The sequence below is a fragment of the Hippopotamus amphibius genome, chromosome 11, assembly GCF_030028045.1.
Source record: "Hippopotamus amphibius kiboko isolate mHipAmp2 chromosome 11, mHipAmp2.hap2, whole genome shotgun sequence".
In the NCBI taxonomy this organism is placed as follows: domain Eukaryota; kingdom Metazoa; phylum Chordata; class Mammalia; order Artiodactyla; family Hippopotamidae; genus Hippopotamus; species Hippopotamus amphibius.
Genome location: NC_080196.1, coordinates 23,598,777 through 23,669,698, shown reverse-complemented (window position 1 = coordinate 23,669,698; position 70,922 = coordinate 23,598,777). Strand labels below are relative to the sequence as shown.

The following is a 70,922-nucleotide window of genomic DNA, read 5'->3' as shown; positions in this document are numbered from 1 at the left end:
TCAGCTTTCCCTGGTTGCTCATGGACCAATGACATGGTCTTAGGTATGTTGGGTCACCCTAATAAGGGCAACACCCCCGGGACAGTGGAGAAGGAAGGTCACAGGTACCTGGATGCCTGGACATCCTCGTGGGGCAGAGCCACCCTGGAGCCCTGGAACTGCCCGCCTCACTGTCATGGGACACACACAAGCTTCCATCCTGTGAGACCAATGATATTTGTGTTCTGCTGCACACACTGAATTAATACATATCAGGAGAACAGGACTTCCCAGGAGTGTGTGGCTGTGGTGGGCTGTTCTGGAGACAAGCAGAGATAATATTTAGTGTCACCTCTGTGGGTGCTTGGGCCATTATTGTAAGTTAGAGAAAGGGAGAGCTGGGCCAGAGGGAGCAGCACAGGGAGACGAGACTGCTGCCCTCCTCATCTTTCCAGCCGTGGGGTCTGGCTTAGGGGAGGGTTTGAGTGTCCAGATGTTAGATTTGGGAGTCTTTGTTTCTTCACTTAGTGTCTTTTTTGCAAACCAGATCTTCTGCTCATCCTACCCAGGATCAGAAGCACTTCTGGTCACCTCCTCATCACCCTCTCTGATGGCAGGGACTATGGAGGTTGAAATCTAGAGGACTAACCCCTCAGGTAGAAAAGGAATGCAGGGTCCTTCTGCATCAGATTCCATGGGGAGTCTGTGCTTCCCCAAACTGGTTTGAGCAGCTGATTTTTGCATAGTTGACCTCAGGTCCCTCATATCCTGTGCCCTGGTGATCATACAATTCTATCACTTCACTGTATTCTCTTTATTACCAATGAGCCACTAGGTCCAGCTTATGCTCCACAGTGGGGATTACACAAGTGCATGAACATCAGGAGATGGGAATCACATCTTAGAAGTGTGCTCAGCTCAAGGGGGACTCTGGCAACCACCTGAATGTGTGGCATCTCACAGGGCTGTAGCCAGGAATGCAGAGATCAGTGGTACATAGAGAGCTAAGGTCAAAGGGGTTTTGTATTCACCCCTCAGGAATCAGGACAAAATTATGATCCCAGAAAGGCAGCCCAGTCTTCTAGGAAACTTGGGGATTGGAAGAGGCAAGAGGCTAGGCAGAAATATAAAGAAGAGGAAATAAAAGGAAACCTAGCAGTTCTAATAGTTAGTGTTCTCACTCATTTCCTTATGGTTCTGAGAATTTGCAAAAGTCTTTTTGTTTAACAGTTACATGGTTTAAAAATAAACACGACCTTAAATAGCTTAGGAAGTATAATGCACCGAGGGATGAGGACATCACATGACCCAGGCCTGACCAGTCAGGTTACCACACTGTACCACCTCCACATCACAACAGGGATTGGTCCAGGGTAATCTTTCTTCTCCAGTACTTTATGTATGGTTGATGTCAGAAAGATCTTTATCTTTCTCTTAAGTTGTTAAGGTGGGTAATGTGAGGGGGTTAGAGATCATATCCTCTGTCTTCACCAGGAACAGTGACAGGAGAAGAGAAATTGATGACAAGTTTGAGTCCCTGGATCCAATCATGTCTCCAACTGGCCTCACCCCTGGCCTTCTCAGGTATATCAACATGTTAAATCTTTTACGAAAGCTAGATTGATTCGAGTTATGTTAACTTGCAACTGAGAGTCCTCTCACAAGAAGGCAGACTTTTCTGTGATGCTGGACCTCAGTAGCTCCCTTGAGGCTGTGAGCTCCACGCTGCTGCCATCACTGCTGGACAAGAGTGCAGGGAGGATGGGAGAGTGAGAGGAGGGAACAGATGGGGACTCTGTGTATTACTGACACCTTCCCTACTTCGGTTGATGAGGAAATTGAAACTTCCTCTCCTCTATCTTGCAAAGGCCTGCTCGCCACTCTCAGTTAAACAGTAAAATGAATTACTAAGAGTGATCAGATAAGGGAAGACTGTCTCACTCTCAGGCACCCACCCCAAGCCTTTGTTTGAGACCCTTTGCACATAGACTTGTTAAGTGACCATTAACTTCAACCTGCAACCAATGTGAGAATGCAAATTGTGACCTTAGTCCTGATAGGAATGGAATGTCTCGCTCCTACAAGTTCCTGTAGGACCCCCTACTATGTGTGTAACCCCTGGCAACTCCCGCGCTCTGTAACTGCCCGTGACCTATAGTAATTTGTAGCCAATCAATTTGTACCAATTATAGCTGTATGTTTTAACCTATATAAGGAGAAGACTCCCCTGAAACGGGGCCCCAGAATTTTGGAGCGTTAGCTCGTCTGGGTCCGTCGGCTCAATAAACCTGAGTTCTCCAACTCTCTGAGTGTTGTGCTTGGTTTCTCGTGGGATCAGTTTTTTTCTGCAACAGGGTAAGGCTGCTTCCTCCAGCTGCAACCATTCCTGTGCTTCTAGACTCCTTTGAGTCTGGTCCTCTCCAGATGAAGAAAAGCCCTACTCCCTAAAAACTGATCACATTTCCTGCTGGTAGCAGGGAAACCTGCTGTCTTGCAGTTATGTTCCTGCTCACAAATATAAAACTGATGCCACCCACTTTCCATGCTTCGACTGGAAATGCTGCTCACTGTCCCTTTGTTACATCAGGATTGGGATTAATCTACAGTGTAGCTGGAGTCAGAACAGTGCTGGAGAAGCCCTTTAACGTGTAACCCAAACATAACCCCAAGGTGCACAGGCACAGCACCACGGGGCCTTATGGGACCTTTATGAAAGAGATTTAGCTGGGAGAATTCATAAGCAGAGAAGGGTCAGAACACAACTGACCCCCACATTCTCACTGTCCCATGGAGGGATGCACTTAGGCTGGCGTGGTATACTCCCCAGGCCAGTATCTAGGGACGAGGATGCTCCCAAATGCTCTGTGTATTTACTAGGACAGCCAGATAGGAACACCTGTGCTACCACAATACAACAGTAGGTCCTGATAGAAGTGACTTTGTTAAAAGTGGGAGTCTCTGGAGCTCAGGGCCTGGCATTGATGTACTCTTGTATGTCAGTTCATATCTGCTGACCCAGCTCTCCTGACAAAAGTAGGAGGAAATGCCCCTTGAGGGTATCTAGCTCCAGGTCTCAGCTAATTTTCCAGGCTCTCAATAGAGCTGTGCACCAGGCTCTCAGACACCTGTAAAGATCCTCTCAAACAGCTCCAAGAGTAGAAAAGGGTTATTTCCAATTTACCTCTACATTTTCTTTCTTCTTCTGGCTATTCCTACAACTTACTGATGTTCTTCTGGCTGCTATACTGTTCTGCTCTGCCACTTTGTTACAGTAAACAAGTGCAACATTTTATTTAATCCATTCTCAATAAAAACATTCTTTTTTCCTTTCCTGTTAATGGCTTCCAGCTCTGCTTTTGTCTTTTCTTTCCTACTAAACAGTGGGTCCTTTGACATTTTCCTCGCCATATTCTTAGATTTTACTTTATGTTCTTTAATGCTGTAGCATGTTATATTACTAGAACCCTCTCATTGCAGTATTTTCACAATCAATCCTGTTATAACTTTAATCTCAACTTTGATATAACAATACAAAGCTTAGCTTCTGTCCTCTCAAGTGAGTCAGGACTCCGCCTCTGGTTGTTGGTGTAAGAATATACATTTAGTGTGGTAAATAGATGTTATAACAAGTAAACCCCCAATTTCAGTGGCTCCACACAATAGGTTACTTTTGCCTATAAGCTGCCCAGTGTGGTTCTAACTGAGCAGTGTGCTGGGGGCGTTGGGAGGCAGCACGGTCTGCTCCATGCAACCATCCAGGGAGTCAGGCTGACACAGTTTGTACCATGTTCATTACGTGGCTGCGAGTGTTGCTGTGGGATCTTCATCCAGAAGAAGAAAGAGTGAAGAGCACAGAAAAACAAGTGTCTGGGTCTTTTCTTGTTGATTTATAAGTAGATATTTAGATAACACTCTTTCACATATTATTAAGACTTTATTTTCGTAGAGTAGTTTTAAGTTCACAGCAAGATTGAGGGGAACATACAGAGATTTCCCATGTACCCCCTGCCCTCATACATGCAGAGCGTGCCCCGTTATCAGTGTCCCTGCAGAGTGGTGCATTTGTTACAGCTGATGCACCTACCCTGACACCGTGGAATCACCCACAGTCCATGGTTTATATTATGATCCACTCCTGGAACCCTACATTCTGTGGGTTTGGACAAATGTATAATAATATGTGTCCATTATTATAGTAACAGACAGAGTGTTTTCACTGCCGTAAAAGTCCTCTATGTTCTGCCTACTCACTCCTCCCCTCACAACCCCTGGCAACACATCTTTTTACTCTCTCCATAGTTTTGCCTTTTCCAGAACGTCATATGCTTGGAATCATAGGGTATATAGCCTTTTCAGATTGGCTTCTTTCACATGGTTATATGCATTTAAGGTTCCTCCATGTGTTTACAAGGCTTGCTAGTTCATTTCTTTTTGACACTGAATAATATCCCATTGTCTGGACATACACTGTTTATCCATGCACCTACTGATGGACATCTGGGTTGCTTCACATTTTAGCAATTATGAATAAAATTGCTATAAACATCCATGTGCAGATTTTCGTGTAGACATGTTTTTAACTCCTGTAGGTAAATACGAAGGAACACAACTGCTGGATTGTCTGGTAAGAGTATTCTTAGTTGTGTAAAATACAGCCAACCGTCTTCCAAAGTAGGTGTACCATTTTGCATTCCCACCAGCAATAAATGAGACTGCTGGTTGTTTCACATCCTCTCCAGCATTTGGTGCTCTTAGTGTTCTGGATGTTGGCCATTCCAATAGGTGGGTAGTAGTATCTGTTTTAATATGCATTTCCATGATGACATATAATGAGAACATCTTTTCATATGCTTATTGCCATCTTTGTATCTTCTTTGGTAAGGTGTCTATTATGGTCATTGGCTCAGGTTTTTTTTTTTTTTGGCCGATTCTTAAATGAGACTGTTTTCTTATTGAGCTGTAATAGCTCTTTGCGTATTTTGAATAACAATGTTTTATCACATGTATCTTTTGCAAATTTTTCTCCCAGTTTGTGTTTTGTCTTCTCGTTCTCTTGACATTGCTTTTCTATAAGCAGAAGTTTTTAATTTCAATGAAGTCCAGCTTATCACTTCTTTCTTTTATGGATTGTGCCTTTGTTGTTGTATCTAAAAAGTCATTGCCATACTCAAGGTAATCTAGGTTTCCTCCTATGTTACTTCTAGGTGTTTTATACTTTTGCATTTTACACTCAGGTCAGTGGTCTCTTTTGATTTAATTTTTGTGAACAGTGTAAGATCTATATCTAGATTCTTTTTGTTTGTTTGCATGTATATGTCCAGTTATTCCAGCACCATTTTTTAAAAATAAATTATTTATTTATTTTTAGGCTGCATTGGGTCTTTGTTGCTGTGTGCGTGGTTTCTCTAGTTGTGGCAAGCAAGTGCTACTCTTCATTGAAGAGCAGGGGCTTCTCATTAAGGGGGCCTCTCTTGTTGCAGAGCACAGGCTCTAGGTGCACGGGCTTCAGTAGTTGCGACTTGTGGGCTCTGGAGCACAGGCTCAGTAGTTGTGGCGTACAGGCTCATTTGGTCTACGGTATATGGGATCTTCCCAGACCAGGGCTCGAACCCATGTCCCCTACATTGGCAGGCATATTCTTAACCAATGCGCCACCAGGGAAGTCCACCAGCACCATTTTTGAATGACTATCTTTGGTGATTGTTTTCTTTGCTCCTTTATCTAGGATCAATTGACTATGTTTAGTTTATTTCTGGCCTCTCTATTCTATTCCACTGAACACAACACTGAATATTTGCTATTCTTTTACTAACTCCACATTGTCTTGATTATTGTACCTTTAGATTAAGTCCTGAGGTTGAGTACTGTCAGGCCACCAACTTTGTTCTTCTCCTTCAATGTTGTGTTGGCTATTTTGGGTCTTCTGCCTCTCCATTTAAAATTTAAAGTCAGTTTTCCAATATCCACAAAGTAGCTTGCTGAGATTTTGATTGGAATTGCATTGACTCTACAGATCAAGTTGGGAAGAACTGACACCTTGACAATATCAAGTCTTCCTATCTGTGAATATGGAATCCATTTATTTAGTTCTTTGATTTTATTCAAAGAACTAAAGAGTTCTTTGAATAAAGAGTTTTGTAATTGTCTTCATATAGACCTTGTATATGATTTGTTAGATTTTTACCCAAGTATTTTGTTTATGGGGGTGCTAATGTGAATTTTTTTTTTCAAATTTCATATGCCACTTGTTCATTGCTGGTGTTGTAGCAAAGTGATTGAGTTTTGCATATTAACCTTGTATCCTGCAACCTTGCCATAATCACATTACTTCCAGGAGGTTTTTTGTTGTTGTTCATTCTTTCAGATTTTCTAAACAGATGATCATGTTGTCTGTGAGTAATGACAATTTTAACTGTATACCTTTACTTCCTCTTCTTGTGTTACTGTTTTGGATAGAGCTTCCAGTATGATGATGAAAAGGAATGGTGAGCACGCTCCTGACTTTGTCATCTTCGTGCGACCCTTACTGTGGTCTCCAGAACTTTCCCTCCCCTGGGCACAATGGCAACTCTTAAGGGAAAACTGATCGCACCAGTTGCAGAAGGAGAGGCAACGGTCCCAAACAATAAGACCACTGTAGTGGGTGTTGGACAAGTTGGTATGGCGTGTGCCATCAGCATTCTGGGAAAGTCTCTGACTAATGAACTTGCTCTTGTGGATGTTTTGGAAGATAAACTCAAAGGAGAAATGATGGACCTGCAGCATGGGAGCTTATTCCTTCAGACACGGAAAATTGTGGCAGACAAAGAGTACTCTGTGACGGCCAATTCCAAGATCGTGGTGGTAACTGCAGGAGTTCGTCAGCAAGAGGGAGAGAGTCGTCTGAATCTGGTGCAGAGGAATGTTAATGTCTTCAAGTTCATCATTCCTCAGATCATCAAGTGCAGTCCTGACTGTGTCATAATTGTGGTTTCTAACCTAGTGGATATTCTCACATATGTTACCTGGAAACTAAGTGGATTACCCAAGCACCATGTGATTGGGAGTGGGTGTAATCTGGATTCTGCTAGATTTTGCTATCTTATGGCTGAAAAACTTGGCATTCATCCCAGCAGCTGCCACGGATGGATGTTGGGGGAACATGGCGACTCAAGTGTGGCTGTATGGAGTGGGGTGAATGTGGCAGGCGTTTCTCTCCAGGAACTGAATCCAGAAATGGGAACGGACAATGACAGTGAAAATTGGAAGGAAGTGCATAAGATGGTGGTCGAAAGTGCTTATGAAGTCATCAAGCTGAAAGGATACACCAACTGGGCTATTGGATTAAGTGTGGCTGATCTTATTGAATCCATGTTGAAAAATCTATCCAGGATTCACCCAGTGTCAACAATGGTGAAGGGGATGTATGGCATTGAGAATGAAGTCTTCCTGAGCCTTCCATGCATCCTGAATGCTCGGGGGTTAACCAGTCTTATCAACCAGAAGGTGAAGGATGAAGAGGTGGCCCAACTCAAGAAAAGTGCAGACACCCTGTGGGACATCCAGAAGGACCTAAAGGACCTGTGACTTCTAGCTGCTAGACTGTAGAAACTTAAAACTACAGTGTGATTAGCCATGAGCCTTTAGTTTTCATCCATGTACGTGGGGCACAGTTTGCTTTTATCTTCCTAACTATGTGAATCTGGGCTCCCAGAATCAAAGCCCAAGCTTGATTTAATGCTTGCAAAATGAGTCCTTGAACAAATAAAATTAATTATCGTAGTGTGAAAAAAAAAAAAAAAGAAAAGGAATGGTGAGAGGGTACATCTTGCCTTGTACTTGATCTTAGTGGGAGAGCTTCAAGTTTCTCACCATTAAGAATGATGTTAACTGTAGGTTTTTTGTAGATATTCTTTATCCAAAAAGGAAGTTCCCTTCTATTCTTAGTTTACTGAGAGTGTCTATCATGAATGGGAGTTAAGTTTCTGTCAGATGCTTTTTCCACATCTATTGATATAATCCTGGGATTTTCCTGTTGATGTGGTGGATTACATTAATTGATTTTTGAATGATGAACCAGTCTTGCACACCTGGGAGGTATATAATTCTTCCTATGAATTGTTGGACTTGATTGGCTAATATTTTGTTGAGGATTTTTGCATCTAGATTTGTGAGAAACATTGATCTACAGTTTTCTTGTAATGTCTTTGCCTGGTTTTTGTATTAGGGTAATGTTTCCCTCATAGGTTGAGTCAGGCAGTATTCTCTTTGTTTCAATTCTCTGAACGTGCTTGTAGAGAACTGGGACAATTTATTACTTAAATGGTTGGTGGAATTTACCAGTGAACCCATCCTCACTAAGTGCTTTCTGTCTTGGAAGGTGATTAATGATTGATTCAACTTGTTTAAAGATATAGGCCTATTCAGATTACTACTTCTTCTTGTGTGGATTTTGGCAAATTGTTTCTTTCAAGGAATTGATCCATTTCATACAGCTATGAAATTTTGGGCACAGTTATTCACAATATTCCTTTATTATCCTTTTACTATCCATCGTACGTATAGTAATGTCACCTCTTTCATTTCTGATATTAGTAATTTGTATTCTCTCTCTTTTTTTCTTATCAATTTTAACAATCTTTTCAGACAACCAGCTTTTGGTTTCATTGATTTTTTTTCTATTGATGTCCTGTTTCAATTTCATTGATTCTGCTCTCATTTTTATTACTTTTCTTCTGCTTACTTTGGACTTAGTTTGCTCTTCTTTTCTAGTTTCCTAAAAAGAAATTTAGCTTATTTATCTTAGATTTTTCTCCTTTTCTAATACATGCATTCCATGTGATTAATTTTCTTCTAAAACTGCTTTTGCAGCATCACTCAAATTTTAATAATTTGTTTCCTTTTTTCCTTAATTCAAAGTATTTTAAAATTTCTCATTAAATTTCTTCTTTGGCCCATGTGTTATTTAGAAGTGTGTCATTTAATCTCCACATGTTTGGGGATTTTCCAGTTATCTTTCTGTTATTGATTTCTAGTTTAATTCCACTGTTGTCTGAGCGCAGACATTGCATGACTTCTAATCTTTTTAATTTATTATGGTATGTTTTATGGCCCAGAATGTGGTCTATCTTTGTGAATGTTTAATGTGAGTTTGGGAAGAAAGTGTATTCTGCTGTTGTTGGGTGAAGTAGTCTATAGGTATTAATTACATTCAGATATTTGACAGTGTTTTTAGTTTAACTCTGGCCTTACTGATTTTCTGCCTGCCGGCTCTGTCCATTTCTGATAGAGGGATGTTGACGTCTCCACCTAGAAGAGTGGATTCATCTATTTCTCTTAGCAATTCTATCAAGTTTTTGCCTCACATAGTTTGACACTCTCTTGCTAGGTGTATTCACATTAAAGACTGTTATGTCTTTTGGGAGAATTGACTCTTTTATCAGTAGGTGATGCCTTTCTTGCTATTTCTGATAACCTTCCAAGCATTGAAGTCTGCTCTGTCTGAAATTAATAGAGCTACTCTTGCTTTCACTTGACCAGTGTTAGTTAGCATGGTATATTGTTCTCCATCCAGAACCTCGGTGCCATGAGTTGGGTTCTCCCCATCATGCTGTCAGACCAGGGTTCTTCCACAGGGTAGGGGCCCAGGGCCCACACCTCAGGGTGACCTCAGAGATGGAGCAGTGGGTTGACTGTGTCTTTGGGGGAATGTGAGGGGACGAATCAGAAAATTCAGACATTTTGCATCCCTCATGGGACCCTCCAGCAGCACTCCTGTGACCATCCTGAGAACAGACAGGACAGTTGAGTTGGTGGGAGAAAGACACCAGCCTGGACTTGGGTCTGGGATAATCTCTTATTCCTTGAATAGCTCTGAGTTCAGGTTGAGACAACTCAAGAGAAAGAGGCTCCAGGTCTCTGAGTTGGAGAACACCGCTTCTGGTCCTGACCTGTGTGGAGGCCGAGTAACTTGGAAAAGCTGGAGTCAGACCTCCAGACAGACTGAGTATGAGGCAGAGAACAAGGCCTGAGAGAGAGAAAGTCACCTGTAGTGCCCACTGCTGCTGCAGGGGTCAAAGGGAACTGCTGCTGATCAGTTACTTTGGGAATTGTCTTCTGCTCCGTCCCTGGGGAGATGGATGCCTTGGTTGTCCTGAGAGAAGGGTGGGTCCTCAGAGTCACCCTCTTGGCACAGAATCTGGAACCCCCAGAGGACTCTTCCCTGTGGTTCTAATAACAGACATAATTTCCTTTTTCTGGCTTCTTTTTCTCTGATTTTTGTTTCTATTTACCTGTCTAATAAGTATCTCGTTAACATTAATCTTTGACTTTAAAAATATTCTAAAGAGGAAGGGTTTCAACATTGTCCTGCTCAATTCTGACCCTGTTCTTTAGTAATTACTTATCTTTCATTTCACATTTACTTCCAACCAAAATCATTGGAGCATCCTCTGTCTACATCCTTAACCCATAAAATCTGTTCCCTTCAGTCCTATAAGTGAAACATGGACTGAGCTGTAATTGAATAGAATAGTTAAAACCTTTGACACTCCCCATATGGAAAAAATCTGGTTGCACATTGCTTGGTCCCTGCTATAATGAGGATCTGAACAATGTCAGTAACCTACTTGTAGTTCCTTGTATAGATAGATGCAGTTACAGGGTATAGGAACCTTGTGTTGTTTCGTCATGTTTTTTCAACAAAGCATTCTTATACAACTGAGCTGAATTGCCCCACATCTCCTAAACCCAGGAGTTTAAGTAAGGGACATTCTTCTTAGACAACTAGCATCTGCTCCCATGTATTGAGAATGCTAAACTGTGTGAGTCTTGATGAGACGACCTCTTATTATAGAAGCCGAAAACACACTTTTCTAACCTTTCTTGTTGCTGGGGCACAGGCAGACATCTATACTCTGGCAATCTGGTGCACTTGTGCCAGATTTTGATTTAGGAGTTAGTTTCATAAAGAACTAGGGCCTGTTCTATCCACTAATTTCCTGAGACCATTCCCTCCTCAACGCTTCCTTCTCATCGCTACATCCAGAAGAACTATACCCCTCAGTTGGGTCTATGAATCCACCAAGGTAGCTACTGCCAGACACACCTCCGGCTCCACCCCGTCTCTATTCATTACTTCTTCCTCCTCTGCTGCCACCAGATCATATCCACTCTCCACTAGCTCGTACTCATGCACGATATGCTCTGTTTACACTCACCATCCCAACAATCCTCTCAACCCCTGATGACTCCTCCACCTCCTCCTCCCTCTCACTGCAGCTCCCACACTGAGGCCCGGCTGTCTTGTGGCAACGTGATAGCACCTCCGGAATTTGCAGGCAGGTAGGCACACACAGCCCTCACTGTTTGCACTCTACATGCCCCAGCGATGTTGAATAATTTTCCCTTTTTCTAAAACTGGCAAAATTTATTTTCTGCTACTTATAGTTAAGACTACTAATTTAATATGAAGCTAAGTATCTATTTCTACCACCTCAAAACACAGCTAACATAAGACAACCTCAGGACCAAGTGACTTCCAAAACCCATATACACCTGAGCCTCACAGGGCTTCTCCTCCCTTCTTCTTATTGCAAAAATGATCAGAACATAGGAGAATAAATAAACCAATTCCCACTCCAGATAGCTCAAATCTCATAATGTCTCAAATGGTAAGCAAGGATGAATTGCCAAATATTTACTGTTTTCTCAGCTGCTTAGAAGGATGGCTGGAAAAATTATATGGCCGAAGAGGTGCTTTAGAAATTGCTATGGATGTTGTAATCAATTCCTTTTCAGGGCAGGGACTGCAATCCTATGATATAGTCACTTGTTCCCATACCTTTCTCTCAGTGGCAGGAGAAGAACCAAATCAAAGTCAACAGAAGAGAAAAATTAATAATGAACACACATTTTAATAAGTACTTTAAAGAGATTTCAACCACTCCCCCTTAAAGAAAGCAGATCAAGTATTACTATCCCCATTTAGAGACAAAGCAGTGAGGACAAGAGACTCCCGACTCTACCATAAGGCTCCAGTCATCTAAGTGCATTCAGAAACCCAGCAGGACCATCTAGCTGAAGCAGAGAGCTGGGAATGATGTAAAGGAACAAAGGATAAATGAAAAAGCCTGTGGCTGTGCCAGGAGGTCTTCACTCAGGGTCTCAGTGTAAGTCTGGATCTCATGCAGTTAAGCCACAGGAAAGGGAAAATTCTCCCAGTGAAGGAAGAAGAGAATTCGTAGATAAACTCTTGAGTTCTGGCATTGGTAAAGGCTACCTCCCCACCATCATAATCCAGAGCAACTCCAATCTGCCTCAGACAGTAGGACAGGATCTGGCGAGGCTCAGGGCTGGTACGTATATAGAGCCCAGCTGAAGACAGCTGCGCAGTCCAGAATCCCTCCTCAGGGGTGAAGCTGAGAAAGCCTCTTCTCATCACTGACTCTCTTGCCACCCCTACCAGGCAGAATTTTGGCCACATTCCATTTTCCTGAGACCATTCCTCCTCCAACTCCTCATTCTTGTCTGTACACCCAGGAGAACTACAGCCATCAGTGATGCCTAGAAATCCACCAAGGTAGCTACTGCCAAACACACCTGTACTTCCACCCCTGTATTTCCTTGCTTCTTCTTCCTCCTCTGCTCCCCACCAGATCCGGTCCACTTTCACTTCCCAAAACACCTTTCCCCACAGGAAGCCCTTACTGCCCAGCACACCGGGCTCCGGATCAAATTGCTGACCATGCTGGTATCTGTTCCTCCACAAGGCAGTGCGTCTCATGCTCTTCCCATCTGGAGACACTGAGAGGCAGCCATTGGATTCCGGATGATCCTCACTGCAGGGACAAGGAGACAAACGTGGGGCATCACAAAAGGTAGCAAATGAGATTTATCCCATAGGTTCTGGGGCCTTTATGATAAAGGTGGGGGACTCCTCAGGGGACCAGGCCGGAGACTGCTTTTGACTTTGTGTTCATACCATTAGCAACCATATCTTGTACAGTATCGAAAATGAAGAGAACACAGAAAAGTCAAAGGCAAAGGCAGTGTGAAGAGACTTGAGAGGAAAAAAGATAAGGACTGGAGTCACTGCAGCTGGGCAAATCTGGGGAAGTGTTTGTGATTTTAAATCTGAGTTCTCAAGGTAAAGAATTTGGATACATTAGTTGCAGAAGGACCTTCCTCTTTAAAACCAAAGAGCTGACCCATGAGTAATGGAAAGGTGCAATTTGCAGCAGCAGGATGGACTTTGAGGTGAACTTCAGCCACTGTCCCCTCCAGATACTCACTTGTCTTGTACTCTAGATCCCTCATCAATTTGCCTAGAGTAAAAGAAGAAAAAGACAGTAAGCAATTCTCACACCACATCTCCTAGGTCACATTCCCTTCCTGTTGGCTAATATAAATTTAGAAGATGACAGAGCACCATGAAAGCTCAAGTGAAATAGAGAAATCAATTCAGGAGATGCCCAGAGCTGTCCAGTTTACAGTGGTTCATTAAGTATCCAGGCCAACATCCGCTGAACCCACCAGATCATAGTGCTTCTAGGCTCAGAGCCCCTTCCTTTACCATGGAATCCTTTGAGACCTTTCTCTAAAGAAAGAAGTTTATCTGAAAATTCTTGTGTCCGCTTTTTGATTGCAGGACTGAGAGGCTTTTTGATCCAGAACTTCTGGGGATATCTAGAGATAATGAAGTCACAGTGAGAACTCCTGAGAGAAAGGCATGATTCCCACCGTCAGCACATGGCACGCACACAAACACCAACAATAGAGCAAAGGGGCAAAGAGTAAAAGCTGCTTTTCCAAGTGGTCAGTTTCAACATCAGTATCAAAGAGTAGATATATAGAGTTCTGAAGAAAGGGCCATGACCCAAGGAGTCTCTACCTGCCAATATATCATTTATATACAGTGTTATAGATGAAAGCCAATCTCTGCCTTTGAAATTCTTCAAAACATGCTACTAATACTACAGCCTCTAAAGAAATTACATGAGGATATAAACTAGACAAATTAAAATTAAAAGTAATTTTTTTTTTCAGCCGCGCCATGCAGCATGCAGTATGGAATCTTAGTTCCCCAACCAGGGATTGAACCCATGCCCCCCGGCAGTGGAGACGGGTAGTCTTAATTAACCACTGGACCACCAGGGAAGCCCCCAAATTAAGCTTTAAATATACATTTTTAAAAGCTTTAAATTTAAACTTAAGGAATAGCTGGGCAGAGATATATAAGCTAAATACACAATGAAAGAAATCTGAGGTCGTGATCTTGTTATCAAACAGGATTGAATTCAAGGCAAAAAAATATTAAGTAAGACAAAAGAAGGTATTTTATCTTACTAAGAAGATTATAATCCACAATTAAGATATAACTCTCCTTGGAGAAAAAAGATGGCAGTAAAGTAGAGGGACGTGGAATGCATCCCTCTCAACAGATGCATTGGGAATGCACCGAAGGACGCAATAATGCCCACAGAGAACCAGCTGAACACCAGCAGACGACCTCAGACATCAGAAAGGACCGCAAGGATCCCGACATAACCAGTAGGGAGGCATCTACGGCGGCTCAAAGAGGGTGAAGCGGCGGAGCCGCGGCAGACGGAAGGGAGTGAGAAACACACGGAGGGTCCGCAGCGCAGCTCAGCGTTCCTGGACCGAGACGTCGATCCACAGCTGAACAGAGGGTCCGGGAGCGGGAGCGTGGGAAGCGGAGAGCTGATTCAGGGTGAGGAAAACTGTTGCCAGTAAGGTGACAGACCGAGAGGACAGGAGGGAAGAGGTCCGCGGCAAGGAGTGCCTGCCCCTGAGAGCTGCCCGGCCACGATGGCGGCTGGATGCTGCAGGCTCACGGGCGGGGGGGAGGAGCCGCGGGCACAGCCTCTCTCTCTCTTTTTCGGCGGGCGCCTCTGCAACAGGCAGTGGAGAGACGCCCTGTGGGCCACCTAAGGCGCTCAGGGATAACAAGCACCCTCAGGCACTCGGGCGGGGATAGATTAAAACCCCTTGGAACACCGGCAGCAGGGAGGCTGCTGAGAAGAAAAAAAAAAAAAAAACCCCGAGAGAGGCCCAACTCTGAGACTTTCTGTTTACACCTGAGCCACCGGTGTCCCTCTGCAACAGGCACCTCCAAGCCCAACGGAAACAACAGTGCGCCACTGCTCACTCACTCCCAGGGGAAGGAGCCACTATTGTACCCTCTCCCTCCCCACACACCAACGCTTACAGACGAACAATAAAGGAAGCTCGGCTGGTCACAGAATAATGCAAAAAAACCCAAGGCGAGTAGAAGGACACTTACAGCTGAGACTCTAAGGAAACAGAAATATTAGTATCAATTCTATTGAACTGGTCCATTTGGGGATCAGTTCTGTATTTTTTTCTCTCTCTCTCTTTTTTTTTTTCCCTTTATTAATTACGATCTTAGTCCTAAGGTATCTACAAGTTTTATAACGTATTTTTTTAATTCTATTTTTTATTCTATTTTTATTTTTTTTGCCTTTTTTGTATACTTCTATTTCTAGCTAAGTTTTTGGTAGTACGGACAATATATCTCTCATACCTTCCTTTCATCTCTATCTTTTATACATTTCTATTCCTTTCTTTTTATTTGCATATTTCCAGTCACACTACACTCTTCTGTCCCCCTGTCTTCAATCCATCTTTAGTTTATTTTATCTTAACATACTTATAAGCAACACTATCAATCTGCTCAGACTCCTGGCTCTATTCTCCAGATGACACACCGTCTTGGTATTTAATATTAGGTTTCTGTCTTTATCTTAGTTCTTAGTACAATTGTCTAATTTCATTCTGAGAATCTCCATTCTGTCTGGTGGTACTCTAGCTCTTTTTTATATTTGATCCTAGCTTACAAAATCTCCCTGGATTAGTGTTTGTATGTGTAAGGTGTTATTTGTTTGTTTGTTTTTGCTTTTGTTTCTGTTTTGTTCTGTTTTGGTTTACAATTTCTGTTGGGTTTCTCTTTGAATATCTGATAGCATACTGGGGTTCTTCTGTCAGGTCTTTCCAGAGCCTTATGTCCTAATGGATTCAGTAATTGTGTGTCTTATACATGTATGTGTTTCCTAGACTTGGTATTGGTTTAACCCAACACTCGGACATTAGTCTGGGGCTTGGACAGTCTTCTATAAACCCCTCTATTGCTGGGACAAGAAACCCCAAAAGTTTGGACTACCATGAGGAAACAAAGAAACACCATGCAGGCAAAAGAGCAGGAAAAAACCCACAAGACCAAATAAATGAGGAGGAAATAGGAAAAATGCCTGAAAAAGAATTCAGAGTAATGATAGTAAAAATGATACAAAATCTCAATAACAAAATAGAGAAAGTACAAGAAACAGTTCATAAGAACTCAGAAAAACAAACAGCAATGGATAACAAAATAACTGAAATTATAAATACTCTAGATGCTATAACCAGCAGAATGACTGAGGCAGAAGAACGAATAAGTGAGTTGGAAGATAGAATGAGGGAAATAACTGCCACAGAGCAGGAAAAAGAAAAAAGAATAGAGTACAGTCTCAGAGACCTCAGTGATAACATTAAGCACACCAACATTCGAATTATAGGCATCCCAGAAGAAGAAGAAAACAAGAAAGGGTCTGAGAAAATATTTGAAGAGGTTATAGTTGAAAACTTCCCCACCATGGGAAAGGAAATAATTAACCAAGTCCAGGAAGCACAGAGAGTCCCATACAGAATAAACCCAAGGAGAAATACACCAAGACACATATTAATCAAACTAATGACAATTAAACACAAAGAAAAAATATTAAAAGCAGCAAGAGAAAAGCAACAAATAACATGTAAAGGAAAACCCATAAGGATAACAGCTGACCTCTCTACAGAAACTCTGCAGGCCAGAAGGGAATGGCAGGATATACCAAAAGTCCTGAAAGAGAGAAACCTACAGCCAAGAATACTCTACCCAGCAAGAATCTCATTCAGATTCGACAGAGAAATCAAAAGCTTTACAGACAAGCAAAAGTTAAGGGAATTCAGCATCACCAAACCAGCCTTACAACAAGTGCTAAAGGAAATTCTCTAAGTAGGAAACACAAGAAAAGGAAAACACCTACAAATACAAACCCAAGACAAATAAGAAAATGGTAATTGGAACACACATGTCAATAATCACCTTAAATGTAAATGGATTAAATGCTCCAACCAAAAGACACAGACTGGCTGAATGGATCCAAAAACAAGACCCTTCTACATGCTGCCTACAAGAAACCCACTTCAGACCAAGGGATACATATAGACTGAAAGTAAAGGGATGGAAAAAGATATTCCATGCAAATGGAAGTCAAAAGAAAGCTGGATTAGCAATACTCATATCAGACAAATTAGACTTGAAAGTAAAGACTATTACAAGAGACAAGGAAGGACATGATATAATGATCAAGGGATCCATCCAAGAAGAATACATCACAATGGTAAATATCTACGCCCCCAACATAAGAGCACCTCAATACCTAAGGCAAATGCTAACAGCCATAAAAGGGGACATCGATAGTAACACAATAATAGTGGGAGACTTGAACACCCCACTTACATCAATGGACAGATCATCCAAACAGAAAATAAATAAAGACACACAAGCTTTAAATGACACATTAGACCATCTCGACTTAATTGATATTTATAGGACATTCCATCCAAAAACAACAGAATACACTTTCTTCTCAAGTGCACACGGAACATCTTCCAGGATAGATCACATCTTGGGTCACAAATCAAACCTCGGCAAATTCAAGAAAAGTGAAATCATATCAAGCACCTTCTCAGACCACAATGCCATGAGACTAGATATCAATTACAGGAAAAAAATGCAAAAAATACAAACACATGGAGGCTAAACAATTCACTATTAAACAACCAAGAAATCATTTAAGAAATCAAAAAGCAAATAAAAAAAAAATCTAGAAACAAACAACAATGAAAACACAACAACCCAAAACCTATGGGACGCAGCAAAAGCAGTTCTAAGAGGGAAGTTTATAGCAATACATTCCTACCTTAAGAAACAAGAAAAATATCGAATAAACAACCTAACCTTACACCTAAAACAATTAGAAAAAGAAGAACAAAGCAACCCCAAAGTGAGCAGAAGGAAAAAAATCATGAAGATCAGAGCAGAAATAAATGAAAAAGAAAGTAAGGAAGCAATAGCAAAAATCAATAAAACTAAAAGCTGGTTCTTTGAGAAGATTAACAAAATTGATAAACCATTAGCCAGACTCATCAAGAAAAAAAGGGAGAAGATGCAAATCAACAGAATTAGAAATAAAAAAGGAGAAGTCACAACGGACACCACAGAAATACAAAAGATCATGAGAGACTACTACAAGGAACTATATGCCAATAAATTGGATAACCTGGAAGAAATGGATAAATTCTTAGAAAAATACAATCTTCCAAGACTGAACCAGGAAGAAATAGAAACTATGAACAGATCAATCACAAATACAGAAATTGAGGCAGTAATTAAAAATCTCCCAACAAACAAAAGCCCAGGGCCAGATGGATTCACGGGTGAATTCTATCAAACATTTAGAGAAGAGCTAACACCTATCCTTCTCAAACTCTTCCAAAATATTGCAGAAGGAGGAACACTCCCAAACTCATTCTACGAGGCCACCATCACCCTGATACCAAAACCAGGCAAAGATGTCACAAAAAAAGAAAACTACAGACCAATATCACTGATGAATATAGATGCAAAAATCCTCAACAAAATACTAGCTAACAGAATCCAACAGCACATTAAAAAAATCATACACCATCATCAAGTGGGGTTTATCCCTGGGATGCAAGGATTCTTCAACATCCACAAACCAATCAACATGATACATCATATCAACAAACTGAAGGATAAAACCCATGTGATCATCTCAATAGATGCAGAAAAAGCTTTTGACAAAGTTCAACATCCATTTATGATAAAAGCTCTCCAGAAAATGGGCATAGAAGGAAATTACCTCAACGTAATAAAAGCCATATATGAGAAACCAAAAGCCAACATTGTTCTAAATGGGGAAAAACTGAAAGAATTCCCTCTAAGAACAGGAACAAGACAAGGGTGTCCCCTCATACCATTATTATTCAACATAGTTTTGGAAGTTTTAGCCACAGCAATCAGAGAAGAAAAAGAAATAAAAGGAATCCAGATTGGAAAAGAAGAAGTAAAATTGTCACTCTTTGCAGATGACATGGTATTATATATAGAAAACCCTAAAGACTCTACCAGAAAACTGCTAGCACTAATTGATGAGTTTAGTAAAGTAGCAGGATACAAAATTAATGCACAGAAATCTCCTGCATTCCTATACACTAACAACGGAAGAGCAGAAAGAGAAATTAAGGAAACTCTCCCATTCACCATTGCAACAAAAAGAATAAAATACCTAGGAATAGACCTGCCTAAGCAGGCAAAAGATCTGTATGCAGAAAACTTTAAGACACTGATGAAAGAAATCAAAGACGACACAAACAGATGGAGGGACATACCATGTTCCTGGATTGGAAGAATCAACATAGTGAAAATGACTGTACTACCCAAAGCAATTTACAGATTCAATGCAATCCCGATCAAATTACCAATGGCATTTTTCATAGAACTAGAACAAGAAATCTTACGATTTGTATGGAAACGCAAAAGACCCCGAATAGCCAAAGCAATCTTGAGAAGGAAAAATGGAGTGGATAGAATCAGGCTTCCTGACTTCAAACTATACTACAAGGCCATAGAGATCAAGACAGTATGGTACTGGCACAAAAACAGAAAGGAAGATCAATGGAATAGAATAGAGAACTCAGAGGTAAGCCCAAACACATATGGGCACCTTATCTTTGACAAAGGAGGTAAGAATATACAATGGAAAAAAGACAGCCTCTTCAATAAGTGGTGCTGGGAAAATTGGACAGCTACATGTAAAAGAATGAAATTAGAGCACTTCCTAACACCATACACAAAAGTAAACTCAAAATGGATGAAAGACATAAATGTAAGGCCAGACACTATAAAACTCCTAGAGGAAAACATAGGCAGAACACTCTATGACATACATCAAAGCAAGATCCTTTTTGACCCACCTCCTAGAATCATGGAAATAAAATCAAGAATCAACAAATGGGACCTCATGAAACTTAAAAGCTTTTGCACAGCGAAAGAAACCATAAACAAGACTAGAAGGCAACCCTCAGAATGGGAAAAAATAGTTGCCAATGAAACAATGGATGAAGGATTAACCTCCAAAATATACAAGCAGCTCATGCAGCTTAATACCAAAAAAGCAAATAACCCAATCCACAAATGGACGGAAGACCTAAATAGACATTTCTCCAAAGAAGACATACAGATGGCCAACAAACACATGAAAAGATGCTCAACATCACTCATCATCAGAGAAATGCAAGTCAAAGCCACAATGAAGTATCACCTCACACCGATCAGAATGGCCATCATCACAAAATCTGGAAACAACAAATGTCGGAGAGGGTGTGGAGAAAAGGGAACTCTCCTGCACTGTTGGTGGGAATGTAAGTTAGTACAGACACTATGGAAAACAGTTTGGAAGTTCCTTGAGAAACTACAAATAGAACTACCATATGATCCAGTAATCCCACTACTGGGCATATACCCAAAGAAAACCATAATCCCAAAAGAAACATGTACCATAATGTTTATTGCAGCACTATTTACAATAGCCAGGACATGGAAGCAACCTAAATGCCCATCAACAAATGAATGGATAAAGAAGATGTGGCATATATATACAATGGAATATTACTCAGCTATAAAAAAGAATGAGATGGAGCTATATGTAATGAGGTGGATAAACCTAGAGTCTGTCATACAGAGTGAAGTAAGTCAGAAAGAGAGAGACAAATATTGTATGCTAACTCATATATATGGAATCTAAAAATGGTACTGATGAATGCAATGACAAGGACAAGGACGCACATGCAGAGACTGGACTGGAGAACTCGAGGTTTGGGGGGGCGGGGGAGTGAAGAGGAAGCTGAGACGAAGTGAGAGAGTAGCATAGACATATATATACTACCAACTGTAAAATAGATAGCCAGTGGGAAGTTGCTGTATAACAAAGGGAGTTCAACTTGAGGCTGGATGATGCCTTAGAGGACTGGGACAGGGAGGGTGGGGGGGAGTCGAAGGAGGGAGGGAATACGGGAATATGTTTATAAATACAGATGATTGAACTTGGTGTACCTCAAAAAAAATAAATAAATAAATTAAAAAAAAAATGAAAGCCAAACTCACCATTTAAAAAAAGAAAAAAAAAAAAAAAGATATAACTCTCCTTAAAGGTCATGCGGGAAAAGAAAGTATCAAAAAATAAAAGCAAAAACTATAAGAATACAAGAAAAATTGGCAAAAATTCATTGCTAATAGGAATCTCTGAGTGACTTCTTTTAGTCCATGACATTCAAGAAGTTAAAAAATAAGTATCAGTATAAAATATGCATAATAACAAAATTACTAAGGAAAACCTCATGGAGCTATAACAAATCCTATTCCAAGAACATAGAGAATGTACTTTCTTTTTCAGGTGTTTGCAACTGCCCCAAAACTTACAACCTACAATACAGAAAGCCTCAATAAATTCCAAAATGGTAGAAATGGCAACAAACTTGTCTGATCACAAGATTTAAAAATTATGAAACATAAAACTATTAGGAAAAAAACCCCAGCACCACTGAAAGACATCCTCTGTCTTAAACAAATCTCACGTTAAAAAGCAAATCAAATTTAAAATTTCAAAATATCTAGAAAACAAAAATAACATATACTAGAAATTATGGACGTATGACAAAAGCAGGGCTCATAGATAAACACACAAATATAAAAAAATATTAAAAATAGAAAAAAGAAGACAGGCAAGTAGAGGAGACAAAAATAGAAATACACAAAACAAACAAGTATATTCAGATATACAAAAGTTAAATTTAAAGACATTATTTGGCAAATTATGAAAATACTTTTGAAAATATAAATGAAAATGGTGATTTTCCAGGAACTATAAATATCAAATATTCCAATTAAAAAGTGTCAGAATGAATTTATTTAAAAATAAAACAAAATTTTATGTTGCTTATAAGAGATACATAAAAATAAAAACCCAGAAAGGTTGAGAGTTAAAGGATGAAATTTAAATAGCATGCAAACACTAATTAAAGGAAAACCAGAATAATTTTACTAATATCAGCCAAAATACTTTAGGGCAAGAAGTCTTACCCATTCTGTATCACCCTCATTTCTTATATAATTACTCATTTCTAATTGTCTCTGTCTAGTATCCCCAGCCAGAATCTGGTAACCTATCTCATTACACTCCTTTCTATCCAGTAAGTGGTCCACAGTAAATGCCCAGTATATGCCAATAGTCCTGGATGTGGAGCCCTAAATCAAAGTCGGAGTTAATTTATGGCCTAGCAAGTCAATTTCAGAGTTAGCTCCACCCCCCCCTTAGCAACCCAATTCCACAGTTAGCCTTACCTCCCCCACCCCAGCAACACTGGTATCCTAACTTAGGCTATATTTCTTGACTTAGGCTAGCTGACAACATGACCCCATATTAGGGAAGGTATTCAACATATAGGATCCTGGGCTATCACCTAATGTGTCACTCTTTGCCTTACGGCACACTGACCAATCGATTAATGCCATTCTCCTAGGCGGAATTTTCTTTGTCTAGGGGTTATAAAAGTTGGCTGCAAGCCCGAGAAGGGGTTGGCTCTCCTTGGTTTCGCCAGGAAGTCATCCCGCTGATTTTCCAGCATCTTTCCCACCCTCTCTGTTCTTTGTTTCCAATAAACCGACTTTTTCCTACACTGCTTTGTGTTTGGAAATTCTTTTCCAACCCACGCTCGAGCCACGACACTGAATGCCTCTGGGATGAACTGTGTGTTAGCAAAACATCTACCTTTTATCTCTGTTCAAAGCTGCTGATTATTGCGTGGGTATAATTTTTGAAAACTGTCGATGTTAAATGCCTAACACACATTTCCTCAGACCCACTGCCAGAAAAACCATTATCCCTCTTCTTATGGTCAGGTAGAGAGCCGGAAACCATCACTAACGAGCATGGAGGACAATCTGATGATGAAATATGCTCTACAGAATGCGAAGGAAGCTGCTGGCAGAAGAGGCAGCTGTGAATCAAGCAGGAATAGAAAGAACAAAAGAAAACTGGGAGGGAAACTGGGTTTTAGAAACAAATGTGTAGGGACTTCCCTGGCGGTCCAGTGGTTAAGACTCTGAGCTTCCACTGGAGGGGGCTCAGGTTTGATCCCTGGTCAGAGAACTAAGGTCCCACATGCTGTGCGGGAAGGAAGGAAGGAAGCAAGGAAGAAAGGTATATTATAAATTTTCTTTAATGCTCTCCCATAATCCTCTCCCATTTCATTTCATTTCTCCCTATCCCATTACCATCCTAACATAAGTTCCATGACAATAATTTTTAGAACTCCCTCCTCCATTCTATGGAATACCTTTCAATTTACGCTTTCTAGAAGAACCTCTCTTCCTCCAAATAACCCCTTTCCAGCCCTTGCCAAATTTCAATACATTATGGTGACAGAAAGCAAAAACAAAGGAACACCTAAGTGGTTTAAAAAAAGAAAAAACAAAGGAACACCTAAGTGGTTTACCTGCTTACTATGTCATTTGGGTCCTAGAAAGGAAGAGAAGACAGACTGTCATGGAAATAAGGTTCCCAGGAGCTGACACCATTCCCTACAATGGGCTTGTTGGGGAATGGACACACAACAGGACTGTAGAGAGGATTTTCTGATGGGCCTGGACCTGTTCTGTTCTCCACTGTAGTATCAGTTTATGGGGATATATGTTTCCCCTTCCTTTCTTCCATCTGAGTGCTAGATTATCCCCTCCAGGAAACCTTCCTTGATCTGTAAGAATCCTATCGTCTATCAGGTTAAGACTGAAATCTCAGCCTGCCTCGGAAGACCTCTACTCAGCTGGCCCCATCTTACCTATCTCATCTTCCCTTTGACTTCTTCCTCACTTAAGCTGACTCCTCCAGAAAGGTAGCCCCTTTCACTCTGTGTACCCTTCCTATCTTTCAAACTATCTTCCTCAGCACCTACACTTACCTTTTTATTATCACATTCATTAAGTTATCACATTTATGTATTTCATTTTAACCAATGCACCTCCACCAAATGGAATGTTCAACTCCTCCTTCCTGCTAATCCAAATCTTTACATTTTCTTCAAGGCTACCATTAAGAGTTGCTTCTTCCATGAAGCCTTCCCTGACTAAACCTAGCCTCTTCCAGAATTCCTGTGGCTTCCAGTCTGTTAAATTCCAAGATTTAACATTCGATTATTTCTTCTAGTTATAAATGTATAGATCTTACTATCTCATTGTAAGATCTGTGCATATTACAGTCCCCTGCCCACTGCAATTTGGGTCTTAAAACCTATTCGTTTGCTGATTAACTCATCAAAGAACTCAACAAATGAGAATAAAACCTTGTCTCTCCTGACTCCTTGTCCAAATCTCATGCTAATGGAGGGGCCACACTGCAGCCTAGAGCAAGAGAACTCAGGTATAGTTTAGTTGGTCCCTCACCTGCAAAAGTTCAAGTGCTGGCTGCCCAGCCTTCTTCTCTACCTCAGCAATCAGGGTCTCAAGCCGGATGACCTCCTCAGAACCCCTGGAGACATGGCTGTTCCTCCCTTCAGTGAGCTCTTGCTCCATCCCCTCCAGCCACTCCAACAGGTACTGCTTCCTTTTTCTCAGGAACTGATAGCCCTCTTCAAACACTAATGCTATGTCTTGCTTGTGGTTCTGGAATTTTGCCTAAGGTAAAGGCAGAAGAGAAAGAGGATTTCTTCTGAGAGGCTAAGAAACACCAGAGCATTTGTGAGATCTGGGGATGAGTTCAGAATAAGAATTCCTTCTATCACACCCTCCCTCTCTCCATCTTTTAAAATCCCTCCTCCCCCTGACACACACACGTGCGCGCGCGCACACACACACACACACACACACTCCTACCCAACCGCAGGTACACAGAACATTCACTTGAGACTTCTTACCAGAAGGGCCTGAATTGTATCTTCTCCTGTAGACTGAAAATTCTGAATCCTGTCTCTGTCTCCCTTCAGAATTTTCAGATGGTTTAGAATTTTACCCTACGGAAATAAACATGAATAATCTCAAGATGAAGATGAAAATGCCCTCAATAAGAAAAGAGGTCTGCAAAATGATTCCAGAGTGAAATCAGATAGTGTTTGACTTTATGTAGCATAATATATAGTCAAGTAATATGTCTGACTTTGTACAAAGAAGAAACAAAGTGAGTGCTATGTTAGCTTAGAGCAGTTTCTCAGAAGTGAGATGAAATGCATATTAAACTTACACTGTACCGTATGCCAATTACATCTCAATAAAACTGGAAGAAAAATAAATAAATGAGACAAAATAATTTATTATCATTGCAACTACTAAGACATAGTGTAGTTTTTATTCATATTTACACTATTTCCACCACAAATACAATTTATATTAAAATTGATAACATAGAAATAAAAAAGAAAATCAACACAAAAAAGCGAAGGGAAGTATACATACTAATTCCAAGTCATTAAGAGAATGACAATTGGTTTTAAGAGTCCTGTCAACCAAGGAGAAAAGGGAAATAATGAATCGCCTAATTCTTTAGCAGACAGGAGGGAAAATACTAGTATATCAGAAAAAATAATATTTTCCCTGAGATTAAATTCTGAAAGAAAATTTATACGAGATGCAATATTCTCAAAATACTTATGTGCTAGAAACACACAATTTGAAGCTATGCATCAAGAGGGCTATCAAGAGCTCCGGTATTCCCAGTGGTCCCCAACTTTTTTGGCACCAGAGACCGTTTTTGTGGAAGACAACTCTTCCACGGGCTGGCAGGTGGGGGGAATGGTTTCAGGATGATTCAAGTGCATTACTTTTATTGTGCACTTTATTTCTATTATTAATGCATCAGCTCCACCTCAAATCATCAGGCATTAGCTCCTGGAGTTGGGGATCCCTGTTCTATACTGCTGGTTGAGACTTGATTGAATGCCTCAGAAACTAAAACATCAAGGCAATGGGACAGACTTATTATTATAAAAGATATGAAAACAAACCAGCTTTATTATCCAAATTCAAAGGATAACATGTCACCAAGAACTTTCCATGCTACAGAATTTGAACCTTTACCTTACACCTGTTAGAATGGCTATTATTTAAAAAACAAAAGATAACATGTATTGGTGAAGATGTGAAGAAAAGGAAACCTTGGTACACTATTGATGGTAATGGAAACTGGCACAGTCATGGAAAACACAATGGATGTTTCTCAAAAAATTAAAAATAGAACTCCCGTATGATCCACCAATTTCACTTCTAGATATTTATCTAAGCCAAATTGTGGAAACAACCTAATGTTCAATGGATGAATGGATAAAGACAATGTGGTATATACACATAATGGAATATTACTCAGCCTTAACAAAAGAAGGAAATCCTGCCATTTGCAACAACACAGATGAACCTGGAGTACATTATGCAAAGTAAAATAAGCCAGACACAAAAGACAAATACTGTATAATCTCACTTATGTGAGGAATCTAAAAATAGTCAAACTCATAGAAGCAGACAGTAGAATGGTGGGTGCCAGCAGCTGGAGGGGAGGGAAAAGGGGAAGTGATGGTCAAAGGGTGAAAGTTATGTAAGATAAAGAAGTTCTGAAGATCTACTCTACAGCATAGTGCTTATAGATAACAATACTGTGTTGTATAATTAAACTTTCCTAACAGGATAGATCTTATGCTAAGTTTTCCTATCTCACACACACATATACACACACACGCAGTAACACAATAATAAAGCGGGTGGGAGGAAACTTTGGGAGGTGATGGATATGTCTATGGCCTTGATGGTAGTGATGGTTTTACAGGTGAATACTTATCCTCAAACTCATCAAGTTGCATACAGTAAATATGTACAGCTTTTTACGTGTCAATCATACCTCAATAAAGTGTTTACTAAAAAAAAAAAAAGGACCTTATCCTGAAGGTACCATAGGACATTTTTGGCTACAAAAAAAGAACTGGGGTCCAGCAAGATTCTTACCCAATAAGGCTGTGCAGCCTTCTCCAGAAGAACAGCAGCATGGTGCCTGTGCTCTCAGGACTCCCGACACACAACACACAGTATCTGTTGGTCATCCTTGCAGTAGTAATGGAGCTTCTCCGAATGTTGCCCGCACAGCTTCTCTGCTCTTTGCTCAAGTGGTGTTTCCTCACTGGATTGTCTCTCCTCATCTACTTTCATCCTCCAGATGTTCTCCACTAGGCTGGCCATCTGCCACACATGGCGGATATTCTCTTTCTTAAAGGCTGTCTTGCAGAGAGAACAACATAATGGCTACCCAGCAGATTCACAGACCTTAAGGACGCAGTGGTAGCAGAAAACATGACCTCAGTCAATGGTAACGGGGTCTTTCAAATAGTCAAGACAGACAGAGCACAGCACCTCGTCCTCCAGGTTTCTCAGAGAGGCAGCAACCATGATGGCTATGCTGAGATCCTGCAGTGCTCCTTCTCAAAGCGGAGAATGACTTTCTAAGAAGATATGAAGGAAAAACAGAAATTGTGAGTTTAATCTACATTAAGATGAAACTCATAAGAAAATAGTTTTTAGGTTCAGACTGTTACCAACCTTCTTCCGCCAAATCCAAAGTTCCTTCCAGGGCACTAGCCAGAACAGATTCCAGCCTGCAAAGTTAAACGGGTATTAGTTTCAGATAGACAGCTCTGTGGTAAACATTGTAAAGAATACTAATACGTGTAATTAAGTGGGTGTATTCTAGAAGATTATGGGAAAGTAAATCCCAAATAAAGTCTAAGGAATTTCCCTCACTCTAAATAGATCGGCTCAGTAAAATATATTTGCTGTAAATGGTTCAACAGTAGAGAACAAGAATTACAAAAATTTAAGGCTAGAGCTTCCCTGGTGGTCCAGTGGTTAAGACTTTGCGTTCCCAATGCAGGAGGCACAAGTCAATCCCTGGTCAGGGAACTAAGATCCCACATGCCGCACCCCCCAAAAATAAACACTTAGGGCTATATTTTAAAACTCATCTGAGAACATGAGAGTTAGATTATCAGAAACCATTAGGTTCAATCATAGGTCTGTTATTCATATACTGCCTAGGAAACCTCATCATCATGGTTTAAACGAATGGTTCTCAAACATTTTTTGAAACATCACAGTAAGACATTCATTCACATCCCAGTCTAATATACATGCACATGCATACACACACATGCACACACACTAAAACACATTTTGTTCAATATCATTTACTCTGTTAAAATTGCAGTCAATTTTTTAAAATGCTGCTTATAACCCACAAAATTGATGCCATGACTCAAGGTATTGCAGTTGATACTTTGAACAACACTGGTTTAAACCACACTAATTTAATCACTAACCCTGACCTCTACCCAGAAATGCAAACTCCGGGGAGCTACAGAAGCCTGCTGCATCACCACTTGTATATACCACTTGCAGCTTAAATTCACCTCTCCAAGTGCATTGTTCTCCTCACTGTTCCTATTCCTCACTAAGAGGTGCCAATAACTTCCCCCTTACCCAAGCCAAAACCTAGGTGTGATTTTAGATACCTCATTCTCTTTCACTACCACCTCCTATATCTGGTCACTGAATTAAATAAGTGAATATCTGAAATTAAAATTTCACTTCATGGCCTTAACAGCAGAATGCAGATGACAGAAAAAAAAAGAGCCAGTGAACTTGAAGAAGGTGCAATAAAAATTATCAAATCTTAATAAAAGAAAAAAAGATTTTTTTCCTAAAAAGCAGAAACTCAGTGACTTATGAAATATCGAAAGGTCTAACATTCATGTCATTAGAGTTCTAGAGAAGGGAAAGAAATTGGTAAAGGAAAAAAATATTTAGAGAAAAAATGGCTGAAAACTTCCCAAATATGGCAAAAGACACAGATTTACAGATTCAAGAAGCTCAGCAAATGTCAAAGAAAATAACTTTAAGGAAAACCACCCCAAATACACCATAATTGTTGCAACAAAAAAATAGAAATGAGGTTTTTCCTCTCCTGAGAACAAGGAAAATAAAGGGAACAGTGGACAGGCTAGAAAAGAAAAATAAACTGGCCTGAAAGATTAATCACTCCTAGTTTTATTTTAACCTGTTACTAATCTGTAGTGTCTGTAACTAGATTTGTACTTCATTCATAGATGGACACAGCTTGTTTCCAAGTATTGGCTATTGTGAGTAATGCTGAAAAAATCCTGTCAATCCAGAGTTCTATACCAGTGAAATATCCTTCTGAAATGAAATCAAAATATAAACATTTTCAGATAAAGGAAAACTGAGAGAATGCATCAACAGCAAAACATATCCTAAAAGAACTGTTAATGGAAGTTCTTCATGCTAATGTGAAATTCCAAAGGGACATTTGGAACTTCAGGAGTAGCAACAGAACAGAAGACATGCATCCATAAGTTTGGTTCTTTTAGATTTCTCAAGCAATTAAAAACAGAACTACCATATGATCCAGCAATCCCACTGCTGAGTATATATTCAAAGGAAATAAATACAGGATATCGAAGAGACATCTGCATTCCCATGCTCACTGCAGCATTATGCACAACAGCCAATACATGGAAACAACCTGTGTCCATCTATGAATGAATGGATGAAGAAGTGTGTGTGTGCCTGTATGTGTGTGAATATTCACACACATACATACATTTAAATAATGGAATATCATTCAGCCATGCGAAAGAACAAAATTCTGCCATTTGTGACAGCATGGATGGACCTTGAGGGCATTATGCTAAGTGAAATAAGTCGGACAGAAAAAGACAAATACTATATGATATTACTTATATGGAATCTAAAAAAACAACTCACAGAAATAGAGGAGAATTGTGGTTGCCAGGGGCTAGGAGAGTGTGGGAATTAGGAAGATATAGGTTGAAAGGGTACAAACTTCCAGTTAGAAGATGAGTAAGTTCCAGGAACCTAATGCACTGCATTATGATTACAGTTTACTGTACTGTATAGTTGAAAGCTGCTAAAAGAGTAGATTTTAAATGTTCTCACCACAAAACCAAATGCTAATTATGTGATGCAATGCAGGTGTTAACTGACACAAAGGTGGGCAATCATGTTGTAATATATGTTTCAACTTAACATGTACACTTTAAACTTACACAATGTTATATATCAACTATATCCTAATAAAATTTGGGAGGGAAAAAAAAAGCACCAAAGATTCTACAGAAAGGAAGCAGACCTGATAAATGAGTTTAAAAAAGCCACAGGATACAAGGTCAATATTTTTTAAATTGTTTGTTAATATACACAAATAAATGACTACTGAAGACTGAAATTTTTAAAAACAGTACCATTTACAACAACACCATAAAACATGAAATACTTAGGTATCAACCTTACAAAATATGTCAGATCTCTATGCTGTAAGCTAAAATTAAAAAAAAAAAACCCAAACATGAAAGAAATCAAAGATCTGAATAAATAGTGACATACACTATATTAATGGATTGGAAGATTCAATATTCTTAAGATGTTATGTTAAACCACAGAAAGAACAAGATGTTATGTTAAACCACCAAAGACCATTGTAGAGCTGATCTTAGGGCATCAGTCGGCCTTAACCCAGCCATGAAGCTTGCTGCCACCACCACCACCACCACCAACCACCCCCCCCCCATAAAAGGGGGATAATAATAATAACCCCACATCCCAGAAGGCCGCAGAAAGTATTCAATGAGATCAGGTAAATAAATGAAAATCACTCCGTAAAGCAAAATGCCCTATAGACTGTTGGTTATTATTTCCACATCAAGAAATGGGAGCTAATATTTAACTTTTGGCTGCCATCCGGAGCCTCACAGGGACCCCTACTTTGACCCTCTTGTTTCTCTCTCCTCTGCAGCGCGCCCGCTGTCACAGCGCCTGGCCTACCCCGCGCTCGGCCCCTCAGGTCCAGTCCGCCACTCACCTGGGCCGCCTGCTGCCAGGCAACTACGGACAAAGGCTCAGTCACTGGGCTCTGCTGAAGCCTCTGCGACAACTGCCGGGCCCTTCTGAGCAACCCCAGCCCTCAGTCCCGCCTCTTGGACCCACCGGAAAGGCCTCCACCAGGCCCCCCAAGGGCTGTAGCCGTTGCTCAGGGACCCGCGCACCCACCTTCTAGCTCCTCGCGCCCAGGTCAGCTGAGAAACAGCAAGATCCAGCGGCATCAGGGGGATTCACCGGCTGCGAATGCCTTTAAGATAATTTGTTTGTACCGTGTTGTGATCCTCAACAATCCTGTGAGGCAAGGCACAAAGATGCTGGCAGGCCCATTTTACCGATCAGTCACAGCAAAGACCACAACGCAGCCAGGACCAATTGGCCAAGATGGCGGCCCTCACTTCCACCAGGTCCCTGCGGCCTCCCGCGAGCCCTACGGTTGCCTGGCAACGCGGAGCACCCCTGCTCCCAGGCAGGCCTCTAGTTTCCCCGACCTTAAGGTGGAGATTTTACCCTTTGTACTGGGCGGTTCAGCCATCCAGAACCAGGGGCTTCTGCCATGTTCACCATTCATTTGCTTTTGCCCTTTTGAAAATCCCAAATGCTCCACCCCACCCCACACCCCACCCTTTTGGAGAGGTTGTGGACCATTGGAGTTCCACCAATGGGGACAGCCATATCCTTTGGTATCCCAGAACGCTTTGATATTTTCCCTAGAGGAATGTGTAAGGCCTTAGTGAGTCTTCATGTGATGCCAGGCACCCCATTATTTTTTCCTTCAGACTAGGCATACATGTTGGCAAGGTGTGATGTCACGTATAACCAACCAATCAGTGGGAACAAATCTGAATCCCAAAACAAAATAGGAGCACAAAAGATGAAAAAGATCATGGTAGTTGTGAAAAACAGTTTTGGGTGGAACTTACATCTCTACTGCTTCTAGGCCAGACAGGTTATTAGTCTCATTCCCTTTGAGCACAAAGTCTTTGCCACCCCACCCCCCCAGAAGCCTCCAATGCAAACTCCCAACATTTGACAATATCCAGAGATGATCTGGGTTGTCACGCTGGAGGAGAGAGTTCTGCTGGCATCTAGTGGGTAGAGATCAGGGATGTTGCTGATATCCGACGCACAGAACAATCCCTATTCAATAAAATGTCAATAGTGCTGAGACTGAGAAATCCTGCTCTGATGGACATAGGGGATATAGCCCCAAGTACCAGCCTCGACAATTATTAGCCCTTCTGTCATCTTTTCATCTATATAATCATGTGCTCCACCTCCTACTCCACCACACACTATATACATAAAGTGTGTGTGTGTGTTTATTCCTTTATTTGTTTATTGTAAGGTATTGGCTCACGTGATTACGGAGGCTAATCCATTCTGTAGATATCAGTCACCCTGCTGCCTGATCAACAGGCCCAGGTACAAAGTGACCATATGACAAAGATGGAGGTTATGCGTGGCTCAATAAAAATGGACCTCTGTACCCCAAAACTTCCACCACGGATGAGCTCTTAACCTCTCGGTCAACTCTTAGCTTCCAATATAGCATCATTCCTGCGAGGGGTCAGCTAGCTAGTTGATGATAGGTCAGTTTTATTGGGCCCCTTCCTTCATGGAAGGGTGTCACTTGGACCTCCCAGAGACAGATGTTCTGACGAGGGTCTACAAGGCCACCCTCAGGCTTGATGATTTCCTAGAAGGATTCACAAGAACCAAAAGTTATGTTCACAGTTATGGTTTATTACATAACATACGTTACATTACATAACACAGCAAACATTTACAAAGTGAAATCCGCAGAATAGGTATGGGGTGAAGTCCAGGAGAAATCAGAAGCCTGGGTTTCCAAGAGTCCTCTCTCAGTGGAGTAACACAGGACAGGCTTAATTCCTCCAGCAACAATGTGTGACAACATGCATGAAGTGCTGCCAATCAAGGAAGCTCATCCGAACCTGGGAGTCCAGGGTTTTTATTGGGGGACCAGTCATGTAGGTATACAGTGCACATCCAGAGGGAAAGCAGATGTTCACCCCAAAATACATGCTTATTAGTGTAAACTATCTAGACAAACTGGTACAGTGTGGCTCAAAACTCCAGGCATGTGGTTTTGTTTTTTTTTTCTTTTTCGATTCTTTTTCAAATTCTTTTCCCATTTAGGTTATTACAGAGTATTGAGCAGAGTTCCCTGTGCTCTACAGTAGCTCCTTATTGGTTATCTATTTTATCTATAGCCGTGTGTACATGTCAATCCCAAACTCCCAATCTATCCCTCTCTCCCACCCTTCCCTCCAGTAACCATAAGTCTGTTCTGTAAGTCTGTGAGTCTGTTTCTGTTTTGTAAATAAGTTCATTTGTATCATTTTTTTTTAGATTTTGCATATAAGTGATATTCTATGATTTTTGTCTTTCTCTGTCTGACTTACTTCACTTGGTATGATAATCTCCAGTTCCATCCATGTTGCTGCAAATGGCCTTATTTCATTCTTTTTAATGGTTGAGTAATATTCCATTATATATATGACCACATCTTCTTTATCCATTCATCTGTCAATGGACATTGAGGATGCTTCCACGTCTTGGCTATTGTAAATAGTGCTGCAATGAACACTGTGGTGCATGTATTCTTTCAAACCATGTTCTTCTCTGGATATATGCCCGGGAGTGGGATTGTTGGATCGTATGGTAGCTCCAGGCATGTGTTTTAATCTTCTCCTATTCATTATGTTGGTGAGCCCTAGGGTTATGAGGTGGCCAAATATATGATACCCAAAACTAGACAGATGAGTTAACAGCTGTTTATTAGTCACATTTATTCATAGCCCAGGGAAAGAGGATGCTGCACACCACACATGGCCACATGGGGAGGGTGACTTTGGGAACAGCGAACAACCAGTGGCTGTGGAAGGAGACTTTGTAGTATCGGGATGGTGAGGTGCCCCCTGGTTTCTGTGGGAGAATGTGATTGATTTGTTTGAATAATTCTGCAGGCTGGCAAGGAACTGAAACACACTATTCAAGGATAAGCAGAAACTATACCCAGACTCTTTTGATAGGAAATTCTGTTTGACTGGAGGACTTTATTTGCAGGAGCAGAGAGTTGGGAGGGAAACTTATATTGTGGCCTTAGTCTATGTAGAGACATCTGTTATTTCAATTTATATTTTGGGTATCTGTGAAGCAAGAGATTCCCAGAATTCTTTACCCTAAAGGGGACAACTCTTAGACAATGGCCCAAAACTTTGTTAAAAAAAAAAAAAAAAATACAGGTGTGGCCATTTGCTGGCCTGGCATTCAGTGCTAAGATGACCGCTTGAAGTGTGGTCAATTGTTCTGGCCCATGGGATTTCCTGGTTAAGGGATGAAAAGCAAAAACATTCCACTGAGGACTTCCCACGTGGAACAGTGGTTAAGAATCCGCCTGCCAATGCAGGGGACATGGGTTCAATCCCTGGTCTGGGAAGATTCCACATGCTGTGGAGCAACTAAGCCTGTGTGCCACAGCTACTGAAGCCCTCGCACCTAGAGCCTGTGCTCCTCAACAAGAGAAGCCACTGCACTGAGAAGCCTACGCACCACAACAAAGAGTAGCCCTTGCTCTCCACAACTACAGAAAGCCCATGCACAGCAATGAAGACCCAACACAGTCAAAAAATAAAAATAAATAAGTAGGACTTCCTAGGTGGCACAGTGGTTAAGAATCTGCCTGCCAATGCAGGGCACCTGGGTTCAAGCCCTGCTCTGGGAAGATTCCACATGCCACGGAGCAACTAAGCCCGTGCACCGTGAGCCACAACTATTGAGCCCGTGTGCTGCAGCTATTGAAGCCCACACACCTAGAGCCTGTGCTCCACAGCAAGAGAAGCCACTACAATGAGGAGCCTGCACACCACAATGAAGAGTAGCCCCTGCTCGCAGCAACTAGAGAAAGTCCGTGTGCAACAACAAAGACCCAATGCAGCCAATAAATAAAATAAATAAATAAATAAATTTATTAAAAAAATAAGTAAATAAATTAAAAAAAAAACACAAAGCATTCCACTGATCTCTATTATGTATTATGGTGATGATATCATCTGTAAAGTGTATGAATTCCCATTGCTGTTCACTTGTTTGATCCCAAGGGTCATCCCTGGTAGCCAAGGGGTCTGGGAGAGAGGACTTCCTCTAGCACCATGAAATCTGGCAAGGGACTGGGGACAGGGGAGGCCATCCCCTCCTGCAGGTAAGTATGCCAAAAGGTCCAAGTTTGGCTTCATCCTATGGCAAGGAGGCCTGGGTAGCTATGCTGGGCTGTGGGGTACTTTCATTATCCAAGGCATAGTGGGCAGCTGGGTACAGAGCATCTCAGCCTCAGGGCCTGCGAAAGTCTCTATATTTCCAGAAGTGCACAATATGTAGGCAGCAATTGCCCTCTAATGATGTATAGTAGAGGGCCAAAGAGAGCATTTTTTTTTTTTTTTGCATCAGAAACCAATGAACAACTTATGGGAAACATGGGTAGTCCAGAGACGCCAGGAGGTATGAGAGGAGGTTGCTAAACCCTCTACAGTTGAAGGTGTCTCTGGAGAAACCAAAGAGAGTGCCTCTTGTCGCCTTTGGTTGGAGATGGTCAAATTCAGTGGGTTGATCTGCAGTTAACAGCAAAAGTGAGAGTAAGTAAAATTTGTAAATGAAGAATAAGTTGTCTACCAAATCCCCCCAAAAGATCAACATGTTGAGCTTTTATTAACATCATGGGTAGTGAGAGAGTCAATAGCTGTTTCTTAACAGTGTCAGGGATGGAGCGGCCCTCGTTTTGCTAAATAATTTTTAGGAATTTAACTGAGGTGGTGGGCAGGGTCTTGTACTATCTGTGAGGCCATCCCTTTTTTATGAGCTCCTTCATGACTATTTGTGTGTCCTGAATATGTCAAATGAATCTTATCAGAGGATGGTATCAATGTAATATCATGCCTGTTCTTCTGGAGAAGGGTGGATGTAGTTAAGGTCTTGTCTTGAAAGACTGTGTGCAGTGGCAAAGTACGCCATGGTACACCATGCAGGGGCACAGAGGGGTTGCGCTTGGTAACACTTTCAGCAGCTAGGTTCTGTGGGAGGCCAGTTCTGTAGTATCAAGAGACTGATGTAGCCCCTGGTTCTTGGAGGAGGATGTGATTGGTTTGTTTGAATAACTCTTCATGCTGTCAGGAACCTGAGACTCACTACTCAGGATTAAGCAGGAACCATGCCTGGTCTCTTTGATAAGGAGGGTTGTTTGGTTAGGGCCTTTATCCACAGGAACAGAGTGGGGAGGGGAACGTATAGTTAGGCTATTCAAGGCTCCCCCAGTTTTACCCAACATCAATTGGCACATAATATTAAGCTCGTTATATTTTTATAATATTAATTACATGATTTTAACCCTTACATCATATCATGCAAAACATCTTTATCAGTTAGAACATTCCAAGAGCTCAATTCCCTGGAGCTGGCCAAAGGTCGGTCATGAAACAGGTCCTTCTTGGAAATGTGCAGGGTTTGAGCAACCCAGGCCTGCTGAATTAAACCATTCCATCACAGACACTTACTCCAATATGGATTTGCCTTTCGTGACTCGTTCACTTCTCCAAGCTTTACAACTGTAACCTTGCGGAATGCCTTGTCCATTACCATGGTATTCCATACAGCATCTGACAAGTGACATATTCTGCACCAAAGGAAATATGGAAATGGACTTATGCCCATGGACTTCTCTGATCTTAACACATGTCCTGTCACGTTAAAGAAGCTGGCTTCATAAAATGGCACGATGACCTACTCTGAGGCTCACTTATGGCACCAACTGGGAGACAACCCCTTAGAAAGTTAGATATGTGAATTACACCGGTGGCCAATTGTATTCATTTCCTACTGGTGCTGTAACAAATTACCACAAAGCAACCTGCAGGGACCTTAAACTGGCCCTACCCCCACCCCCCACAACCACATGCCCAAATCAGGGGTCTCCAACTCCCTGGGATCTAATGCCTGATGATCGGAGGTGGAGCTGATGTAATAATAATAGAAATAAGGAACACAATAAATGTCACGCACTTGAATCATCCCCAAACCATCCCGCCATCTGTGGAAAAATTTTCTTCCATGAAACTGGTTCCTGGTGCAAAAAGGTTGGGGACCACTGACCTAGATAACAGCCCACAGAATCATAAGCAAATGTAAATTCCTGATATGACCTCCCTAACAGCCCCTGTGATCAACAGTCTCCCTTGACACCCAGAACCATTCCCTGTGCATCCCTTAGGTAAGATAAGGCAGGTACCCCAGGTCCTGCTTCTCTTTCTGTCTGCATTCTCTCTTGAACTTCCTATGTGGCCCCTTGAGGCATGCTATGAACCTCCTGCAGGACCTTAAGTAATAAACTTCCCTATTTCCGTTTCTCTGTGGTCTGTTGTTGAGCCATGCTCACCATCTACCACTCTGTGCTCTGCTTAACAAATGCTAATTTAACAGTCATAACAAAGAGTCTTATGGGACTAAAATCAAGATGTCAGTAGGGCTGGTTCCTTCTGGAGGCTCTGAGAGGAGGATCCATGTCCTTGCCTTTTTCAGATTCTGGTGGACACCTATATTCCTTGGCTTGTGGCTCCTTCCCCCATCTTCAAAGTACAGCATTCCAGTCTTTACTTCTTCTTTTCTATAGTCTAATTTCACGCTATCTTTCTCTTATAAGAACACTTGTGAGCACACTTAAGGCCCACCTGGATAATTCAGGATAATCTCATCATCTCAAGGTCCTTAACTTAATCACATCTACAAAATTCCATTTGTCATATAAGGAAACATCACAAGTTCCGGGGATTAGGGCATGAATATCTTTGAAGCCCATTATTCAGCCTATTCACACTCCACCCTCTGGCTCCCCAAAATTCATGTCCATCCCCAGTGCAAGATATATTCACCCCATCTCAGCCATCCTAAAAGTCTCAACCCATTATAGCATCAACTCAAGTTCAAAATCTCATCTATACATCATCAACTCAAAAGACCCAAATCTCATCATCTAAATCATTAAACTAGGTATCGGTGATCTCTGGGTATGATTCACCCTGGGGCAAAATTCTACTCCAACTGTGGACCTGTGAATCTATCTTCCTCAAAACTCAGTGCTGGGACAGGTATATGAAACAGTCATAAACATCCCTATTCCAAAAGGGAGAAAGTGGAAGGAAGAAAGGAGTCGCTGGTCTGAAGCAACTTTAAAAGCAGCAGGGAAAATTCCATTTGGTTTCAAGGCCCAGAAATAATTCTCTGTGGCTGGCAGCTCCATCCTCTGGCCCTAAGGCTCTGCCCACAGAGTCACCCTTCCTTTTTCTGGAAGGGTAGCACATATTTGCAACTGAGTAGTTTTCTCAGTCTGTTTCTTGCTTGGGAAAAGGTCTCTGGTGCTTGGTCACCCATTGTGGACTGTGCAGGCTCATACAAGGAGGTGGCCACTTACTCCTGCAGATGCTGGTATTATTATTGGGAGTGGACAGACTGCCACCACTCCTGGCCCTTGGGATGCAGCCTTGGACATTGCTAACATCTATTTTTCTATAGTTCTCCAAACAGGAATAGTTTTTCTTTCTTTAGCAAGTCATGCAATATATTTTTGCTATACTTCCACAGGGGCTTTAAAGTATCGTGCAACATGCCATCAATGGGCTGAAAAAACCTCAGCACAAGGTAAGCCACTGGTACTATGTGGATAGCAGCCCCCAGTGAAGAAACTGCTCAGATCACAATGCACTCCTGGTTAAGGCTGGGTGGGCCTCGAGTGAGGATAAAATCCAGGGCTCTGTATCTTCCTTGAGAGCCATTCAGACAGAGCCCAAAGAGACATTCCACAACCCAGAAAGGATAAACTGTTGGCCTTACAGCCTCCAACTACAAAGAAAAAGTGCCCTTACCCTCCTGCCAGTATCTTATTAACCTCTTTGGATACTGGGGGCAGCACTTTCCCTGACTTTGTACCAAGTTCCTAGACAAGAAACAAAATTTGAATGGGACCCTGGTAACAAGAAGTCACAAAAGCATCCAAGCAACTGTAAAGAAGTCCTGCTGTTGGTCCCCCTGCCTTCTTCAGGCCTCACAGAGCAATGGGTGTCTGTGACAAACCTCCTCAGAGTCTCTGGCAACGAGATTCTTTCAGCACCTGCCAGTCCCTGAGCTTTGGACCTTATGAAATTTCTCCCTGTGGAGCAGGACAGCCCTTTGCACAGCAGCTGCCAGGTGTTCCTGGGCCAGAAGGAAGGCTGATCTGTGGTCAAAGGGAAAGCTGTCACTCTCAAACTAGGCGTCCTCATCCTGCTATGGGCTCTACTGCGGTGGGAGTATAGATAACATTTTCATTTTTTCATCTTCCTGTGGTTTATTAATTTTCTTTGCTTAAAAATGTTTTAATAGTAAGGGACTCACAGGATTCTATAATCAAACAGTATAAATATATAACCACAAAAATAACAAGGTTTATGGGGAAAATAGGGTTTTGGCAGGCAACTCAGAATCTACACATCTTTGTAACCATAGCGCTAACAAAAGAGACCTGCCTGGTGGTGCAGTGGTTAAGAATCCTCCTGCCAATGCAGGGGACATGAATTCCAACCCTGGGCTAGGAAGATCCCACATGCTGCGGAGCAACTAATCCTGTGTGCCACAACTGCTGAGCCTGCGTTCTAGAACCCACGAGCCATAACTGCTGAGCCTGTGAGCCACAACTACCAAAGCCTGAGTACCTAGAGCCTGTGCTCTGCAACAAGAGAAACCACCACAATGAGAAGCCCACACACCACAGCAAAGAGCAGCCCCGGTCCTGCAACTAGAGAAAGCCCGTGTGCAGCAACGAAGACCCAACGCAGCCAATAAACAGATACAAATAAATTTATAAAAAAACAAAACTAACAAAACGATCAATAACAATCCAAATAAAAACACTAGCATTGTTTTTTAAAGACTTGTTGAACAGCTAATAGATAAAGATTATAATATGAGGTAAAGGACTTTACTGTTATTGAAAAAAAGGTAAAAATACGTTGAGAGGGTAAGGAAAAATGGAAGTTGGTGATTTATGGAAATCAGGCAGGGGTCATCGCCAACAGAAGTTGCAGGATAAGCAGTTGAGACTCTGCACAAACAAGTAGGTGCCGATGATCGGTGGCTTTGGCTCACTGTTTTGTGTTTGTTTCTTTTGCACTGACTTTTTTTGGCTGTCTTGCTACTTTCTTTCTTTCATTAAGAAGCAGCTTACGGAGCTCCAAATACAACCTTATGCCACAAAGCACAGACTGCATCGAAATCATCACCTCCTATCACTGCAAATGCGTCTCATTCCCACTTAAATAGGAAGACACCTAGGAAAGCTCTTGTAGGGCAGCCTAATGACATTTTTCTTCCGAACTTTTGAGGGGCGCATCAGCAAAAAAAAGTTGTTGCCATTCGAGTGTAGAATTGGACTGCGGCAGCATCTTACTACTCTGGCCCTCAAAAAATTCATGAAGGGCTTCCCTGGTGGCGCCATGGTTAAGAATCCACCTGCCAATGCAGCGGACATGGGTTCAGGCCCTGGTCCAGGAAGATCCCACATGCCGCAGAGCAACTAAGCCCGTGTGCCACAACTACTGAGCCTGCGCTCTAGAGTCCACAAGCCGCAACTATTGACCCCACATACCCCAACTAATGAAGCCTGTGTGCCTAGAGCCCGTGCTCCGCAACAAGAGAAGCCACCACAATAAGCCCGCACACCACAAGGAAGAGTAGTCCCCACTCTCCACAACTACAGAAAGCCTGTGCGCAGCAACGAAGACCCGATGCAGCTAATGAATAAAAATAAATAAATAAATAAATAAATAAGTAAGTAAATAAATGCAGATTCTTAAAAGAAAAAAAATTCATGAAGGGACTTCCCTGGTGGTCCAGTGATTAAGACTCTGAGCTCCCAACGCAGGGGGCCCAGGGTTCGATCCCTAGTCAGGGAACTGAATCGTCCCTGCTGCCACTAAGATCTCGCATGCCACAACTAAAAGAGAAGATCCTGCGCACAGCAATGAAGATCCCACATGCTGCAACTAAGACCCGGCGCAGCCAAATGAAATATACATATTTTTTTAAATTCAAAAGATGGGGATAATTACTTAATAAGCACTTCAAGATAGAGAATGTGTCCACACCAAGTGGAGAGGACAGAGGCAAGGTGAATGGCCTCATTTACAGCATCGTATTCCCGCAGCTTGCTCTGCTCCATTGCATCTGGCACTTTGTATTCAGCTGCTGCTACTCAGCGCAAAACATTCACATCCTGGGACAGTTGCATGCGACACAATGCAGCTTACACATTATGCTGACACCACTCCCCTGTTTATCTATTTGCCTGAGGAAGCACTCATTGCCACGGCAGCGACAGTGAAGGGTCTTGCTGCCAATGCTGCCCACCCGCTGTCCAGTTCAAGCCTCATCCCCCAACAGGGAACCACCCTGTTTAGTTTCTTGTGTACCTTCCAGTTTATGAAAATATCAAGAGATTCTTGGTTCCCTCCTCTCTTTTTTTCTTTTAACACAAAGCTAGCCTATTATACAGTGTTTTTCACCTTGCTCTTTTCACTTGCAATATATGAGTATCTTGGAGATCTCACCAAAAGTACACAGAGAACTCCTGCACTGCGATTAGTTTTTCATTGTATAGTATTCCTGTGTGTGTGTGTGTATAAAATTTTAGCCGGTCCAAAAGTGATGGATGCATGGATTATTCCCAATCTTTTGTTAAGACAGCTACAATGAACAAAACGGTACAATTTTTTTGTATATAAGCATACCTGTAGGATGAATTCCAAAAAATGGAATTGTGGAATTGCAGGGTTTAAGGGTATATACACCTACAATTTTGACATGCATTGCCAATTTTTTTCAAGAGGTTTGTCCTAAGTTGGATGCTACAAGCAATAAAAGAAAGGGCTTGTTTCTTCACAGTCTTGCCAATCAAGTGTATGTCAAACTTTTCAATTTTTGCCAGTCTGATAGGAACAAAATAAAATCCCTGTGCAGTTATTTGCCCCTTCTTTATTATGAGTGAGGTTGAGAATTTTTTTATGTTGAAGGCTATTTTGTTTCCCTTTCTGTGTGAACTGTCCACAGGAATCCTTTATCAACATGTAACATAAATATTTAATTTATTTAATTTGTGCAATAATTGTATTCCCCCGATAGAATGTAAGCTCCCCTGAAATGTTTGTCTATCTTGTTCTGCTGGTGCCCCAGCATCTATAAAAGTACTTAGCACAAAGTAGGTCCTCAATAAGTACTGGAGAATGAATAAATGGATAAAGAGCATATGATTGGAGCTGGCACTGGGGCAATGAAGGGCTATGTAATAGATGGTCCTGGGATAATCATATAACCATGAAGAAAAGAGAAAGAAATCCATATCTGGCTCCAAACATAAAAATGAATTAACCCAGAGACTTAAATTTGAAAGGCAAAACTTTTAAATGTTCATAAAATAATTTTGGAGATAATCTTTGTGATCTCGGGACACGGCAGGATTTTTTAAACTAGACCCAGAGTCCACAACATAAAGATTGATAAATTCAGCTACTTAATTTTTAAAAAAATTTTAAAACTTTTGGCTGCAACGGGTCTTCGTTCCCATGTGCCGGATTTTCTCTACTTATGGCGAGCAGGGGCTACTCTGTGTTGCAGTGTGAGGGCTTCTCAGTTTGGTGGCTTCTCTTGTTGTGGAGCACAGGTTCTAGGCACGGGCTTCAGTAGTTGCAGCATGGGGGCTCAGTAGTTGTGGCTCTCGGGCTCTAGAGCGCAGGCTCAGTATTGTGGCGTAGGCGCTTAGTTGCTCCGGGACATGTGGGGAAGAGTCGGCCCCGCTCACTGCAACTAGAGAAAGCCCTTGAGCAGCAACAAAGACCCAATGCAGCCAATAAATAAACAAATAAATAAATAAATTTATAAAAAAAATAAAACTGGCAAAACCAGATAATATACAGTTTAGGGATATCTATATGTATAAAACAATTGCAAAGAAAAGCAAATGACTATCACAAAAAAGCACATTGATGCTTACCTCTAGAGGAGAGAGGGAGTGATACATCCATCAGGGGCACACAGTGAAAGAGGATGGAAAGATCTGATTTCCTAGAATGAGAGATGAGTAAAAACATCTACTTTATTATCTTCTTCTTATTATTTTAAAACATATATATGTAGTACATGTACTTTTTCCAACAGATGATATATTTCACAGTCTTTGAGAGGGAGGAAAAGAAATGAAGAGATCAAGTACAAACAAGTTTTCCAGTCATGGGAGCAGAGAAATGGAGGGAGGGGTTGGTTAAGCAAAAATCCTTGAAAAACTTATGGTATCAAGGAGTTTTTTTTTTTTTTTTCTTTTAAACAGGAGATATTATACTATGTGTGTATGTTTATGAGACTAAGTCAGTGAAAAGGTGAAAAATGATGATACAGGAGGTGGGACATCACAGAGAAAACAGAAGGGGTGGGATCTGGCCTTGTTAGTGAAGGTGCCAACGAGGCTCACTGGACAGCAGGGAAGTCAAGGTGGTTCTGCCACAGCAGAACTTGCTGGAAATATGACCTCTAGAACTTACTGGAAATCTGCCCTCTGGAACTTCCCAGAAATCCACCCTCTTGGGTGCAGGAGAAAGCTGTTCACACCAGGGTGAACAATATGAACCCTCCCGAGGGGTTGATGCTGACGCTGTTTGTTGATGACCACCGTGCACTGCAGAAGCTGGATGGTAGGGAGATTTCTCATGCTCCAAGAGCTGACCCTGGAAGAGCCAGGTGCTAGCTGCAGGAGTGGAGCGTACCAGAACCAGGAAGCAAAAATCGGTTTCCCTGCAATGACTCTCTAGTGCCCTCTAGTGACAAAGCTTGGTGCCTGCTGGCAAAGGAAAAATATTCAAATGGCTTGGGTGCATTTTTTGGCGCTGCAAAACAATAAATCCATAATCAATAGCATGGGGAAGGAGTGGTCAGGATGACAATATCTGAACCTCCCATCAAACTTGCCATCACTCAAAGTGAGGTGGAGATCATATACCTCTTCGTGTGATGCAATAGGTACACAGTAGCACTTATGAAACATTTCTTGCTTTAAAAAAATGCGACCCAAGGAACCTCCCTGGTGGTCCAGCGGTTAAAAATCCGCCTTCCAATGCAGGGGACCGCGGGTTCATCCCTGGTTGGGGAACTAAGATCCCACATGCCATGGGGAAACTAAGCCTGCAAGCTGCAACTACTGAGCCTGCGGTGCTCTGGGGCCTGGGCGCCACAACTAGAGAGAAGCCCATGTGCCGCAAGGAAAGATCCCACGTGCCACAACTAAGACCAACACAGCTAAATAAATAAATAAATATGGGACCCAAATCTGATAAAGCCTCTAGATCTAGCTACCAAGAAACACAGGGGATAGAGAAACAAGTTAACTGACACTATGAGGAAACCAGGCAAATCCAGAATGTAAAACATTTTACAGGATAAATGAACTGGTTTCTCAAAAAAATTAATAGTATGAAACTAAAGGGAGGGTGGATTACTATAGATAAGAAAAAGATTGAAAGACATAATAATAAAATGCAATGTATCGTCAAAGTATAATTTTCAAAAATTTAAAAACAACGGTCTTATACAAATATAAAGAGCATTTATCAAGGAAGTATTAACAAGGAGACCAGTAAAAAAGAACTATTTCAAAAAGGTTTCAAAAAATTCCATATACATGGGCACTGGACATACATCTTTTATATCTCTACTGACCAATATTCATTTACATTCCTATTGACCAAGAATCATTTGTACCTATATTATTTTTCTATAAATTCACATCTACCTTTAAAGACTATGCTAAATACCCTAAAATAATAAGCCAAAGTAAAGCTGCCCCAGAGAATGAGATAACTCTTTCATGGGCCTGTTGGAAAACGCTCCAGTGTTACACAGAAAGAACACACAGTTATCATTTTGTCTATGTCCAAGTTTGGGAATTTTTTTTCTTAATAGTATGGACCTGGCATCTGGATTCATACAACTCAATTGCAAGATGACATCTTTGAGAAAATCAAGACATTTCAATATGGTCTGAGTCCTAAATGATATTATGAAGATATTGAATAATTGTACGAATAATTTTGCTTGGTGCAATAATGGCTTTTTGGTTATGTAAGCAAAGTCCCTATATGTTAGAAAAGCATGTGGAAGTAGTTACAAGTAAAGTGAAACATGTCTGTGATTTGCTTTAAAATACTCCAGTGAAAGAAGAAAGTGGGGGGAGGGAATAGGTGAAACAAAACAATATGTTGATAATTGTTAAGGCCAAGTGGTTCATGATATTTTCTCTACTTTTGTGTAGGTTTGAAAAATTCCATAATAATTTTTTAAAACGTCATGATAGTATTCTAATTCATGATCTGGGGTCACTAAACCATCAACACATAAGGTTTAGAATTCTTAATTTTAAAGTTAAAAGCTGGGCTTCCCAGGTGGCACAGTGTTTAAGAATCCTCCTGCCAATGCAGGGGACATGGGTTTGATCCCTGGGTAAGGAAGATCCCACATGCTGCAGAGCAAACTAAGCCCGTGCGCCACAACTACTGAGCCTGCGCTCGAGAGCCCGCAAGCCACAACTATTGGGCCCATGTGCCACAGCTACTGAAGGCTGTGCGCCTAGAGCCCATGCTCTACAAGAGAAGCCACCACAATGAGAAGCCTGCGCACCACCATGAAGAGTATCCCTGACTTGCCACAACTAGAGAAAGCCCACGCAGCAACGAAGACCCAACGCAGCAAATAAATGAAATTAATTAAAAAGTTTTTTTAATTATTATAAAAAGATAGTTAAAAGTTAAATTTCTCATTGTTTACAGCATATTTTCACTAACTTTACAGACATTTATATAAACATCCCTAAAGTTGGAATATAAAGTATTTTAAAGAACAACTCAAGTCATATAAGAGATTGGCTCAGCCTATGCCTTCTTTCCGTTTAAAACTCAGCAGTTAATGCTGTTGGCATTCAAAATGCCTTTGTTTTTCCTTTTAAAAGGCACAGTGAAGCCTGTTATTTTTTAGCCCGTAGACTGGTCTTAGCTCAAAAGCAGTCAGTTCTTAGCAGCACACATTTATTTCTTTACTGGTTAAACCTTTGCTAGAAAACAGACATATAGGCTTAAAACCTAGTTTAGTTCATGTAACTTTTAGCGTTTCCTTTAGAGATAGTCATTTATTCTGGCCCTGATAACAAGGTATCCTTCATAGGAAAGTTTCAAACAAATCATTTGCCTCTTTACCAATGAGAGCTTCATATTTTTAAGTATTTTTGTTCAGAGGCCTCTTTCCAAGCACTCTAACGTTCTTAAGACCTTGAGATTTCTGAAAGCCATATTTTAACTCAATAAGTATGGTTAATAGTAGGAACATATTTACTAAATTTTCTTGCTTGATCTAAGATTCTCATTTCAAATGCAAGTAATTATATTCTTTGGGCTAGTCAAAACTTATTCACTGTTTCAAAGATTTTACATGTATTATCTATTTAATCCTCATAACGATTCTATGAAGTGGAGGTATTCTATTTTTCAGAGAAAGAACCTGTGGCACATAGAGGCTGAGCAACTCCCCAGAATCACGAAGAAAGTGGCAGAGAGGAGGATTCCAGCCCATATAGAGCCAAGCAGAGACTTGACTCAAAAGCCAAGTCCCATACGATGCTCTGGTCTCCCGTTGGTATGGACACTGGGCTGGAGAGCTGGAGGAAGGAATTTTGGCACTGCCTTCAGAAACTCAGGGGCAGTGAGCCTGAGCACCCAGCAGCTATAGGGGCAGATACCTCTATGTGCCACTACAAAACTGCCTTTGACCACAAAGCAAGACTTGGGAGTCACCATTGCCCTTACTTGAACTTGAGAAGCTGCTGTGGGAGAAGGGAGTGCATAGCTGACACTGCAGCCAAGCAGGGGCATCGGGCTTTAAAAGGCTTCCAGAAATGCCCAAGCAGAGCCCATTCATTCAACATACATTTATTGAGTGACAGTCATATGCAGGGGAGACAGGTGAAGTCTCAACCCTCATGGGGCTTACACTGCTCCGGCGTAGGTGGTGAATGGGGAGTATAAACACACATTGACAAAGAAACGAACAAGATGCTTTGGAATGATGACAAATGTATGAAGAAAGTGAAACAGAATGCTGCATTATGGAGAACTGATTTAGACTGGATGATGGAGGAAGGCCTTTCTAAGATGCCAGTGGAGCAGAGACATGACTGACAAGAAGGGAGAGCCATGCCAGGCGCTAGGGCAGTTTCAAGACCAGAGGGGTTGAGGCACAGGGACTTAGAAAGAATTGCCAAGAGGGAAGTCAGAGAGAGAAGCAGGGCGGTTATATCAGCCCCCAAGGCCCTGCAGAGGCCTTCCTGTCTAAGTGGGCTGGGAAGGTATCAGAGAATTTCAAGCAGGGGAAGGGACTTCTGTGGCTGGAGGATGCACAGAATGGCCTGTGGGTGGGGCAAGTACCTCCTAGAGACAGGGAGAGGACAAATTAGCACGGAATCATTTAAGGAGCCATTTTAAACATTTCTTCCAAAACACTAACCAAAAGAGTAGGTAGTTGGAGGGCCTATGTGCGGAACGCGGTGCCTGCCCCGCTGGCGCAGAGACCGGGGGATTTTCCTGCGGCGGTGCCTGCGACGCGGCAACGACTGCACAGGAGTCCAGCGAGCCAGCGGCCAGGGAAACTTGGCGTCCGCAGCCTCCCGGGCCCCGGCCGCGTGAGCCTCTAGGAAACCTCCCCACCGAGGATCCCGGGAAACCGACCGGCCGTCCGCTTTTCGGGCTCTGTGATTTCTGATTCCAACGCCGAAGAGGGAAACAGCCCAGGCGCCTAAGCTCTTGGGATTTCAGTTTTTCCCTCTGTCGAATGGGGACAAAAATGCCTGACTGGTTTAAAGATATTTTATGTAAAGCGCCTTTCTCACCGTAGGGGCCTCGGAAATGGTAGCTAATTTTTGCAAACAGCCCCCTGAGACGATCTGCTTGGTAAGATTCCGCCTGGTCCAGGAAGCACATTTGGGCCACGCTGGGGGCAGTCGTAGTGAATGCTGAGCACCTGGCAAACGCCGCTTCGCCGCCTAGCGCCCTCCGACCCTCGTCCGGACCCAGGCGGGAACAGGGAGGGGAGGGATTCTGGCATCCCAGAGTCCTACGGAGGGGTCTCCATCCTCAGAACTCGGCTCCCTTCCCCGCTGGAGCGCGGGAGCGCGCGTAACCCGCCAAACCCCGGCTGCGGCAGCCGCGACGCCTCGGCTCCGCAAGATTCAGTTTCCCTTTCTCAGCCCCTGCCGCCCCACCCCCGCGGCGGCCCGGGGATTTGCCCAGTGATCAGTGACGTAGAGGGGACGAAGGCTCCCATTGGGAGGCGGGGTTCGGCAGGGGCCAATCCGGGCGCTGGTCCCGGGGAAATCTCGGCGGAGGGCGCCGAAGAGCCCGGCGGTTAGCGGGCGGAGGAGCGCGACCCGGAACTGACCGCCGCGGGAGAGAAGCGACCCCAGCCCGGGATTCGCGGCCCGGAGCTGGGGACCGGTGAGTAGGGGGCGCCCGGTGAGAAATGCAGCAAAGCAGCAGCCACACACGCGGCCGCGCGAGCAGAACGAGGCCGGGCCGCCGCGCGGGCTCGGGAAAAGGGTGAAGTTCGCGGCGTCCTCCCTCCCGGCCTAATCCTCCCGCTTGCTTCGGCCTCCATTCGCTCCCTCCTCGTGGGTCTTCCTCGCTTTCCTGTGTCCAGCTCAGGCACCCATCCATGCTTGTCTCCAGAGCCAGAAGCAAGCGGGGCCCAGGTGACGGTCTCGTTGCTTGGAGCCGAGTAGCGTGCCAGTCAGGCTTCAGGACCAAAGTCATGGTGTTTTTTTGTTTTTGTTCTTGTGTTTGTTTTTTAATTGGTCAGAATAAACCGGTTTAGCCACCTATACTTGGACCTGTGCATTCACTCCCTCCTCCAGTTCATTAGCACCTCGGCATTTTCCCCGCTGCTTTTCACCCTGTATGGCCTTAGAAGAGTGTGTAAATTTATCTTTGTGGAGCTTATGAGAGGCAAACACTTCCATATTTCCAGTACATTCCAGATTTTGACACCACGATGGTTTGTGTGCGGTTTCAGAGAATGATATTCGTTCATGCAAACAGCAAAGTATCAGTGTCAGGGACCACGTCTGAGCTAAAAAATCATAATCCACCCCACCAAGTTACCTCCCCACCTCCCACCCCCCAAGTTGAAAAGAATCAGCTTTTTAAAAAATAGGCTTTATTTTGTATGTTCCTCAAACTGCAATTCCCTTTTTTTTAAAAATGGACTTTTTAGAACAGTTCTAGATTTAGAGAAAAATCGTGAAGATGGTAGAGTTCCATATACCCCAAACGTTTTCCCCATTCATTTATTAGCACCTTCCATTGATGTGAAGCATTTGTTACAGCTAATGAACCTGTACTGATATGTTTTTATTGGCCTACTTACGTAATGTGTTCAGATTTCCTTAGTTTTTAACTAAATACCTTTTCTGTTTCATGATCTCACCCAGGTTACCAGATTCCAGTTCTCGTTCTGCTCCCCTTGCCATGGCAGTTTTTCAGACTTTGCTTTTGATGATGTGGAGAGTTTTGAGGAATACCCCCATGTGTATTATAGGCTGCCCCTCTGGTGGAATTTGTTTTTCTCCTGAGTCTGGGCTTATGGGTTATTGAGAGGTAGATTGCTGTTTTCGTTACTTCACATCAAGGGAACATGCTTTATAAGTTGTTGCTGATCTTGATTACCTGGCTGAGATAGTGTTTGTCAGGCTTCTCCACTGTAAAGTTACTCTCCCTGCTCCCCACCCCTCCCTTCCATGCTGTACTCTTTGGAAAGTAGTCAAACTATGTGCAGCCCACACCTAAGGAGTGGGAGTAGTCTCCTCCCTCCTTAAGGGCAACTCCCTACATATTTTATTTGCAGTTCTTCTGCATGGGAGATTTGTCTTTTTTGCGTTATTTATTAACTTAGTCATTTATTTGTATCCGTGTGGACTCGTGGATATTTATTTTATGCTTTGGGTTATACTTCAGTACTACTTCATTTTGTAGCAACTTTAGCCATTGGGAGCTCTTTTAAGTTGGCTCCAGTGCTCTTTTCTAGCATGTATTTTTATAGAGTTTTTTGCTGTTAAAAACACCTTCACGTATGTGACCTCGATTAAAGTTCAGACAGCCTGGCGAACTTGACAAGACGTTATTCTTACCTTGTTAAGCAGTAAGGAAACTAACCTCTTAGGTGACTTCTTAGATGTCACTTCCCCCCAAAGGGAGTGATAGACTGGGCTCAGACTTGGGTGACCGCTGCGGAAGACACTGCAAGCGAAGAGCCTGTAGTTGGAATTGAGGCTTCTTGGGGTGACTTCAGACTTATACCCCCCAGGATCAGAATGGGAAAAAAGATGGAGAATGGAAAGAAATTGCTTTTGGAAAACAAAGGCTTAATTTGGCTGGCATTCAAGGTGGATTAAAACTTGCCAACTTGGTAGAAATGCAGTGACCTTTGCCCGCCAACTGCGTGTGTGGAGGGAGGAGATCTGGGTAATGTTTGTGGCCAAGCATGTCTAATCTGAGGGGAACCCTTTGAGCCTCCTGCTGAAGCGAGATTGCAAAGTGGAAAGGGGAGTGTGGTGAGGGGGAGCATGAAGAAGATATATGGGGCTCTGGAATCATGGGATAACATTTAGCCTCACAAACATTTACAGACTTTGTGCCCGATACTGGAGATACGAAAAGATTGGTGAGACCTTTCATGATGACCTTTCACGTGACCCTTGGGTTCACATCCTGGTTGGAAGAAAGATGGGTAAAAATATCAATTGGAAAGTGGTGTGATAGTGCTATAATAGAAAGGTAGTATCTGCAGGAGCTTCCTGAGGGAGGGAATGCATTCAGCTCAGTGGTGGGAGGGGCACAGGAAGGACTGCTCAGATAAAGGCGCATATCTGATTCAGGCTTTCAAAGATGAGCTGGGCCTGAGAAGCTCCTGTACAAGAGCAAGGGGTGGGGAGTGGGGGTGGTAAAGAAGGGGCTATCTTTCCAGTTCCGTGTCTCTAGCGTTAGGATTCAGGGCTGGATGGGTAAGTGGGGGCAGATTATAGGGGGCCTGTGTGCCCTGCTGTGCAGCTTTGACCTCAGTTAGGAGTTTTGAAGCAGGAGGGTGACAGGATGAGTTCCATGTGTTAGAGGACCCTGGCAGCATCTTGTATGAGATATGCTACATTTCACCAAATCTAAGCTGTCATCAGTTATTTTATTTCCACATAGAAAAAATGTTTTGCCAGTTAGATTATGGCATGCCATTGATCACATTTCAGAGATGCAGACTTGTAATGACATTGGTGTCTCAAATTTGATATAGAAAGCAGTAACTCCCTAGCTGGTGGCTTAGGGCCCTCCTTCCTCTGAGGAATGAATGATTAGACTGTCTCCATCTCACTAACCCATAGATTTTGAGTTCACTGGACTCCATTTATGATCTTGAAGAAACTAAATTTGATAAACTGGCTTCTTCCTGCCTGAAAGCCGATTGTCCAAAAAAATAAAAAGGCACGACAAAACTGGGATACCTGACCCAAAGATATCATCTATATTTATTCTGTTTTGGTGGCTCTTGGTCACAGTACATATTCTGGTATGCTTGCCAAACCTTTGTTTCAGTTTGTCCTGTGAATCGCCTGGATGTTACCTCCCCCCCCCTTTACTTCATGGTGATATTGAGACCCAGAAAGGCCAAGAATCTAGCCCTGAGCTGCACAGCAGAATAGCTGAGGCTGGGTGATAATCTGGGTTTTCATCCTAACCCAGGACTCTTCACTTTAGGCTTTGGTTAGAATGACAGCTGGGGTGGAAGAAAATTCTGCCTGTTTCCTCACTCACAGTGGCTGAGAGCAGGCTGGAGATCTGTTATGTCCTGGCAGGTTGTATTCTAGCTGTGGGGCCCAGAGAGAGAACAGAACTGCCACCTGGTATCTACAAGGCTTTGTGGAGCTAAAGAGGCTGATTTTTCTGCATAAGCTCTTTGTATATTTCAGCCTGGTAAACTTCAGGAACTTCCTCTGCTGTATCTGGCAGAAATTTGGCTGGGGTGAGGGTGGTGGGGTGGGGAGATATTGGTCAGATGATAGGCAAATCGAAGCTGGCTGGGCAGAAAGTGCATTTATTGGCTCCTGTGACAGAAGAGTTCAAGGGTGGGCCAGCTTCAGGCACAGCTTGATGTGGTTTCACCAGGTGCCATCAGGAGCTGGTTTCTTTCACTTCATACCTGCGTTGGCTTCTTCTCAAACAGGCCGACCCTCTGGCTAGCTGCTCTAGCAGCTCCAAACCATTTGACCTCACTTCTTGCAAGTTCTTGAGAAAAAGTTCTCAAGAATCTTTTCGCCCTGCCATGTCTCAACTAAGTCTCCTTGTGACAGGCTGCAGTTGAGTCATGTTCTCACCCCTGAAGCAAGCACTGTGGTCAGGGGGGCTTATGACTCTTTCTCTTGCTCTGCCTTGAGCTGGGGGAGAGCTCTACCCTAAGCTCCTGATCCCCAGAAAGGAACTGGGTAAAGTTAGCAGAGAAAGAAAGAATGGAAGCTGCTGGACCCCTCGCCACAAAAGATAAACATTTACAGCACTTATGAGTTGAATCAAGGGACAGTCTGATCTGCTGCTGTAGGGCTGATTCCCTGGCCTGTTACTGGGCCTCTCTCATGCTGTTTCTTTTTATTATTTTTTGAAAGCATTAAACACGCATACACATACATACACACAATGGGATTCTATTTCTCATTCACCAGATTGGTAATTTTTTTTTTAAGAGTATGAAGCATCTATTATGTATTTAATTTTTTTAATTGAGGTATAAATGACATATAACATTATATTAGTTTCAGGTGTACAACATAATGACTTGATATTTGTATTGCAAAGTGATCACAATAGTCCTGTTAACATCTGTCACCGTATATAGTTACAGAATTTTTTCTTTTTGTGTTAAGGGCTTTTAAAATCTACTCTCCTAGCTACTTTCAAACATGCAATTCAGTATTATAACTATAGTCACCATGGCAGAAATTTAAAAGATGAAAATATCAGGTGTTGGTGAGGCCGCCTGCTGGTGGGGACGCACAGTGGTCCAGCCACTTTGGAAACAGTTTGGCCTGATCTCGTTAAGCGGAGGATGCATCCTGCTTGCCCGTGTGTACTAGGGCGTGTGAGCAGAAATGTTCACAGGGCAGTGTTTGTAATTGCCCCAAACTGGACACAACTCAGGGGACCATCAGCAGTAGACTACATCAGGGAGTTCCCTGGCAGTCCAGTGGTTAGGACTCGGCACTCTCACTGCTGAGGGCCGGGGTTCGATCCCTGGTCGGGGAGCCAAGATCCTGCAAGCCGCATGGTGTGGCAGGAAAAAAAAACAGGCTACATCAGAAGTAGAACTATATAGTCACAAAGCAATGAAAGTGAACAAGATCAGCCCACAATCACGGGCGTGTGGATCGTCCCTCCCCACCCCCCCAAAAATGCACTATGATTCCGTTCACTTGAAATGCTCAAAACCAGGAAAAAGAAACTATCTTGTTCATGGGCGCATACCTAGTGTAAAACTAAAGGAGAGGGAAGGAGAGATTATCACCATTATAATCACAATAACCATTTCCCTGGACACAGCTTTTTCCTCTCTCCTGGTTTCTGTACATTCCTGGAGCTAAACTGTGGATACCATGACGGGGTTGTGCTGGTGATTGCAGCCTGCTGTTCCTGCTGCTGCAGGGAATCTGAAGAAATCACCTCTCTAGTACTTTCTTATCTTGCTGGAGGGGAAGGACAAGTGGCTGAGATTTCCTGCACTTGTTCAGCAGACACTTAGGAAGCATTTTGTAGGTGTCAGATGCCCTGTGCCTATGCTTTATTCACTTCCTCAACCAGTTTTTCTTGTTTCCTCTGTGCCAGGCACTGTGCTAGGTTCTGGGGATAAGGTGGACATGGTCTCTGTCCAACGTGGTGGGAAAAGCTGGTGTGAAACAAGTAATTATAATAACTTGGGACTCATGATTGCATAGAAGTATCCAGTGCAATGTGGGGTGTTGGGGGCTGTTTAAGGGAGAGAGCATGTGGACTAAGTGTGACAGGTCAGGAAAGAGGAGGTGGCTTTCAGCTGAGACTTCAAGCTGGAAAAGAGGTTTACTAAGAAGGAAAGGAATGGTGTTCTTTGCAGAGGGAACAGCATTTTCAAAGATTTCAGGCAGGAAAGAGCATGGCACTTTTGGAGGCTTGGAGAGGGGTTTGGTTTGGCTGTGGGGTCAAGTTTGAGGTGGGGAATCGCAGGAAATGAGCTTGGGTGAAAAGGCCTGGGTGTAGATTATCAGGGGCCTCACAGAGCATGGGAAGGAGTTTTGACTTCATCCCTGGAGCCCAGGAATTAACCAGGGTGGTTACATGAGTGAACTTGTGTTTTAACACGTGGCAGGGTATGTTTGAGGGACTAAAGGAAGGCTGCGTTGGCTGGAACACTAAGCAGTGGAGAGAGGTTTGAGTACATCGGGAAAGCCTTAAGGATTGTATAATCCCCATAGTTAGCTCTGATTGCAGCTTCCAGAGGATCACTCGATTATGTCACTAGATGTAAGCTCTGGGAGGGCAGGGACTTTCCCATTTTTGTTCTGTGTTGTATCAGTGCCTGGCACTTAGTAAATATCTATTAACTGTCGAATGAATTTTGATACCCTGATACTCAAAAGCCTCAGCAGCACTCGAAAGCCTTGTCCCATCCACCTCCCTGTGACTACTGCCTCCATGCCCCGCCCTGGGCCCTGTGGGGATTTCCACTGTGCAGAGCACGTCTCGGCCTGGCCCTGGGGGTTTGCTGGCCTGCACTGTGCCTCAGAGCACCACTGATGCTTAGCCTGTGGGGGAAAAGTAACCCACGTGTGACCTCAGCAATGCACTGTCCACCGAACTGGCATCCCCTGAGACTGCCTGGTGCCCAGCCCACAGCCACAACCAGGCTTGTAAAATCTGGGGAGTCCAGGTGTCGTCAGCAGGGGCATGACCACTCCTTCTAGTATCCAGATCCTGATAACTTGCTTTTTGCCCTGAATTCTGTCCTTTCCCACTTTGTTAGAGGTTAGGTGTCTCACACAAGTTTTCTTCTAGGAGCATTTGGTTATTTCAGATTAAGAAATGAGGCTTACTATGGAGCCCCAAGAGCCCTTAAGCGGGGTTCCCGCAGGGCACGGAGCCCTGGGCTAGGCGCTTTAGGATTACACGGAAGAAGGGGCACTCATTTGGAGCCCCACACGCAGACTTGAGGAGCAGCCTGGAGACCAGGGTGCAGATCCAGGGCCCTCTGTTCACCTCTGTGGGTCTTGGAGTCCACATCTGGGATTCCGTGTCTTCTAGGGTCCCTTGCTGTGGCATCGAGGAGCCCAAGGCAGCAGGAAGGAAGGAGGAAGGTGTGGGGCATCAGAAGCCACGGAAAGTTGAGGGAAGGTTTAGTACCTGCTAGGGCAGAAGTTGGCAGCTGTTAAGAAGCAGGGGGCTGGAGTTAGAGCCTTTCCCTCTGGAACGGGGCCAGGGCAGGGGTGGGTGAGGAGTGTAAGTGCCGGTCCCTTCCTCGTAAGCTGTGGGCCGTCACAGTGGTGCGTCCCTCAGCTAGTTTTCACAGCTCACAGTGGTTTTTGCAACCAGGACTTGTGCACGGCATCCACATCCTGAAATGTGTGCCAGAAATTACATGGTGTCACCTCTGCCAGCCAGTTGACATATGCGGAGTCGGTGTTTATGAGATCTGGAGAGCTGTAGGGGACAGGTGGATTGTGGGGCAACGGGAACTCAGAAAGTTCGGGAGTGTCTCCGGTTCTGTCTGGTTCTGAGGACTTGAAACCAGCTTCTGGTTTATTGAAAGGACAGAAGACCTCTCCACCCCAGAGCGGGGTGAGTGGCCTCTGGTAGAAGGTAATTCATAAAATGACTTCCTTAGGTTTCCGAATTCTCGTTTGGGTAAAGGGAGTAGGGTGGACCATGTCGTCGCGAAGACTTTTTCTGCCTCTGGCTTTCTGTGGTTTCTGTCTACCCGAGAGCCAGGAATGGAGAGGCGACTGATAGTTTTACCCCTTATTGTGAAAACCCGTTGAGATCATCAGAATATGCTAAAGGCACAAGTGATAGAAAGGGCAGAATCACAGGGGCGCGTGGTAAGCTGGGGAGGGGTTTTGGAGATGGTCAGTTTTGCGTTGGCTCGAGAAGGTTGGCTGTAGGGTGTGAGCCCAGGTCGGCCCGCATCTCATACAGGAACCCCGCTGCCTGTCGTATCTAAGGCGAGGGTGCTTTCTCTCAGTGTCAGCAGTAATATGTGCCCCTTTGCTTTGGTCAGCACTCTCCAGTTTACACAGCCCTTCCATTGCGATGACCTCATCCGAGCTTCCGGACAAAGGAGCGGGTATTAGGCCCCGTTTTACAGTTTGCCTGGGCGGAGAAGCGAGTGTAATGGGTTTGGTCGAGGCGTCAGCACCAGACACTGCTTCCCAGCCACGTGCTTTTGGGCAAGTTGCTTCCCTCCCTGAGCTTCAGTTTTCTCAGAAGAGTATCCTGAGCATTAAATAATGTAAGATGTGTAAATGGCTGGTAAGGTAGGTCTTGTAGAAATGCTGTCATCAAGAAGTTGTCAATCACTGGGCTATTGGGTTAGAGCCCTCACTTGAACCTGGTTTCAACCCACAGATACACACCTCGAGTCTTATACATAGTCAGCAATGCCAGAGTAAGCCATCGTCAATATTTGTTATACATTCAAGATGGAGCCTATGTAACCAAGCGATGGGATTGAACTTAGAAATGTACTGTTTCATTTGTTAGTTTCAGCAGGCCTCTCCAACAAATGCATATGCATTTAGCATCGCTTTCGGTTCCTCTGAATCCATTCGTTTGTTCAGCACCTATGTACTGAGCTTCTACAGGTGTTGAGTATGATCATATCTCTATTAGTGATTTTCAGCATCTTTGGTAGTTACAGACTCTTGTACAGATGTTTTTAAGAAGGATGGAAAACTTTAACCGCTCTCCTCAGAAAATTTTTCCGACTTTTCATTTTGTTTTGTGGAACTATTTGGAAGTTGTAGTCATACCTAAGTACTGCAGCATGCATTGACTAAAAATATGGGCATTCTCATACATAACTTAAATAAATGCCATCAAAAAATCAATAATAATTTCTTAATATGCTCCAATACCTAGTCTTTTGTCAAATTTCTTCTAATTGTCCCTGCACTGTTTTTAATAGCTTTTTAAAAAAAACCAGGATCCAATCACAGTATTTGCATTTGATTGTTATTCCTCTTTAGCCTTTTTAAATCAAGAACAATCCTGTTTTATTTTTCATAACTTTGACTTTGTAAAAGGCCAGACCAGTTGTCTTGTGGAATGTCTCGTATTCTGCATTTATCTGATTGTTTCCTGATGGTGTGGTTTAGCTCATTCCTCTGTCCCTCATACTTTCTATAAACTGGAAGTGAGGTCAAAAGACGTGATTGGATTCATTTACATCAAACGTTTTTGGCAAGACTACTTCACAGGTGACGTTGTGCAATTCATATGGCGTCCCACTGGGAAACATGCCAGTCTGTCCCTCTGTTAGTGATGCTGGATTTGGTCACTGACTGAGGCCATCACCGGATCGCTTCCTTATCAAGGTGCCTTAGAGAGTAAGCTGCTGCGTGGTGCTTTAGCACCAATGGGACGGTCCTGCCCCCAGTATCTTTCCCCTCACGGTTTTAGCATCGGATAATGATCCTAGTCTTATATGATGGGGCTTGCAAGATGGTGTTTTTCTAGTTCTTTATCCCTCCTACACTCATTCACCAGCATTCTTCTATAATGCCTGGACGGGTTTTTCGTCTGGTACATTAGCGACCATTTTCATACAGTGTCGAGCGTTTAAAGATCTGTCAAAGTCCAGCATGGAGGCTGGGTTAAGAACTCCTGCTCCAAGGGAAGAGGGTGCCTGATTGTGTCTGGTTTTGTGTGGATGGGAAGCTGTAGCTGAGCTCTTCGTAGTCCTTTTATTCATCCAGTCATTGGCAGCAGAATTAAATTCCCAGCCCCAAAGGTAAACACTCAGCCTTTGAGCGTCAAGCCCCTCAGCAAAGTGACTTGGTAAAGGGTCCCAGCGCCCACAGGAATCACTACACTAGGGCCCTTTCCTCTGTCCCAACGCTGTGTTACACCTCAGAGTGCTGGGTCAGGCTCGCTTCCTCAACAGACAAACCAGGGAGTTGGACCAGGCAATTCCTAGGATTTTTACTACCCTTATTAACATTCTTAAAACTGTTACTTCATTTACCTGTTAAGTTCCTTAGTTGTTTCATTTGAGCTTTGTAGGTACATGTCTTTTCCACACTTGTTACATCTCTTAAAGTCACACATCTCTAAATCCATTGGAGCTTCTGGTTGGAGCTCATTGTCAAGAGTAAAATAATCCCTTACATTTGTACGGTACTTTCACTTTATAAAGCACTGTTTATATACTGCAGCGGTAGATCCTCAGGAAGTAGATTTTGTATTCCTGTGTTGTTTTCTCTTTGGGGCTTTATTTCTAGCTCATTCGTGTCACTATAGTGAAAGAACTCGAAGGCCACTGAACTCTGTTGTAATGGACTTTCATGTACATAATCAGTAATCAGATTGATTTGCCTGTGGTTCCAAGGGCTTCATTCCAGCCTCGCAGTTATCTGCGCGCCCTGTCTCCTGGCTGTGTTCCCAGCGAATGCTCATTGACTCTCGTGGGTCGTTCCATGGGTCCTTCTGTGGGTCCTTCCGTGGGTCTGTGGCAGAGCAGATTCTGCAGTTTGCCCCACAAGTCTCTCATTCGCTTTAACTCTGGAGCCCACGTGTCACTCTGGCGGTTCATCCTCACTTCCTCTCTTGCTGCCACTTTAAATTTACACTCTTGCTCTCCTTGTACTGAGAACACTCACTGGATTTGGGAACCGAGGGTTCTGGGTTCTCTCCTAGATTCCCCTCTATACTGCGCTTATGCTTAGTACTTTCAATGTAATTCTTTTACTCAACCCATTTAGAAACCCTTGAAGGTAAGTATCACTCTCCCTATTTTATGGATGGATAAACTGAGGCTCAGAGTACTTAAATGAGTTCTCTCTTGTCACTCAGCGTCGGGGCAGGAGGCAGCTGTTGGATTAGGTGTGCTGAGGCTCCTAACCTCAAGCAGGAAGTGGCCAGGACTGCAAAAGTAAACAGGGCTAAAGTCCTCTCTGTGCTCAGCTTCTGTGCTCCCTCTGAGGGCCAAGCCCACATCCGCACATCACAGTCACAAGCCACCTAAGGATTCCTCCCACATTGGTTTTAGTCACGCTTGTTAGCAGTGGAGCTGCCAGGCCAGCTGCACAGAGGGGCACAACTGAGAACAAGTCCAGTGTGGCCAGGCCGTGCTCTGCCAGCAGTCTGAGCCTAGGGAGAGACCAGCTTTCTGGGGGGAGTGAACCAAGCCAAAACCTCAGCACAGCCCAAGGAAACACCTATGAAGGAGGACACCAGAACTCAGACTCTTGACCTCACTGCGCTTAGTCCTTGAAACCTGAAATCTAGAGAGCAAACAAAGGAGTCTCTTGACTCTGTCAGGGCCCCTCATGAACAGTTGTGCAGCCCATGCACTGCACAAGTGAGGCAGCACCGTGCACGTAATAGACATTGTAGATTTGTATATTATGACAGTTTTCCAGAAGGTAGTTATCTGGTGTCTTGTTCTATGATAACTGGTGTATTAGAGCAATTTCCCAAGACATGGAAGGAAAGGGTCTTGTGGTAGGAGTGCTTTCCCAGCATCATGGCATGGGCTAGTGGCAGCCCTGCTCTTCCTTCTACCAGTCTACCCTCTCTGGGCCTCAGTTTCCTCATCTGTAAAATGAGGGCATTGGACTTGAGGCTCTGTAAGGTCCTTTGGCTCTGATTCTGTGTGAGCCTCGTAGGAGCTGCTAAGTGTCTGTCGAATGACTGATTGGTCGCTGGGGCTGGCAGCTTTGTGCAAGGCTGCCGCTTCTGCCCCTCTGCTGTGCCTGCTCTTGACTCCGTGTCTGGTCTCCAAGGAGGAAAAGTCCCCGCCAGTGAACAGGGACCCCTCTGAGCTCAGGACACCATGGCCGCGTCGGCACCACTGCGGAGCCTGGAAGAGGAGGTGACCTGCTCCATCTGCCTTGATTACCTGCGGGACCCGGTGACCATTGACTGTGGCCACGTCTTCTGCCGCAGCTGTACCACTGACGTCCGCCCGGTCTCAGGGGGCCGCTCCGTCTGCCCCCTGTGTAAGAAGCCTTTTAAGAAGGAAAATATCAGGCCTGTGTGGCAGCTGGCCAGCCTGGTGGAAAACATCGAGCGGCTGAAGGTGGACAAGGGCCGGCAGCTGGGGGAAGCAGCCCGGGAACAGCAGGACACGAGGCTGTGCGAGCGGCACCAGGAGAAGCTGCACTACTACTGCGAGGACGACGGCAAGCTGCTGTGCGTCATGTGCCGGGAGTCCCGGGAGCACAGGCCGCACTCAGCCATCCTCGTGGAGAAGGCGGCCCAGCCCCACAGGGTAAGCCCTCCTCACCCCCGCAGGGAGGGATGCTCTGCTCGGCACCCACCCGGAGGCGAGGCCTGGCGCAGACCCCTCGGAAGGCTTCTCGCTGGCTGAGGACTCGGCCCGAGTCCACCCTCCTGCCTCAGCCCAGAGCATCCCCACTGCTTGTCTTTCTACAGGAAAAAATCCTGAACCACCTGAGTACCCTAAGGAGAGACAGAGACAAAATTCAGGGCTTTCAGGCCAAGGGAGAAGCTGATATCCTGGCTGCGCTGGTAAGTGAGGCTGTCGAGGGAGAGCCCTGAGGCAGGCATTTGGCCGTGAGGAGCAGGAGCTCCTGAGCTTGTTAGAGACACAGCCGGGAGGCAGCCAGCTCCCTGGGAGAGGCAGCCCCGACTGGACTGGCAGCCGGGAGAGCTGGGTTTTGGCCCAAGCCCTGCCAGTCTGAGTTCTGTGGCTTTGGCCTGCTTCTTCATCTCACACGCGAGTGGGTTGCCTGGATGTCAGCTAAGGTCCTTCTCTTTCTGTGATTTACCTCGGCTGCAGGGCAAGTCTGCTCGGCAGAGCCAGGGTGTAGGGAACTGAGGAAGGCCTGGCTTCATTCTTCCTTTCAAAGAGAGGGAGAAAGACGTGGTTCCTGAGCGGAGGGGAGCGGAGGGTTTGGAAGGAGGGAGCTGGCTCCAGGATAAGAACTGAGAGGGGTGGGTTGGGCAAGGCCTGACCAGCTCTGGAGACGCTGTGTCCAGTGAGTCCTGTGCCTGTGGCTGCCAGTAGTTAGGAAACAGAGGCAGCACACTGTGTGCTTGATTAGAGATGGGATCAGGAGGGAAAAAACTGATAAGAGATAAGAGATTCCAGTTTTATGGGGGAACGTCTGTTAGGGAAGTGGGCACTGGAGGGTGGGGAGACATTGGGGCCAGTCCCGGCAGTGAGCAGTTAGGCCCTGGGAGAGGGACAGAGTGAAGCAGGAAACGGCCCAATCCTCCAGGCACTCAGTGTGCGAGGATGCCGACCAGGTCCCAGCCTGGACGCAGCAGGAAAGGCCGTGGTCTCTAAACATAGACATTCCACAGTTTCACAGAGGAGGAGGGTATAGTCCTACGTAGCAGGGATGGGGTACATACAGATATTTTACACATGATGGGGAGGATGCTGAAGAGAGGATTGGTCAGGCTTGGATAAAATTAATCAAGGAAAACTTCCTGGAAGAGGCAGCACACGGCGATTGGTGTCCAGGAGGCATTATGAACATTTGGCTCATAATGTTCCTCAGAGGGCCCCAGAACATACTGGTTTACCTAGAACAGATAATGGCAGGCAGCCAGGGTTCCAGTCCCATGGTGTCTGAGGGAGCTGACCTGATGACTTACTGTGTCTTCTTTGAGGAAAGGAGTTTGCCACAGGAGAGCTCTAAAGCCTCTTGCAGCCCAAACATTGTAGAATTCGTGAATGGGGTCAGCGAGGGGCGAAGAGCCAGGCTGTGCATCCCTACACCAGATCCTGGAGGGATCTTCCGCCCCGGGGCGGAGGTGTCACCCGCTTCTCCCCCTTCCCACCCCTGCAGAAGAAGCTCCAGGACCAGAGGCAGTGCATCGTGGCTGAGTTTGAGCAGGGCCACCAGTTCCTGAGGGAGCGGGAGCAGCACCTGCTGGACCAGCTGGCGAAGCTGGAGCAGGAGCTCACAGAGGGCAGGGAGAAGTACAAGACCAGGGGCGTCGGGGAGCTTGCCCGGCTGGCGCTGGTCATCTCTGAGCTGGAGGGCAAAGCGCAGCAGCCGGCTGCAGAGCTCATGCAGGTGAGAGCCCTCCCCGGGGCAGGGAGCCAGGAGACCAGGGCGGCAGGTCTTGGCCCTGCCACTCACTCACAGGGCCTTGGAGAGTCACTTCTTCTCGGGGCCTCATTTTCTCATCTGAAGCATGGGGATGATAATCCTTGTCCCCACGACTTATTGCAATGATTGCATGAGCATCAAGGGAGATAACTGGCATGGCGTCACTTCTAATAGTAAATTTCCTACGTGAACGAGTTTAAAATTTTGAAAAGTGTTGTAGAAATGGAAGGGAAGGTTGTTAGTATTTTCATGTCTATCCTCCATGCCCGTCACTACCGTCAAGAGCCTGTCATCTAACAAGTCATTGGCAGACACTGGTCCAGGGGAAGCTGTTTATGGTTCCGGAGATGAAGAAGCCTGTGAGGTCCGGGTGGCTGAGGGAGGGCTGAACAGCGGCTTCTGTCAAGAACCCAGAGGGTCTGGAGGAAGTGGGCAGCTGGGGAAGGAAGACAGAGAAGGCAGAGGTTTTCTCTGGGACTGTGGAATCAGCCTCAGAGAATAAGGTAGAGAGATGGCAGCTTTGATGCTGAGAAGGGGAGGGTCATGGATTGGAGAACAGGTTGCCAAGTTGAAATGACACCATAGCTCCTTCCACCCGGAGCCTCTCAGGGGAGTCACACTGCCTTGAACAGGGCTCAGCAGCCTTTGGAGGGAGCACGTTCGAGCTTTCTGCTCCTGCAGGCCAGGAGAAGGCCGATGTGATGAGCTCCTCCAGCTGCGTGGTGGGGTGGCTGGGCTGTCTGTCGGCAGGGGAACCACGCAGGACCTCCTCTAGGGAAATGCTGTCCGCGGCCAGTGGCAGGGCAAGTCGGTAGTGGGACGCCGGGGAGAGGTGGCGAGTCCTCCAGGTACATGTGCCGGCACAGGCGGCCTCTGCCAGCCTCTCCATCATCATGGATTCCAACTCATGCCTCGGGACTGGCGGGGACGTAGAACTCTTCTGGTGCAGCCCCCACTGATGAAGTCCCTGAGGACCAGAGAGGGAGAATTTGTCCTAGAACGTGGGGCAGGTCAGGAATCGAGTCAGGGCTCCAGCTTGGGTGTCCTGACTCACAGGCCTCCGGCCTCTTGCTCTTCTTTTCTCTCAGTTTGTCCAGAACGTCTCTCTGGTTCCTTCCTTTCCTCCAGATGTTATTCTGTTCCCTCAAATTTCTCTCTCAGACCCTGACTGGGTCACTTGCTGCCTCTTCCCCTCCCCCCTTCCTCTCTCCTTCCCCTTCAGGGGTGTGCATCCTTCCTTTCCCCACCACCGCCGCCACCATGTGGATGTGCACTTGTGGAACAGAGGGACACAGCTGGGGTACTGTGGGGCTTGAGATTCAGTTGCGTCTGCCTGGAGGAAAGCCTCTCCCCAGTCTGCCCAGAAGAGCTTTGTGGGCCAGCAGAGGCTCAGCCTTCAGTGCCTCTGAGACCACCCAGACAGAAGACATCCCTGGGGCCGGGTAGGAGGAGGGAAGGGGGAGACATCCCTGGGTGTCTTCCGAAAGTCAGTACAGAAAATGTTCGTGCTTGTGGGTTTTGTCTGTGTTTTGTCTGGGTTTGCTTTTGCTGCGGGGGAACTGGACAGCTAACCCCTGAACTGTCATTAATATTCTTCCAGAGATTATTTGACTGTCAATGGACAGTAAAGATGAGGCCCCACTAAGATAGAGGCGCTAATCCAAAAGTCTGGTAGAGAAATACAGGTGAGAAAGAGAAGCAGCAGGACAAGAGATAAAAACAGGGAATTCCCTGGTGGTCCAGTGGTTGGTATTTGATACTCTCACTGCCTAGGTCCCGGGTTTGATCCCTGGTCGGGGAGCAAAAAAATCCCACAAGACGTGTAATGCAGCCAAAAAAAAAAAAGAGAGAAACAGAGGCCTTTTGACAAAGGTGATAGAAAAAGAAAGATCTCGGGACTGAGAATATCAGGAAAACGTTAAAGGGAACCAGGGGAGAGGAGAGCCGCTCTGGAGGGAATTATGGAGCCCCCTGGTTCAGCCCTGGGCAGGCCGCGCAGGGTTGGGTGTCAGGTCGCACCTCTGCCTGCTGCACTGTCGGTCGCCATCCACACCCACGGAGAACCTTAGGGATTGCGGTGATTCCTGCCCCAGCCTCTCTGCTCTGCCTGCCTCTTTCACCACAGCCCCAGGAGTCTGGGGGGTGAGAGGCCCTCCAGGAACCCTGGGCAGGTTGCTTCCCTTTGGAGGCCCCGTGTGTGAGGCTGCAGGTCGCCTCAGGACTCCCCAGTCTCCCGCTCTGTGTCCTTTAGGAGAAGGGTTCCTGCACTGGTGCTCGGGGTCCCACCCTCTCTGGACGGCTCACAACCTTCAGCCCTCAGATGGGCCTCATTCTCTCTCTGTTCTAGCAACTCCTGTATCACAAAATCTGCCCTCTTGGCTTCGTAATCCCACCTCCCTACTGCCCGTTTATTTGCCTTTTTATGTTACGTATCCCAGCAGAGTTGCTGGCCTACACTGCCTCAAGATTTGTCACCCCGTCCTCTGAAGCTGGCTTGGACTTGTTTTGAGGGACAGAGTAGAAGGATTTGCCAGCAGCTCACCGCCAGTCTCTGGGCAGTTGCTTCATGTGTGGGGCAGGGTGTAGCTCTGACCTCTTGGATGGACTCCCCTGGAGCAAAACCCCAAGTTCTTCCTGAGACTTGCTGAAAGAGGCCTCAGCAGCCACAATTTGGTGATTCCATTTGTTTCCCAAGTCTCGCTGTCTCAAAGAAGTCACTCTGCCCCCACCCTGACCCAGTCTCCCTCCACGCTACTCCCTTCTTCCTATAGCACTCATCGCTTAATAGCGTCATAAAATGGATCTGTTATGTTGATTCTTTGCTCTCTGCTCCCCCCTGCTAGGCATTTATGTCTCTCTCTTTTGAAGCACTTAATATTTGTGGGATGAGTGAAAGGAAGGCAAAAATTAATATAGAGCACTATGGAGGCTTTAGACTCGCAAAAGGGAAATAAGCAGCATCTCATAACCCCCTCCCCATTCCACCCTGTCCCGTCACTCAGGTAGCACCATCCTCCTGCGTAAGCTGTGGCCTGTCCTTGATCATCTGTCACCGGTCTGTCTCAGACATACCTAGAAGTGCTGCTTCCCTGGCTCCACTGTGCTGCCCTAGTCAGAGCATCGGTATCTTCTTGCCTGGTCCACAAAACAGCCTCTAGACTGCCCCCTGTGTTGGCTCTGGCTCCCTCAATCCATTCTATACAGGACGGCCAAGTGATCACTTAGGATTTTGGCCAGCTACTATATCAAACAAGTTATTTCTCTCCCAGTAACAGTTGGGACATGAGGGATCTAGAGCTGTCAGGACAGCAGTCCGTGAGGTCATCCAGAGAGCCGGTTACTTCCATCTGGTTGTTTCAGTAACCTCAAGAGATGTTGTCTTGAGCTGTGTAGTCAAAGTTGGGCTCACCGTCATATCCAAAACTGAGCCTAGGGAAAAAGGAAGTAGAGTGGAATTTCTTTTTTTTTTTTTAAGGACTTGACTCCAAAACTATAGTCATTGCTTCCTTTCACTTCGCATTGGTTGGAGCTTAGTCACATGACCAGACCTCTGCCCAGCTATTACTCCACAGGTTCTGTTATTAAAAGGCAGGAGGGGAGAATGGATCTGGAAGATACTTAGCAGTTTCAGCCACTCGTAAAGCAGATCACATACATCACTCACCTACTTGAAACACTTTGGTTGGCTTTCTACTGAACGTGGAACAAAATTTGAACTCCTTGCTATGCCTGTTCTGCCCTGCATGATTGGCATCTGTCCCCTTTGCCAAGCCCTTTCCCACCTTGCTTTCCTCCCATTCTTCACCTGGCCAGTACCTTCTCCTTCAACTGTCAGCACAAGTGTCATCCTCTCAAGAGAAGTTGGCCCTGTCATCCTCTGCCTCTCCCCCCATCTGCTCTGTCATTGTGATTATTTTGTTTTCTTTTTGTTTTTTCCATTGCTGCCACTAGAATGTCGGCTGCATAAGGAAAAACTGCATTTGTTTTGTTTGTTGCTGCGTCCTGGTCTCTAATAGCGTTGGTACATATGGATGAAGTCTTTGATTCACATCGACGCTTGTATTTTCTTCCCTTCCAGGACACCAGAGACTTCTTAAACAGGTAAAAGAGTTTCCTTTCCATGGTGCACCTCATTCCCCTGTGTCTGTGCCTCCTCCCCTGTGCCCTGACCATGATCCATCTGAGTTCATGGCGTGCGATACGAGGCCAGAGGTACCCGCATCCCGTGGTTCATCCTGATGGTCTTCTCTCCTGGGAAGCAAGGACACGTCCTTGAGAACTCATGGAGACTTGCTCTGCACCGGGACAAGCTCTCTGTATAAGCCCCACTCCTGGGCCCACTGTCCTTGTCTGAGACTGAATGGGATGGTGTGAGAACATACCTTGGTAGACAGAAGGGCTCTGGATGTTGAGTCTGTTGGTGGTCTTAAGTCCTGGCTCAGCCTTGGGCAGTTCACTTAGTTACCTTTGAGGCCCTGTTTTTCCATTACCTGGGGATAATCATACCTTTCCCTTCCCCTTCATAAATTGTTGTGAGGATTGAGAGAAATGTAAGAAGAGCTCAGTAACAGGTTTGTCTGTCATCTTCTCAGGTATCCACGGAAGAAGTTCTGGATTGGGAAACCCATTGCTCGCGTGGTTAAAAAAAAGACAGGAGAATTCTCAGATAAACTTCTGTCTCTGCAGCGGGGTCTGAGAGAATTCCAAGGTAGGGGTTGGGGAGGACCTTGGGGTGGGAATCAGGAGTTGGGGTGCCGCTTAGAGAAGAGGGTACCTGGCTCCTTACTGTCTGATTCTCTGACCTCATTCCTCTGAGGTCTCCTGGTTGTTTTTTCCTTCTTGAGATCTCAGGGATAGAGCCTTGTCACAACATTAATAGTCTGGGGGAGAAACCAGTTCATAAGTTTGCTGAGCTCGGGGGTCATTGCTGTCCTTTTTTTCTCCCCAGGGAAGCTGCTGAGAGACTTAGAATATAAGACAGGTGAGTATCCAAAGGGTTGTTTCTAGATTTGCCTCAAATAAAGAATACTCGGCCCACAGAATCTTTCGGCCCCCAGATAGCCCCTTCTCTTGTGCAGCAGGGAGAATTTCCCAGCTGCACTGCTGAAGCTCCTACCTTGCATTTTCTGACCAATCTGCTACTCCGGTCTGCAGTAGAGGCCTCCACTTGATAGTCTGACCCTTCCCGCCCCATGTGCGGTGATTCTGTCCTCAGAGGTCCTGCCACCAGTCCTTTTCCCTGCGTCTGAGTTCCTTCTCATCTGCCCTATCACGTGGCTCCTGTGTTGGGAGCCAGCTCTCTGCCCCAGGCTCTGCTGCGGTGCTCCCTGTGGCCCTGCCGTCAGGCTGCGCACCGCATACCCCTGCGAGGCCTGATCATGCTGATGCCGGTGGCCCTGCCGTCAGGCCGCGCACCGCATACCCCTGCGAGGCCTGATCATGCTGATGCCGGTGTGGGGCGCACCCCTTGGATTGTGCAGCGTGGCAGCCCTGCTGTGGAGACTGGGGGGGTCCCCTCCTGGCCCGCTGGCGACACTCTTACTTCTTCCTTTGTCCCCATAGTGAGCGTCACCCTAGACCCACAGTCAGCTAGTGGGTACCTGCAGCTGTCAGAGGACTGGAAGTGCGTGACCTACAGCGGCCTGTACCAGAGCGCCTACCTGCACCCCCAGCAGTTTGACTGTGAGCCGGGGGTGCTGGGCAGTAAGGGCTTCACCTGGGGCAAGGTCTACTGGGAGGTGGAGGTGGAGAGGGAGGGCTGGTCCGAGGATGAAGAGGAGGGGGACGAGGAGGAAGAGGGGGAAGAGGAGGAGGAGGAAGAGGAGGCCGGCTATGGGGACGGATACGACGATTGGGAAACGGATGAGGACGAGGAATCGTTGGGGGATGAAGAGGAAGAAGAGGAGGAGGAGGAGGAGGAAGTTCTGGAAAGCTGCATGGTGGGGGTGGCCAGAGACTCGGTGAAGAGGAAGGGAGACCTCTCCCTGCGGCCGGAGGACGGCGTGTGGGCGCTGCGCCTCTCCTCCGCGGGCATCTGGGCCAACACCAGCCCTGAGGCCGAGCTCTTCCCGGCACTGCGGCCCCGGAGAGTAGGCATCGCTCTGGATTATGAAGGGGGCACCGTGACTTTCACCAACGCAGAGTCACAAGAACTCATCTACACCTTCACTGCCACCTTCACCCGGCGCCTGCTCCCCTTCCTGTGGCTCAAATGGCCGGGAACACGCCTCCTGCTGAGACCCTGAACCCCGACTCCCACTCCCGGCCCCATACCCACCGATGCTTCACTTCTCTGGAATTCCTGGGTCTGTGACCAGAGAGGAGGTGCCTGGCCGGAGCACCTGGAGCAGGTGAGGGGAAGGACCTCGTGTCCACTGCTGCTCCCTCCCTGTGTCTGTGGCCCCCTTGGGACCTCACTCAGTGCTGTTCCCTCCGTCCTGTCCTCGGGCTCTTCTGCCTCCTGGGGTTCCCGTGCTGACTTCTGACCCGGAAGTCTGCAAGGGCTCCTCCCTCCCTCCTGCCCACTGCCTTTGACGCAGCTTTGCTCTCTCCTTGTTGCGTAAGAGGTGAGGCAACACTTTCCTGCCCTGTATGGCATCCTGTGCCAGTTGTTCTTGGGAAAGACCAGTTGACTATCACACCCAAGGCCATTTTACTGCCCTCCAATCCCATGGCTTCTCCTTTGCCCAAATCCACTTCTGCTGCTTGCCTCCCCTGGCGCTTTAAACATGCCTACTGCTACCCCAACTCAGAGTTAAATATATTTGAAAATGTTGGAAAGGAACTGAATGAAAATCCACTGAGGCTTTCCAGGCCATTTAAGCCGCCTGGAGTGAGAGTGGAAAGCGTCTCCTCACAAGGTCCAGAGCGGCGTCTGTGATTCTCTGACCAGGGCTGAGCATATGAGGTTTCCATTATTAGGAGGTGGGACCCTGAAGCCATCTGTGGTCTGAGGGGAAGGATCTAGATACATGTGGCTTTGGGGTAATAGTCATGATCGGTGACTAATGAATTATCTCTGTGGGTTGGTTCTCATGAGAGTTTTTAAAACAATCCAGAATATCCTGCTCTCGATCAGTTCATATAAAAGCACCAGGGTGAATATTCAGTCAAGCACACCTTCCCCTGTCTTGGAAGCCGTGATCAGTTTCTCCAGTAGGGTATTAAACTTCTGTTACTGGCTCTATTCAACATCCAGGTTCTGTTTTCCTAGGAGAGGGGCCGGGGCGGGCAAGACAGGGTTGTGCCGGGAGAGGAGAGGAGGGCAGCAGGGGTCCCCAGCAACCCCTCACGTCTAGAGGGGGATCAAAGCGTATTCTCATTGCCCACGGGCCCACCCCAACCCCCAGCCTCTGTCCAGGCTCCGCTAGTGCCCACGTGTAGCCCAAGCTCCTGCTCCAGCCGGATTACCTCGCAGCCTTCGCCCCTACCCGTTCCAGGTACTCTGCCTGTCCCCCGCTTAGCCGGTTTTAACTCCTCCCCTGCCCTAAGAGACTGTTCCCAGCCGCTGTGGATCTCGGGGGTCTCTTAGCCACTACATTGTCTGTAGTTGCACTCTTTGTATATATCACATGCTGCCTGAGTCACATGTACATCTGATTTCTGCCTCTAGTTTTGTAAGCTCCTTGAGGGCAGATACTGTGTCTTACACTTCTCTTGTATTCTTCATGGCGCCTAGTGCAGTGCTGCACACAGAGTAGGTGCTCAATAAAAACTTGTTGAACGAACGGCCTGGATTAGTATATATTTTAACTCACATATTACCAGACCTTCACAATCTATGGCTACAGAGAGGTTCCGTTGATAGCAGGAGCCCAGGGTTTTTCTACTGTGCCCCTTCTGTGTCCTTAGAATTCTGCAATTCTGCTTGCACACATGCTGTCATTTCTGGAAGTCCCCAGAGAAGAGCTCCCCATGGGACACAGATCTGCCAAGGCCAAGGTTGCGCCTTGCTCTTCCTCTCCTGCAGCGGTGGCCCTGCGCTGAGACCCAGCACCTGTGGAGCATGGCGCTCCTGCGAGAAGGGTGAGGTCCAGCCCAGCACACCCCCAATCCTTCCCTGGGAAATAAGCGGTGCCCCAAAGGAAATACAACCTACAGAGATTCAATTCTGCCTCCTGATATTCAACTGTATCACCATTTCTTGTCTGTTCTTTTTGATTTTTTAAAAATTGCCATCTTAAAAGTAGAAAAGGGAGGATTACAGAAAGTACCTCTAAGCTTATACTAATGGCAAAGAGCGTATTTCCTCCCTGTGCTCTCATTTGTGGACTCATTAATGTTTTCCCTTTTAAAAAAAAATTATTTTTTCTTTCTAAATACATGTAT

The 70,922-nt window shown here is 44.6% G+C and overlaps 3 protein-coding genes across 8 annotated transcripts; 2 read left to right on the top strand and 1 right to left on the bottom strand.

The window, feature by feature from the left end:
* The first annotated feature begins 6,540 nt into the window (after positions 1–6,540).
* Positions 6,541–7,602, top strand: LOC130832033 (L-lactate dehydrogenase B chain-like). The gene has a single exon (XM_057700574.1). The coding sequence runs from the start codon at positions 6,541–6,543 to the stop codon at positions 7,543–7,545; it is 1,005 nt and encodes a 334-aa protein (XP_057556557.1). The 3' UTR covers positions 7,546–7,602.
* A 19,431-nt stretch (positions 7,603–27,033) lies between these two features.
* LOC130831450 (uncharacterized) lies at positions 27,034–48,464 on the bottom strand. Of its 3 annotated transcripts, XR_009048057.1 has the most exons (5): positions 48,123–48,464; positions 43,194–43,264; positions 31,274–31,396; positions 27,731–27,786; positions 27,034–27,633 (listed from the first exon to the last, which is right to left on the bottom strand). XR_009048057.1 is itself a non-coding variant. In XM_057699623.1 (4 exons), the coding sequence occupies exons 1-4, from the start codon at positions 48,211–48,213 to the stop codon at positions 27,586–27,588; spliced, it is 648 nt and encodes a 215-aa protein (XP_057555606.1). In that variant the 5' UTR covers positions 48,214–48,464; the 3' UTR covers positions 27,034–27,585. The 3 variants fall into 3 exon arrangements, 1 of the variants encoding a protein (XP_057555606.1); XR_009048058.1 differs by lacking the exon at positions 31,274–31,396; XM_057699623.1 differs by lacking the exon at positions 31,274–31,396 and having other exon boundaries at positions 47,741–48,464.
* Positions 48,465–48,640: 176 nt separating this feature from the next.
* On the top strand, positions 48,641–70,321 carry TRIM26 (tripartite motif containing 26). Of its 4 annotated transcripts, none has more exons than XM_057699125.1 (8): positions 48,641–48,726; positions 60,291–60,778; positions 60,943–61,038; positions 62,328–62,558; positions 66,673–66,695; positions 67,187–67,302; positions 67,543–67,575; positions 68,157–70,321. In XM_057699125.1, the coding sequence occupies exons 2-8, from the start codon at positions 60,341–60,343 to the stop codon at positions 68,837–68,839; spliced, it is 1,620 nt and encodes a 539-aa protein (XP_057555108.1). In that variant the 5' UTR covers positions 48,641–48,726; positions 60,291–60,340; the 3' UTR covers positions 68,840–70,321. The 4 variants fall into 4 exon arrangements, with proteins under 4 accessions (XP_057555108.1, XP_057555111.1, XP_057555109.1 ...); XM_057699126.1 differs by having other exon boundaries at positions 48,667–48,744; XM_057699127.1 differs by lacking the exon at positions 48,641–48,726 and adding an exon at positions 48,789–48,828.
* Positions 70,322–70,922: the final 601 nt, after the last annotated feature.

Excerpts from the sequence above, each read along its gene's own strand:
- LOC130832033 (XM_057700574.1), top strand. The coding sequence starts at position 6,541 with ATGGCAACTCTTAAGGGAAAACTGATCGCACCAGTTGCAGAAGGAGAG.
- LOC130831450 (XM_057699623.1), bottom strand. The coding sequence starts at position 48,213 with ATGTGCTTCCTGGACCAGGCGGAATCTTACCAAGCAGATCGTCTCAGG. Across the intron at positions 27,787-43,193 it reads ACTCCCTCTCTCCTCTAGAG|GCTGGAATCTGTTCTGGCTA; the intron begins GTAAGCATCAAT and ends TTAACTTTGCAG. Across the intron at positions 27,634-27,730 it reads TTTGGATTTGGCGGAAGAAG|AAAGTCATTCTCCGCTTTGA; the intron begins GTTGGTAACAGT and ends ATATCTTCTTAG.
- TRIM26 (XM_057699125.1), top strand. The coding sequence starts at position 60,341 with ATGGCCGCGTCGGCACCACTGCGGAGCCTGGAAGAGGAGGTGACCTGC. Across the intron at positions 60,779-60,942 it reads AGGCGGCCCAGCCCCACAGG|GAAAAAATCCTGAACCACCT; the intron begins GTAAGCCCTCCT and ends GTCTTTCTACAG. Across the intron at positions 66,696-67,186 it reads ACCAGAGACTTCTTAAACAG|GTATCCACGGAAGAAGTTCT; the intron begins GTAAAAGAGTTT and ends TCATCTTCTCAG.